The sequence below is a fragment of the Giraffa tippelskirchi genome, chromosome 5 (assembly GCF_054371585.1).
Source record: "Giraffa tippelskirchi isolate mGirTip1 chromosome 5, T2T-mGirTip1v1.2.pri, whole genome shotgun sequence".
Classification (NCBI taxonomy): Eukaryota; Metazoa; Chordata; class Mammalia; order Artiodactyla; family Giraffidae; genus Giraffa; species Giraffa tippelskirchi.
In genome coordinates this window covers 112,498,147-112,570,075 of record NC_137279.1, presented here as the reverse complement: position 1 = coordinate 112,570,075, position 71,929 = coordinate 112,498,147, and the positions used below count along the sequence as shown (strand labels likewise).

Below are 71,929 nucleotides of genomic sequence, written 5' to 3'. Positions count from 1 at the left end.
TCATCGAAAAAGCAAGAGAGTTCCAGAAAAACATCTATTTCTGCTTTATTGACTATGTCAAAGCCTTTGACTGTGTGGATCACAATAAACTGTGGAAAATTCTGAAAGAGATGGGAATACCAGACCATCTGACCTGTCTCTTGAGAAACCTGTATGCAGGTCAGGAAGCAACAGTTAGAACTGGACATGGAACAACAGACTGGTTCCAAATAGGAAAAGGAGTACGTCAAGGCTGTATATCATCACCCTGCTTATTTAACTTCTATGCAGAGTACATCATGAGAAACGCTGGGCTGGAAGAAACACAAGCTGGAATCAAGATTGCCGGGAGAAATATCAGTAACCTTAGATATGCGGATGACACCACCCTTATGGCAGAAAGTGAAGAAGAAAGCCTCTTGATGAAGGTGAAAGAGGAGAGTGAAAAAGTTGGCTTAAAGCTCAACGTTCAGAAAACTAAGATCATGGCATCTGGTCCCATCACTTCATGGGAAATAGATGGGGAAACAGTGGAAACAGTGTCAGACTTTATTCTTTTGGGCTCCAAAATCACTGCAGATGGTGATTGCAGCCATGAAATTAAAAGACGCTTACTCCTTGAAAGGAAGGTTATGGCCAACCTAGGTAGCATATTTAAAAGCAGAGACATTACTTTGCCAACAAAAGTCCGTCTAGTCAAGGCTATGGTTTTTCCAGTGGTCATGTATGGATGTGAGAGTTGGACGGTGAAGAAAGCTGAGCACTGAAGAATTGATGCTTTTGAACTGTGGTGTTGGAGAAGACTCTTGAGAGTCCCTTGGACTGCAAGGAGATCCAATCAATCCATCCTAAAAGAGATCAATCCTGGGTGTTCATTGGAAGGTCTGATGTTGAAGCTGAAACTCCAATACTTTGGCCACCTCATGCGAAGGGTTGACTCATTGGAAAAGACCCTAATGCTGGGTAGGATTGGGGGCGGAAGGAGAAGGGGACGACAGAGGATGAGATGGTTGGATGGCATCACCGACTCGATGGACATGGGTTTGGGTGGACTCCGGGAGTTGGTGATGGACAGAGAGGCCTGGTGTGCTGCAATTCATGAGGTCGCAAAGAGTTGGACACGACTGAGCGACTGAACTGAATACTGCATTTTGTAATACTGTGGTCAATGTTTCATCTTCTTCATTTACCAGATGTTGCTGGCTGTGGAGACATTGCCCCATCTTGACATATTGTGGTTTGAATTATAGCGTCTTCCTCTGGAGAATATCATAAAATATAAATGCAGTTTGAGATGGCCATTTTTATCTGGAATGGAATATCCTCAAAGGTGCTTAAAGTGCCAAAAGACTGGGGTGAATAGGAAAAAGAAGAAAAAAACATTTAAGAAACTAGACCTCTGAAACAACCCTTGGCATATAGCATCAACCATTCCTTGTGCACCCCAACACAATTTTAATGTTGAGTTATTTGCAGTCTATCCCTCCAGGCTAGACTGTAAGTTCTTAGGGACATATACTGGATGGAGACTTGCCTGTGTTTAATCCCAGGGCTTAGCCTAAAGCCTGAAACACAGTAGTTGCTTAAAACATGTTTGGGGAATGAAGGAAATAAAGAGCAGGATAATGAATCAATTCAAACCACCTGCTTTGAAAGCTTTATCTGACACCGACACTACTCCCTTCAACCTGACCTGGATTCTGAGGTCCCAGTATGCCCCTTTACTTAATCATTGATTTCCCCACTTATCCACTGTGTTTGTCTTCTCCATGAGAGTGTGAACTCTTTTTTTTTTAATTGAAGTATAGTTGATTTACAATATTTTGTTAGTTTCAGGTATACAGCAAAGTGATTCAGATATTTAAATATATATATATAATCTTTGATTATTTTCCATTTATAGATTATTAAGATATTGAATATAGTTCCCTGTGCTACACAGTCAGTCCTTGTTGTTTATTTTATATATAGTACTGTGTATCTGTTAAACTCAGACTCCTAATTTATCCCTCTCTCCCTTTTGTAATGGCAAGTTTGTTTTCTATGTCTTGAGTCTATTTCTATTTTGTAAATCAGTTCATTAGTACCATCTTAGATTCCACGTATAAGTGTTATCATATAGTATTTGCCTTCCTCTGTCTGACTTACTTCACCTAGTATGATAATCTCTATCAACGTGGTCCATCCATGTTGCTGAAGAGTGTGAACTCTTTAGAGACACGGACTCTTCTTGAGTTTTACATCCCTATAGCACGTAGTGAACACTCACTAAACATCTGTGGAATGAATGAATGAATTGCAGTTACAGAGGCAAATTATTAGAAAAGGTCTGAAAGTTATCAGGGGTAGCTAGCATCTCTGGTCTTCACGTCCAGAGAAGCGATGTCTTCCCAGAAGAGACAATATGGTTGAGAAGAAAGAGTATATGCTTCTGAGAAAGAAGACTTGAATTCTGATTCCAACTCTTGCCACGTTGGACAAGGTGCTTTTTTGTTCTGAGCTTCAGTTTCCTGCACTGTAAACTAGAAATAATTAGGATTGAAGATAAAGTTTGGAAAGTTCCACCACAGGGCATGGCATGCAGCAGGCCCACTATAATAGCTGGGCTACTGCTATTGTTATTAATATCTGCTATTATTGTTAATAAGTGGTGTAAAGGAAATACAGAGGAAGCTGTTAAACTTAGAGTTTAGATAGCTTTGGAGGAGAGAGTTTGGGCATAGATTGGAGTATGGCAGAGGGGCCTCCAGTAACCATCAAAGACATCTACTCTGTCAGGCACACCACACGTGTCATTTCATTAAATCCTTGCAACAAACCTTAACATCAGTGGTATCATCCCAACAGTCAAAGTGAGGAAACTTAATCACAAAGCATTTCCCTGAGTTTCAAAGTCACAGAGCTAGTAAGTGATTAAACTTAATACTTATCCTGTTCTGAATAATCCAGAAGCTGAGAATGTTCTGGGAATAAAACCTAGATTAGAGACCTCAAGAACCTAGATATTGAGTTAAGCTGGGCTAAGTTCTTAAGTAAGATTACAAGGCTACACATACTTATTTTTTCATTAACCTGAAACTTATCACCCCTGCTGTTATTAAAGATGCCTTAGCATTTTAAAATAATTGAACTTGTGCTGAACCACATGAATTGTGTTTGGTGTGGGAAGCTGGTCCTTAGAAAAAATCTCTACCTGTACCTATGCCTTTAGCAGCAGAAAGTTACTAGTGATTTTAGGAAAGCTGCCTTTCAAGGAATGGCCCTAGGCCTGGCTTATCACATGAAGAGAGAAGTTCATTGGTTTGCATTTCCCGAGCACACATCAGATGTTTGCCTTAGCATACCACACATTCTCAAAGGGCACAGAACATGGAAACTCACCCCAGGCATGGCTGTCACAAAGCATCATCTCGCTGCAGCTTCTCTGACCCCCTCTCTGGTGTATCTGAAGTATCTGACCTCATCTTGGTTATATACTTCTCTTCAGCATCAGTTCCCACACATTGCCTGCCATTGTTGTGCAAGCCTTCTCTCCACCAACCAGATGGTCTTAAATGTGCTCTGACTACCCCCCGCCCAGTTCCCAATAAGTTGCAGAGTGCTTGATAGGTATTCCAAAAATATGCTTTGAACTGAGAGGTTCACTGAACAAGAGGACATGAGCAATATCTCCTCTTGGCGTCAGTTTTATGTGGCATCAGTATTCAGGAGGGGTGGAGATGGCTGTGGAGCAGGGGTAACTTCTTTAAAACCTCTCTGTTTGTATATATGTCTCCCCTACAGAGAGTCCTGCTGAAAATAAACATACCTTCCCCTATGTGTCTCCACCACAGGCGGGTCATAAGACATGGATAAGAACTGGCTTCTCTAGAGGAGCTTTTCCAAAGGATAGCATCTATTTACTCAGCAAATATTTGCTGAGCAAAATGGGAGGAGGAATGGCATTCCAGGGAGAGGGAACAGTTTGAACAAAGCTAAAGATGAGGGAAAGCCAGGTGTATGTATGGGGTCCAGTGAGCAGAGATATTCAGGCGATAAAATCTGAAAGGCAGGAGGGAACTGATCAAGAAGAGCTTTGAATTCTTGGCAAAAGAGTTTGGGCTTATTTCAACAGGCAAGAGGGAGTCAAAGAAAGATTTTGAGCAAGAGATGGACAGAATCAAAACAGCTCATTAGGAAAATCAATTTGACCGTAGTGGCTAAAATGAACTGAGATGAAGAATAATTATATAAAGCAGTCAGCAATGATAGAGTACTTACTATGTATCCAGCACCATGCCAAGCCCTTTATATACATTGTCTCATTCAATAAAAGTAATAGTGCGTTTAAGATTCTGTGCCTGGCATGCGGTGTCTTCCAATCCTCATAATCACCCTGGGAGTTGAGTATTACCATGTCAATTTTACAGATGATGCTCGACCTCAAAGCAAGGATGTTAAGAATATTACATTCAAGGTCAAAAACAGAGATAGTGGCAAAGCCAGGATTTAGAGTCAGATCAGTTCTGATTTCAAAGCTGACATTTTTTTTTGACTGAGCTACATGGCATGCAGGGATCTAGTTCCCCAACTAGGGATCAAATCCGTGGCCCCTGTAGTGGAAGCAAAAGTCTTAACACTGGACCACCAGGAACGTCTCCTAAAGCTGACTAGTATGGGAGGGAGATGTTAGGAAATAATTGTAAAAGTCCTAACAAGTGGTGAGGAACTGGGGGAGGGGCAGGAGGTAACGAAAAGAGAAAATGGATGTATAGCTGAATTCTGAATACATAATAGATGTGACATGGCAACTGACAGACGATTGGAAAGAAAGAGTAGCCAAAAGGGCCCAAGGTTTGGAGCGTGGGTTACCAACAGAAAGGTGGCACTATAATGAAAATCAAGAACAGAGGAAGCAAAGTAAGTTAAAACGATTTAAAATATGCTGAAATGTATTGATGCCATTATCAAGCACAAGTATCTTGCAAGGATTTGGAAAAATTACCCTATTCCTTACATGCTATTCCTCATTTATAATTTCTAATTCTTTCCTTTGAAAAAAATTGTTTATCATTTAAAATATAGATAATATAAAAGTTACATTTTAGCCATTTTCAGAGTCCTTTCTTTTTTCAATTAACATAAATTGACTTCTGGTTTCTGGTCTAACATGCAAGGAGCTTGGAAGTCATCACTCCATCATAATACCAAGTAAAAATCTGGACAAATTGGAAAATCAACAACTCTTCTTAGATCCATCAGAGAAATGAGGTCTCAGGGCAAACTGCTGCTCCCCAGATTGGAGAGACAGACAGACACACAGCATCACTACTTCCCAGAGCAGGAACTTCTGTGAAAACCAGTATTGGGGTAGAACAACCTACACTGTAATTAATTAATTGCTAGATGCTCAGGATGGACAAGTATGAGAGCTTAAAACTCCAGGAGGTCCAATCAGGGGAGATTTCCCACACTTCGGTGAGTTTTAGCTATAGGAACTCTACCAGGCTCTCATAGAGAATGTCAGAAAAAAGTCCCCTCATGATTCTGGCAGGGGAAGGGGAAAATGACCATATTGAAATAAGCTAGCAAATTCTTTCTGTTCCTCTTAACAAGGCCTGCTCTCAAGAGGAACTGCTTTACCAGAGCCCAACTTATTGGGGTTTTATCACAGCTTAATCAACCTGGGGGAAGGGAAATACTCAATTCCACCCACTCTAGACATTCTATTCCACCAAAGGGGAGAGAAAATTGAGAATCCCATATGAAATTCACAACCCAGGGGCACAGACTCACTAACAGCCCAAGTCCTAGTCATAGGACTACAGAATGCTTACCCTTCCCCCTACACCTTACCCCCACAACACTAAAGATCTTTTTACCAGTGTTCCTTTTATCCAATACATCATGTCAGGCTTTCAACCAATTTTTTTTTAAGTTGCAAGCCATGCTAAGAGGCAAAAAACACAGTTTGAAGGGACAGAGCACACATAAAAACTAGATTCAGATATGGCAGGAAAGTTGGAATTATCAGACCAGAAATTTAAAACAACTATGACTAATATGCTAAGTGCTCTAATGGGAAAAGTAGACAACATTCAATAACAGATGGATAAAATGTAAGCAGAGAGATGGAATGTCTAAGATAGAATCAAAAAGAAATGCTAGAGATAAAAAAAAATACAGTAACAGAAATAAAGAATGCCTTTGATGGATTTGTTAGTAGACTGGATATGGCTGAGGAAGAAGAAAACCTCTGAGTTTGAGGATATGCCAATAGCAGCTCTCAAACTGAAAAACAAAGAGAAAAAAATGCTGAAAAAAATGGAACAGAATATCCAAGAACTGTGAGACAACTACAAAAGGAGTAACATGTGTACAATGGGAATACTAGAAGAGAAGGAGAAAATAACAGGAAATATTTGAAGCAAATCATGGCTGAGAACTTCCCCCGAATTACTGACAGACACCAAACCACAGATCAGGAAGCTCAGAGTACACAGAACAGGATAGATGCCCCCAAAAAATAAAACAAAATAACCCTACACCTAAATAAATTATATTCAAACTGCATAAAATCAGAAATGAATAGAAAATCCTGAAAGAAGCCAGAGGAAAACTCCACTACACCTATAGAGGAACAAAAATAAGAATTAATTTGACTTTTCAGAAACCATGTAAACCAAGTGTTGACAGAAAAAAATCAACCTAGAGTTCTATACCTTGTGAAATTATCTTTCAAAAATGAAGGAAAAATAAAAGCTTTCTCAAACAAACAAAAATTGAGGAAGTCTCTTGCTGGTAGATCTGGCTTGCAAGAAATGCTAAGTTCTTCAGAGAAAAGGAAAACTACATCTGTTAGAAACTCAGATATACATAGAGAAAGGAAGAACATCAAAGAAGACCTAAATGGAAGTAAAATTAAAACTTTTATTTTTCTATTCTTAATTGATCTGATAGATAACAATTTGTTCAGAGGGAGAAATTAGGAATACTTTGTTATTAGAAGATTCAGCACTATTTCTGCAGTGGTATAGTGTTATTTGAAAATGGACTTGGATTAGCTGTAAATGCATATTACAAATTCTAGGGTACATTAAAAAAAGTTTTAAAAGACCTATAATTGGGGACCTCCCTGGTGGCCCAGTGGCTAAGACTCCACACTCCCAATGCAGGGGGCCTGGGTTAGATCCTTGGTCGGGGAACTAGCTCCCACATGCCACAACTAAAAGATTCTGCAGGCCGCAAGGAAGACAGATCTCATGTGCCTCAACTGTCAACTGGTGAGCCACATAATAAATACTTGTTTTAAAAAATGTATAATTGGCATGCTAAGAAAAGAAAGAAAAATGGAAATATAAAAATGGATCAATTAAAACTACAAAAGCGAGAAAACAAGTAAAAGAAATAAGAACAAAGAATAAGGATAATGAATAGAAAATAGTAACAAATATGGTAGATATTAGTCCAACTATATCCATAATCACTTTAAATTGTTAATAATCTACTACACCAAGTAAGGATTGCAGGCAGGAGGAGAAGGGGACGACAGAGAATGAGATGGTTGGATGGCATCACCGACTCGATGGACATGGGTTTGGGTAAACTCCGGGAGTTGGTGATGGACAGGGAGGCCTGGCGTGCTGCGATTCATGGGGTCTCAAAGAGTCGGACACGACTGAGCGACTGAATTGAACTGAACTGAACACCAAGTAAAAGATACAGATTGTCAGAGTAGATAAAAAACCAAGACCCAATTACATGTGGTCTATAAGAAACACTTTAGATATAATAAAGATTCTGTATAAATATGATTAAGACCAAAGGGATGGGGAAAGATATACTCTGCTAACAATAATTAAGAGAGTAGGAAGGACTTCTTTCACTCAGCATAATGCCTCAGAGATTCATCAAGATTGTTTCCTATATCAATAGTTTCTTCCTTTTTAATCCATTATATGGATGAACTATAGCTTTTTTTGTTTTTTTTTTTTAATCTATTTACTTACTGAAGAACATTTGGATTGTTTCAATTTTAGCAATTGTGAATAGGGGTGCTATAAATATTCCTGTACAGGTTTTCATAGGAACAGAAATTTTCATTTCTTTAGGGTAACCACCTATGAGTGCAATTGCTGGGTCATATGGTAATCTGTGTTTCATTTAAAAAGAATTTGTCCAGTTGTCTTCCAGTACGGCTGCACCATTTTGCAATTCCTACCAACAATGTATTGGAACAACATTCCATTGTATGAGAGCACCCATACAATGGACTTGGTATTGTCAGCAAAGCACTTGGTATTGTCAGTATCAGTATTTTTATTTCAGCCATTCTAACATGTGTTGTGCTATTTCATGGAGGTTTTAATATGTATTTTCCTAATGATTAATGATATTGAACATCATCTCATGTGTTTATTTGCTTTATCCTCTTTAGCAAAATGTTTAAGTCTTTTACTCATTTTATTGGATCATTTGCCTTCTCATTGTCAAGTAAGAAACATTTGAGAATTCTTTAGATGTTTTACACATCTATTGTTGGACATATAATTTGCAAATATTTTCTCCTAGTCTGTAACTTGTCTTTTCATTTTCCTTAATTGCTTCTTTTATAGCAAAAGTTTTTAACTTTGATGAAGTCCACTGTATCAATATTTTCTTTTTGGACCATGATTTTCTTGACAAGTCTTAGAGCTCTTTGCCTAACTTCAGGCCATGAAGATTTTCTTCTATTTTTTATCTGAAAGTTTTGTAGTTTTATGTTTACATTTAAATTCATGATTCATTCTGAGTTAATTTTTATATAAGGTGTGAAGTTTGCTTTTCCTCGTATGGATGTCCAACTGCTACAACACAGTTTGTTGAAAAAGAGCTATCCTTTCTGCAGTGAATTGTCTTTGCACCTTTGTAAAATATCCATTGATCATATTTATGTGTTTACTTCCTAGAGTCTCTATTCTGTTTCACTGATCTATGGGTCTCTTCTGTTGCCAATACCACACTGTTTTGAATACTGTAGCTATGAAGTAAGTCTTAAAATCAGGCCAAATTTGTATTTCTTTCAAAATTGTTTTAGCTATTCTGGTTCCTTTGCTGTTCTATATAAATTTTAGAATCAGATTGTGTATCTATCTACCAAAAATCCTATGAAGTTTTGATTAGAATTTAGTTAAATCTACTTATCAATTTGGAGAGAATTGAATCTATATAGTGAGTCTTCTAATTCCTGAATAAGGTATGTTGCTCCACTATTTAACTCTTCCTCGATTTCTTTCGTCAGTGTTTTATCATTTTTGGCACATAGATCTTATATATGTCTTAAGAGATTTATATTTAAATATTCCATTTTTAGCTATTGTCATTGGTTTTAACATATTTTATTTCTAGTATATAGAAATTTGACTGATTTTTATGTATTGACCTTACATTCTACAATCTTGTTAAACTCACTTATTAGTTCTCAGTGATTTTTGTGTGTGTGTGTATGCAAATTCTTTGGTCTTCTTTGTGAATAGGCACAGTTATATTTCTTCCTTTGAAATTCACATTCCTTTCATATCCTTTCTAAAATCATAACCGGATGTTTAGTTCTGTCAAATGCTTTGTGTGCATCAACTGCTATCATCATGTTGCTTCTTTGCTTTGGGTGGTAGAATGGCTGGTTAATTGAACATTTAATGTGGCAGCATAACCTGATTGAGAAATTAGTCATATCTGGTTTTCTTGGTTGTGGACTCTTCAGAAAAGAATGTGAAGTATTTTTCCCACATCCTCCCAGGACGACAGCTGGGGCTTCCAGTCCTGGAGGTCACAGAGGATTGGGGCTAGTTTTCCAACTGGGAAATGGGGGTAGCCTTACCTTTGGGGGGGGGGGCACTGATTTCTGGTACCTGAGAAGAGGGTGGGGGATCATGAACATCCACAAGTGGCATAAGTTGAGATCCAGCTGGAACACACACAGCCTCCAGCCTCACAAGATGGCAAAACCTGATATGAAGATAGCCATGAAGGGGAGGCAGGAAGAAAGACCACTAAGTGGTCAGCTGTTGGAAGAGGACTCTGTGAGTGAGCAGCCCAGCAGTCTGACTGGAGAAGCAGTGCCCACAGACAGAAGGGATCAGCATTCAACACCAGGTACAAGGAACAGAGTCACCAAGGCTGTCTCCACTGAACGAGGAACAGCTTCCCCATTTCTACAAGATCAGGCTCTTGGTTTGCTTGTCTGGGGAATTTTTTTATTTTGGACTTTTTTTTTTTAAACCCAGTGAGCCAAGAGATGGCTGTCACCCTAATATGATACTAAAATTCTCACCAACTGTAATGGTGCTTGGGACCTGATTAAATAATTAAATAAACTTGGAAACATAAAGAATATTGGCCTTTCTTTCCTATCCAGTATCATGGGGCTATCCATTCTTTGCTTACATGCAACATCATGAGGAACACTTGTTGTTAAGTCACTCAGTTGTGTCCAACTTTTTGCGACCCCGTGGACTGTAGCCTGCTAGGCTCTTCTGTCCATGAGATTTCCAAGGCAAGAATACTGGAGTGGGTTGCCACTTCATTCCTTAGGATATCTTTCCAATCTGGGGATCAAACCTGCATCTCCTGCCTGGCAGGTGGATTCTTACCGTTGAGCCATCTTGGAAGCCCAAGTAGCTAACTTCTTGTTTTCAACCTTGCTAAGAGGTGGCAAGCTTGCTGGGTCAGTCAGCTCATGGATTAAGCTCCTTGGACTAAGGGACCTGTACTGGACCAAGACAGATAAGGGTGAGGGAACCTAGTTCTAGTCCTCACTGTATCACTAATGTATTTTATAGCTCCCAAGCAAGTTTCTTCAACCTCTCTGTGCCTCCGTGTTCTGGTCTATACAATTCTCAGAACCAACATGTCTTTGCCTCTTAGGAGCCCTCAGCCTGCAGCAAGGGTGGACAAACTCACTGGTAAGTTAAATGACACATGCATGGAAATTGTAAACATCTCAATACTCTCCCATGTGCTCCAGTCAAACCAGACTGTGGGCCATGTTCCAGAACATACTCAAGTTTCGCCCTCCTCTAGGTTTGCTCTTGCTGTTCCTTCCATCCAGAATGAATGCCCCTCATGTCTGCCTTTTGAAATCCTACTCAGTCTTTGAGATTCAACAAAAACAACTCTCCTCCACAAGTCTGCTTCCACTCCTTCCACAGAAAACCATCTTTCTTCTCCTGCAGACATCATGTGCCTTTGGCTATAGTCACGGGGAACATTTTACAAGCTCCCTGAAGGCAGAGGCTGAACCTCATTCATCTCTACATCCCGTACAGGATCCAGCCTAGGATTCTGCAAGTTATGGGGCAGCCAAATGTTTGTGGAACTAAATTTGGGAACTGGGCCTAGGCTTGGATGAAGTTTCAGGCTATTTCAGGCCCTGAGATGGGTGGGGTAGTGAGGGGAAGGCTGGGGCTGGGAGATGAAAGTCCTGAGCAGGAATGCGGCCTGGGCCTTACTCACTGGAAGGGCCTCTCTGCCCTCCTCCTGTCCCCGCCCTGCCCCCCATGCCTCCTCGCCCCACCCCTACAGGAGCAGGGAAACATTGTGTACTTGGGACTCTCCTCTACCAGCTCCTTGGGCCCCTGAGGACCCTCACTCCACCCACACCTTCCCTGGTCCCTATAAACAGGGCAAGGCCTGAGCGGGTCTGTAGGAAACGGTTAGGGTGCTATGGAGCCAGGCCAATGTCCATGCCGCTGGATTCTGGCTTGGGCCCTGCTCTTCGTCTTGGTCTGAAACGTTGTGTTGACCCTTCGTCCGACTCTGTTTGGAGTGTGGAAGTGGCGTGAGCTCATGATGGAGGCTGAGAGTCTTTCCTCACTGCTGCAGAATGGGACAAATGCTGAGGGTGGGGATAAGTGAGGTTAACTCTTTTCCGGGGAAGAGGCGAGACGTTCGCTGGGGAAGGCGGGGCCTCCGACCCACAAAGGGCTGCCACGGCAGAACACCTGTGCATCGTGAAGCAGAAGGGAAGTTTTTAAGGTCTGGATAGGCAGGCTCAAGAGACAGCCTTAGGAATCCAGGTCTGCTAGAGGGAGGCCCAGGAGGATGAAATGGTTAATGGTTTGTTGAAAAACAGGGAGAGTCCCTCCTCCAGGGGCCCAGCTGGCTGCAAAGCCAGGAGCAGAGGCTCCAAGGGTGATGCAATGGGGCCCGCCCTGCACACCAGAGAGGGTGAGGAAGGCGAGTTTCCACCCAGCAGCAGCCTCCACACAACCAGCAGCTGACCACTTTGTCTCCTCCAGCTCCAACAAACTGGCCACAGGCAGGGCCTTTGGGGTGAATGGGGGCAAGACCCTGGCCACTTGAGATTTGGGAAGTTGCAGCTTCCACATGTCCCTCCAGTCCCAGTAGTATCTTTCCAGTCAAGGCAGATGCCTCTACTAGCCTCCAGCAGGGTGTCTAATTGACCTGGCAAGGAGCAGGTAGCGGACGGTGGGTGGGGAGGCGGTACGTGTGAGAGGCACAGCTAGGCCCTACTGCACCTGCTCTCGGCACACTGGCACCTCCACCAGCCCACTCTGCATTGCCTTGGGAAAGGATATCTGTCAGGGAGACAGTGTTCTAGAAGCTTCTAAAAGATTCAGGGCAACTCCAAGGGTTGGTAAGTAATCTGAACTTGGGCTGGACTGCTGTCCTCCTCCCCACCCTGGGGTCTGGCAGCGTCTCAGAGACACAGAGAGGATGACTTTTACTTCTAGGAAGGACTCTTCAGGGTGGGGCACAGGGAGAGAGTAAAGAGGAGGGCTCCTCTCTCAGAAGGAACCCAGGTTTGGAACCCAGATTTGGTGACCAAGGCCTGCTATTGACTCTAAGCCCCATGAGGACAGGAAGTGTGTCTGTCTTGCTGACTTTGGGCTCCCTGGCACCTAGCAGAGTTTGTGATCAATAAATAACTGACTGGCAGAGACATGGGCAGAGGCTGAAGGCCAAAGCCAGTTTCACAATTTCTGGAGTCTGCCTTTTTGGTAAACTCACCATAAACACACACAGAAAAGTACACAAAGCAGCACAAAGAATCATCAGAACAGATTTCTTGAACATTGTTTACAATTACTGGATGACTTCTCAGCCTTAATTTTTATGAGCTTCAGCTTCAGAAACTAAAAAAACGATATATCAGACTCTCTGGTCCAACCCAGAAAAAAGTACCTGTGGAAGTCTGGAGAGGCTGCTAGACACACAGTAGCCAGACCCGGGGCCAAGTCGAGCCAGAGAAGTGACAGCTGCTCACGGCTGGAGCAGGTCCGGCCCTCCTTTTCAAGGAAGTACAATCCCAGTGTAAACAAGTACTCAGGATCAGCAGTGACAACCCTTTTCTGCAGCCAGCAGGTTTCTGTTTATTCCTATCATTCTGGGAAGCAGGGCACAGAGAGAGTTCCAAATTCTCAACAGTAATTCCATTCCCATCCAGATTTCTAGCCCGGACCCACATCTTAATAACTGACATTTGCACAATACATGCAACTTGTTCAAAGCTCTTTGATGTTTATTATTTTGTTGGACTGGATCATCACAAGCCCTAGATGGAGAGCTATCATCCTGTTTTGCATGAGGAAGCAGAGACCAGGAAAAACACAGGATTCCAGTGGCCAGCTTGGTAGTCAAGACTGGAGGCCACACCTCCATCTGCCTGGATGCCCAGCTTCCCTCCACACCATGCAGCCTCCACATGAGTCAGCCCTCGTGAGTTCCAGGCACTGGACCTCACATGCCCTTATGGCCAAAGTGTGACTTCTCCCAGGCCCTGTTTATGGCCAGGACAATTGACCCCACTGCTTAACATTTTTGCTCCTTCTCTCCAGCAGGACCTGGTGCTGTGATCCTGGCTTGTCAGCTTTGCTTGAAAGTCATTCCCATACTGTTCCTGCCCTGACACACACTCTGTTTATATTGCACCGAGTTGGAAAGAACTCTAAGAACAAGAGGATAACGGTTAAGCAAACTCCTATGGCAATATGATGGCACCCTTGGGAAGCACTGACAATGATAAGTATGTAAACAACCTCAGTATGTGGTCATGTGTTTTTGAAATACTGTAATTTGACCACAACGGAATGACATGTACGTACCGATCACAGGTATGCAAAAGTGCACTTCTGCAAACTGAGAAGAACTGCAAGTGAACTTATGGAGATCTAGAGATTTTCCTCTTCACAGATTTTTCTTTCCTCTAAAGATTATGTTCAAAGTGAGCATAAATAGTAAAATAAATAATACATATGATCATCATAAGCAGAGGAGGAGGAGGAGCATTTCTCTTTGGCCTTGGCCCTCAGAGAGTTTTCCCAACAGGGCCGGGATTGCAGAGAAGAGCAGAAAAGAGGCTAGAAGAGGGGAACAGGGCACTAAGGGAAGTAGGAGGAAGGCCCACCAGGGGAGCCAGCGTCCAGAGCCACAGAAGTACAGCCTGGAGTCTTGCCCCGGGCGTCCCTGCAGGGCCAGCAGGGCAGATCAGCAATCCGAAGCCATGTTCCCAGGGCACCTTTCACATCACTTACTATACCTATGGTGCCTCCAAGGGTTGCACCATCAGGCAGCTCTGGGACAGAAAGAAGATGACTAAAGTGGGGCCAGTACCACAGGAGGTGAAGGGGCCCTAGGGAGAGCATAGCCCTGCTCTGGAGTGTGCCAGGCCAGCAGGGAGCAGGCAGATGTGAAGGGTGCCACCCTAGTATCGCCGGGGCCTCTGGGATATGTGTGTACTGCACACATATATAAAACTCAAATGGCTCAAGTTCACTCCTTATCTCGGCAGTCACTCCACCTGACCTGTTTTTCCTCCTCCTCGCATTCACCACCACCCACCCACAGCTTACCAGGCTCCGTAGGATCTTGCTCCCACAGCGGCTCTCATTCCACTCAGCCCTGCCCCTATGCCCCACCCACACTGAAATCTTTACAGTTCCCCTAATATGCCAGGGTGCCTCAGGGCCCTGCCTTTTCTCAGGCTATTCCTTCAGCCTGAGATACCTTCCCTGGCTTGTCCAGCTGCTTATCTGTCAAGAGTCAGCTGGAGCAGCATCTTCTGTATACAGCCTTTCCTGCTCACCCTCCCATCCTCCACCCACCATCACTCCCAGGTAGGGATTGGCACTTCACTTGTCTCTGTGGTCCCAGCATCTAGTACTGCTCTGAGCACATCTTCAGCAGTCACGGTGTGTGTGTGTCAGTCGCTCAATCGTGCCTGACACTTTGTGACTCCATGGACTGTAGCCCGTCAGGCTCCTCTGTCCATGGGATTCTCCAAGCAAGAATGCTGGAGTGGGTAGCTATTTCCTTCTCCAGGGAATCTTCCCAACCTAGGGATTGAACCAGGGTCTCCTGCATTGCAGGCAGATTCTTCACCATCTGAGCCACCAGAGAAGCCCAGCATTCACTGTAGATTTTATGAATTAAAAAAATGAATGCACATGGAGTGTTATTTGGGGGGTAGACAGAAGAATGAATTTGATTAAGCAGTCCCAGCCCTCCTATGGTACCTGTGTGCTACCATGCTTGTGGTGACAGCATCTCCTAGTTCACCTCTCTCTCCTCAGGCTGCTCCTTTCTAGAGCATGGCCCCCCTCTGACTTCTAGACCCTTTGGAGACTACTTCCCTCCACCACACACAACAGGTGCACCTGTCCTTGGGTCCCTGCTGTCCTCAAACCTTGGGGCCCCATAGCATCTGCTGTCTCTGTGTGGGTGGTGCGGTTCAGGGGAGTAAGCCCTGACTCACCCACCTGACTCAGCATAGAGGCTCAGTTCAGAGAGTTGGGTGGGTAGGCTGGTAGCCAGACCCAGGGCTAGGTTGGATAGGACGTTTATTTCTTTCACACATGAGCAGTCACAGCCATGGCCGTGTGTGGGGCCATCTGGGGGAGGGAGCATGCAATGGTTCTCACCAGTGTCATGTCATCACACTCTGACTGGATGAACTCTTTGATCTGCAGCCCATACATTGCGGGTGGGATGGCAACCACCCATGGCCTCTGCAGAGGGCTGGTTTCCAGGAATGCCCTTGGTGGCTCTTGCCTGACACAAACCACCTAGGCCTACTACCTTTCCACCAGGGCAAGGAGCACTGGCCCTCCCACCTTCAGTGTAAGCACTCTGACTCCCCTCGGTCAGCCTCCCCAGCCTCTGTTTGGGCCAGGCACTCAGGTAAGTGAAGTCACATCTGTTGATCTTCTTTCAGCTCAAACTGCAAAGTTACTGCTTCCTCTAGGTCTGGCCCTGTTGTCACCGTTGTCCACAGCAGCAGCAGGCAATTCTGTGAGTCTAGTATGAGGGAAAACTTGTTACTTTGGTTCAGGTGGAATAAAAGAGAGGCTGAACTCCAGTCCCCAGCCAGCTCTCTAGCAGTCTGAACATTAACATGCATGGCAGAGCTGGAGCTGATACACAAAGCTCTCAGACGACAGGAGTTTTAAAAAATCAAATCCAAAAGACACCTATGCTTTCTTCTTTTTTTTTTTCAAATAAGCTAACCTAAGTCACATGCTTTCCTATTCATGGGATATGGAGTTTTCACCTCTGTTCTAGCTGGCTCTGTCTCTGTTCTCTAAGGAGACAGCTCTGATCCCTGGATGCTGACAACAGTTTGGGCAAATCCACAAGATGAAAGCTACTTCAGGCCGTATATCCAAAGAGTCCTGGGTGGGCAGGCATAGCTCCTGGCCCCAGCTGAGACATAAGAATAAAAGTGCCAGTCTGGCACCCTTATGGATCAATCTCGTATTCTGCTCTCCAATCTCTTTGTCCCTTCTTCTACACGAATACTTCTGAGAGGGAAGTTGAGGGGCCTGAAAGAGTGGGCATGGGTGGGATTTCCCTGGTGGTCCAGTGGTTAAGACTCTGTGCTTTCACTGCAGGGGGCTTGAGTTTGATTCCTACTCGGGGAACTAAGATCCCACAGGCAGGATGGCGCAGCCAGAAAGAAAAAAAGGTATTTACATCACCTGAAACTAACAGAACATTGTAAATCAACTATATTTGAATTTAATTTTTTTAATTAAAAAAGAAAAAGAGTGGGCAGAGGAGAGAATCCTAAAATGAAGATTTGCAGAAGTGCATCCTTCCAGACACTTCCACAACCTATTTCAAACAGGCAACCTCATGGGGCTGGGCGGTTGGAACATGGGATTCTCTGACTAAGACTTCTGAGGCCCCAGAAGCAAGTATTTCACACTCTTCCCAACCTTTTGTAAACCAGTGGGGAAATGTTACTTCAAGCCACAACTTCTTTCTTCAGAGTTGACCTGCTGGGTTTCTGAGGTGGGAGGAAAAAGGTGGGATGGGAGGAATTTACGAAAAGGGCCCTGGGAAGTCCTGAACACTCAGGAGAGTGGAGAGGAATCTGGCTTCCCAGTCAATCAAAAAGGGAAGGGTGAGGCAGAGGGATGGGAAGGGAGGAACAGGAGGAAGGGGGATGAGACCGGCAATGGACTAGGGAGCTTTGTGGGGTGGTGGGGCTAATGAGAAGTCCCGGGTGACGAGATGGCCAAAATAACTTTTCAGAACATTTCAGAAATATGACTTTAAATTGTTTGTGGTGTGATGTAACCTCTCCCTTGTGGCCCACAAAACTTCATTAAAAGTTCTGCTACATGTTACGGCATTATTTTTGTGGTTGTTTTGGAATAGGGCTGGGGGTTGAAAGGAGAAAGGACTGTTCTCCGCATTTGAATTGACAGCAAGAACTAAAGAAACAGCCACAAAGACCAGAATGGTGACTAAAACTTCAGATGAGGCAGAAAACTAGAGCCAGAGGTAACCTTGAAAATTTCTGTCCCCCCAGTAATTCACAGAAATCGGGGAGGGGGGAGCATTGGACTTTCCACAGGACATGGAAGTTTGAGCCAACGTCATCTGAATGTCAAAGGACAAGCAACCTCAGCTGACATTGCCTCACCAGCTGGACTAAGCCTTTAGAAACAAAAAACGTATTACACACATCTGTACTATCCAGGGCCTTGGCACAGGGGTAGCACATAGCCGGCCCCTGTAAAAGCATGTGAATCGTTCATGAATGCCCTAGTGCTGCCCTGGAAGCTAGCAGAGTGAAACGCTTGGGGGTGGGGGGATGGAGGGGCACGTCGACTTCTCTTCCCCTCCCCCACCCCTTCTCCTCTCCCACCCTCTTACCCATCATTAGCCCTATCCCATCAGCTCCACGACATGAAGAACTTATAAACAAGCAAGGCCCAGCGGAGACGGTGGTGGAGGAGGTCACAAAGTGTTGCGCAGAAACCACACTGCTCTGGTTCTGTTCTGCCCATTCTTACGGTGTCAAAGAGGCAAACGCTGCCTCTTGGGAAGGAGGTTCTGGTTCAGAGAGCCTGGGAATGGGGCAGTGAGCGAGTGGGCTACCTAGGGCGCCGGAAGCTTCCTAGGATTGGCTGTAGGCTGTGTTGGGTAAGGCTCTGGTACTCATTCCCAAGCATCCCTACACCCTTCTGAGGCCTCCCGTGTCATCCCGCAGTCCAAAGGCCCTCCAGCACCGCGGCAACCTTGCAGGAACCGCGCGCTGCTCGCAAGGTAATGGCGCCACCTGGCGGCATATAAGGGCGCGGCTCACCCCTGGAACTTCCCTTCACCCGCGAGCGAGGAAGAAAAAGTGGCTTCAGCGGCCCAGTCCAGCGTAGTGACGTCATGACAGAGCGCCGTTCTCCCCGCCTCTCCCCCCGCCCGCTGGGAGCTGCCAGTACTCGACGTGGCGTCACCGCCCTCTACCCTTACTTTGCGTCCGTGTTTGCGTGCGGCGGAGGTGGCGGCGCGGGCCGGTCGGAGCTCAGCGTTGCTGCTTCTGGTGCTCCTGTCCCCGCTGTCGCTGTCCGGCTGTCTTGGACCGCGGAGCAGGGGAGGCGCGGGCCACAGCACCTCAGCACGCGACGCGGCTTGGCGCGGGGCCCGGCGGGAGGGTGGGCGAGCGCGTGTCGGAGGGCGCCGCGCGGGCAGGCGGGCGGGCGCCCGTGAGGGAAGGAGGCGGGGGCGGCGGGTCAGCCGCGGGCCCGGCCGGCCGGGGGATGTCGATGCCTGACGCGATGCCGCTGCCCGGTGTCGGGGAGGAGCTGAAGCAGGCCAAGGAGATTGAGGACGCCGAGAAGTACTCCTTCATGGCCACCGTCACCAAGGCGCCCAAGAAGGTGCGGGGGCTCTGGGTGGCGGCGGGGGTCCGGGTTAGGGCCTCGAGGAAGGGGCGCGAGCCAGCCCCGGCCCCGGGCTCCAGCTAGTTTGGGACTTCAGGGGCGAGGTTTCAGGGACCCAGGACTACGGAGGTGGTGTGAGGGGTGGAGGGTGAGCGGCCCCAGGCCTATCCCAAGCTGGAAAGGCCGACCCTGACCTCACTTTCCTTTGTCCCTCGGCTCAAGTCCTCCGGGATCTTTTCGAAACCCGGCAGACCAGGCCTTAAATTTGCGGCTGACTTATCCTAGATGAAGAGCCTCAGAGGCGAGAGTGGGAGAGAGGTGAGCGAAGTCTGCTGACCCCAGTGACCAGCCCCAGGGTATGAGGGTGTACAGGAACTCTCCCCTCAGGTGAGCGGGTAAATCTGATAGTGCTTCTTTGGGAGCAGTGCCCGTCTTATCCAACAACTGCGTGTGATCTTGGAGGCAGGATGGGGAAAAAAAAATGCGTGGAGCTAGCTAGCTCTTTTGTGCAGGTGAAAAGCATGAGGACAGCATGAAATTGAAGGCTAATTTTCATCTTCTGTGGTCGTCTAGTTGCTTCGACTCATGTAAGAAATTAACATTTGGAGGTTGGTGACAGCAGACACTGTCATGGATACAGGTTGATCGTAGAGTCGTGTGAATAGATCACTTCGGCATCCCTTGAGAAGGGAGCTTGGGTGGGTTGGAGGGGTGGGTGGTAAGGAGCGATTGCTCATTCTTTACTGCACTTACTGAGGCAGAACAAGTTTAGTCTATTGTGCTGTGGGTTGAGCTCAAAGAACATCCTTCTAATTCTTTTATTTTGGAAGATTAAATGGCAGCCTTTGGAAGTGTTAATCTAACCAGCTCTCTGAGTGGTGGAATTGGGATGCTTGGTGCTTTCTGAGTGTCTGCTGCCAACCACATTTTGATTTTCTACATAACTGGAACCAGTTAACGGAGAAAAGAGAACCTTTGCAGAGAGGTGACCTTTCTGAAACCAGTAAGAACCTGGGTAAATATTTCCCTCCTATATAAAGGCAGAGTTTCAAGCTGTCCCCACCTGCAGTGTTTGATGGGATGCACTGCTGGTTTAAGGTGCACAAAGCAAGATTTGTAGATAGTGACTGTCCTGCAGGCTGTGGGAAGATGATTTGTTTGTTTGTTTGTTTGTTTTTCCTTTTAAGGAAATTAACCTACCACTCCAGAAATCTAATACAGGATTGAAAAGATAGGTCACCATTGTGTGCTGTAGCTCTGTCTTTCCACAAAATTTAGATCTTACCCAACAGAATGCCTTATAAAACATTGCAGAAGATCCCTTGATTCTAAGAAGTCTGATCTATCTTATTTTTAGTGTTCTCAGTTCAGCTGACTGCCTTGTTGGAGCAGTAACCCTTTGTAATCTGCACTAGGTGGAGACACAGTGTACATAAGCAGAATGTTTAAGGATAGCACTTGTGATGAGTTAGGGAGAAGAACGCCCTGGTACCCTCATTCCCTGAACTCTTCCTCTGCCTGTAGCCTGTTGTCGGTCTAGTGGCTTCAGGAATTAGACTTATTTATTCTTACTTGCCTTTATTTTAGTAAGGTTTTATTCCTGCAGGTGCCACTAGTAATAAAAACAAAAGTTTGTATTGTAGACTGTAACTCCATAAAGGCGGAGACACGTGTTCACCATCGTATCCATCATGCCCTAGCTCTGTACCAAGCATATAGTAGGTACTCAAATAGTAATTGCACATCTGGCTGGCTAACTGGTAATTGAGATGTCTGTATGGCCGCCTACCAGGAATAAATAACTCTTTTTCCCCTTTTTTTTCCAAGGAGGAATGTTGCTAATGTGTATCACTGTCAGGCCAAGTGCTAATGACTTTAGAGATTCATATTCCATTAGCTGAAAGGAGTGGTTTCTGCCAGGAATGTGGGAAGACCCTGTTGTAAGTTTCCATTTGCTGGTAAATGTACCCCTGTGTTTCTTATTAATCTTGCTCTTTCTGAGCTTTGTTGTTTAGTGTTTACACAGCACTTTCTATTAAAGTGCTTTATGATGACTAATTACCCTTCCCCTAGTGATGATAAAAAAGACCTTTATTTAGTTAATGGGTTCGTTGAGGACTAGTCAAGGTCACATAGCAAGTCCTAAGTAAACTGTTTTTTCATCACTTCAGCTGAATTGGACATTATGAGTTAGGTCACTTTTGTACTTCTGCCATGTTGATAATGTGAGAAAGCATGAGCAAAGTAAGAGAAAAAATTTTATCTTGGCACGTATTGAATGGTGTAAGAAAAGGCCTCTTCAAATAGTGCTGTCCTTTGCCTGTGAGAATTCAAAATGGCCCTAGACCAGCTAATCCTTGGATCATTCTAAGCCTGAGGCCCCTTAGGAAATGAGGACATTTCTGGTGCCAGCCAGAGGCTATAGGTTACTTCGCGGTGACCCTGATGGTCTTCAGTCAGATCAGATTCCTGTGTAACATGTGAAGTTTTATTCACTTTGGGGAAGTTTGGATGTCCTTCCCTTAAATGCATAAATAGCAAGATTCTAAAACTGTAATCACAAGTTACTTATTTTTGTATGCCGTGAGATCTACCACAGTACTATGTAGATAATACAACTCCACAGTCCTATTCAAAGCTTGATCTGAGTATCAGAAAGCCAGCTAAATGGGTCCCAACTTGAGCAAATGAGCTTCTGTGCCTCAATTTCCTTATCTGCCAAATAAGTGCTTTGTGTTTAGAACATGTGCAGATAGGTGTATGTTGGGAGTAAGCAAAAATGATTTTTAAAAAGAAATAGTATACTTACACTCTCTGTCTTTAATGAGCATTTGAAATGACTTATAACACAGGACACATACAATATAGATGAGGAGCCCAAACAGTAGAAAAAAGGGAAAAAATATTGTTAACCCTGAGGGCTAAGATAATTAATGAGGCTGGCTGATCATCACATGCAACCCTAAGCTTCCTAGGAGCTGGAAAATGAATCAGAATTACAGTCTCATTAGCAGAAATGGGAAATAATCTATACCAATTCCTCAGGGAGGCAACTTCTGCTGACACTAAGTTCTAAAGGATATTTTCATGTGATAGTATTAATAACTATAGTATGATTCATGTGTTAAGTCTTGTTCGCCAGCTGTCACTGGTGATTTGAGATGGAATTGCCAGGAAAATTTGGGAGAGAAAAGGAGACCTTGAGTTGTAAGGTCCATATACATTATATCACAGCTGAAGAGGATCCTTGTTTAATGTTGGCAGTTATCAGTCAAACTGAACAAGTCAGCTAGTTCTCCATCTTCACTGAGTATTCATCCCTCTTTTTCTGGTACTTTGTATTACAGTGGTAATATTTGTCCTTGGGCCTTTGAAAATTGAGATTGTGTCAAATTGGGTTGTTGGTTTTTTTTTAATTTCCCCCCATAGTGTAAACCCAAGCTTGTTGATGAAACCTTCTGAGATAGACATGTTTTCTTTGGAAGGCCTGTCAGAACACTTGTACTTTTGAACATATGTAGTAACTCTCTAGAGTGAAACATTAGGCATTTGACTAGGATCTATACAGTCAAACCTTACCACCAGCGTAGTAAGGAGGAAGAGGAAAAGAACACGACAGAACTACTTTTGCTTGTAGGATATATTTGAATAAAGCATATGTGGAACTAATTCATCAGAAGGGTCAGCTGAGACTTAGGAAGTGTACCAGGTAGAGACCCAGTAAGTAATGCTTAGATGTTTAACCTATTAGGGAAAACCCAGGATGATTTTTTTAGTCAGGGTTTTGTTATGGCTGATTCTTGGTGCAGCTTTATAAAATTCACACCAGTACTTCTTAGATTCACTGAGAAGTGCTTTGATAGATTGGCATTTCCTATCCTCTTCACATCATTAGTATCTGTTACTTCTCTTTAGAATGACCACTGTTTTAGTGCCAGTCTTTGAACAGGAGTCAGAGGTGTAAGAAGATCCTATCTCTTTTAGATTTCTCTACAGATACTGATTACCTCTCTTTTTTTTTATTTGATTCTGTTCAGTTTGTCAGGCAAAGTTTTCATATTACTTTGTTGTAAGTTCCTTTAGATTTTTAGCTTGTAACAGAAATCTGTTCATTGTCTGCATTCCTTGCTGTCAGTATTATAAATCTGTACCTTTTGTTTCTTGAGGAGGGTGTAATCTGGCTCCATTGTGTTACCCAATATAATATTCTTGTAAAGTTGTTTGTAAAAGATATTTGGATACATAGAATCATGTCGATCTTTAGTTGCCTGTGAGTCCTAAAAGTTTATTCTGCCATCTCAAGTAGTTATAATTTGTAAATAAACACTTTGATGCTCTCTTGAAGCTGATACTTAAAAGAACTGGCCAGTAAAGGAGAATCATGTATAACTGACTGTTTCTCAAGTTTGTAAATTTGAATATTAAAATTTTATAAAGAAAGGCCACCCTTATACTGGGTATAATAATTCAGAATACATCACATTGAGGTGGGTCAGAAGCACACCCCTCATGTATGAAGAACAATCCATTCACATAGACGAGGATTTTTTTCCTGAAATCCAAGAATCCAAAGTTAAAGGCAGATTCTTACCACAAATTTTCCTTCCAACTCTTGTCAATGCTATCAGTGCCTTGAATGTGGTAAGTCTTTAAAAATTCACATCGATTTCTATTCACATGAATTCTATTCTGATTCCATATTTCCCTTTGTCTCATTCAGATAGTTCTCTTGGGATCCCACTGTGGTTTCGCTGTTACATAAGACCTCTTAATGTCCCCCTTCCTGTTTCTAAAACTGTGAGGAGTAGTACCATGCAAGTTAAGCACTTGATTTTTGGAGTAAGGTTTGCCTTCAGAATCTACCATCTCGAAGTTGTGTGACCTTTAGACAACTTGGGTGGCTTAACCTGTTTGAACCTCCATTGTTTTTTTTTTTCTGTGAAATGAGAAATAATGATAGTACTACAGGATAGTTGAGATTAGGATTTAATAAAGACTAATTAGTGTATTTATTTGTTTCTAACTAGAGTGACCATATGTCCTGGTTTGCCTAGTACGATTCTGGCTTATGCCTGTTATCCCAGCCTGCTATTCAGTGAGTGCCTTCTTACACAAAAGTACCCTGCTTTATATGGAATTTCAAAATACTCTCAAAGAGCCAAAACAAAGATGTTTCTATTGGAATATCTTTCAACAGGAAATTTCCCTGACAAAAATGTTATTTTATGTAGAGCTTATTCCTGTTGGACACTAGACTGTTTGAGTTCCAGGAGGTACATAGACAGTGGGAGAGCATAGAGCTTGTGATGGAAATAAGGCAGGTTCTACTTGACCATTCCCCCACCCCTTTCCCTGTAACACACAGTGTACCTATAGAATATGGGTGTTTGTCAGACGTTGGCCTAGCTGAGTCCAGGAGTTTATTTCCTCAACCTGCAATCAGTAGTTTGGGAATCTTCCCAAACTAGAATCCTTGAATCACATGAAACAATTCCAAAGGCTCTTCTGAGCTGTGACCTTAGCTTTGTGTATACAGTCACCTTCAGATCCCATCCCTATGAACCCCAGCTCCCTCCAAACCCACTTAGGTTCTGTTTCTCTCTCCTCTTAACAGCCTGCTCTTAATTACGTGTAACTGATTTTCTCTTGTAGAAATGTGTGGCCTTTACTCCACAGCAATTACGGACCTCGGGTGGCTCACCCTTTGTCTTTGTTGGCAGTCATACGGGTTTCATTTTTGTTCCTATCTCTGTTGAGTTTTTCTAAAACTCAATTCAGTCAAGTACCTTAATCTCAGAATGTATATAGTGATTAGGACTGCTTAGCAATGTACAATGGGGTTAATCATTTACTACCTGAACAAGACACAAAGTAAAAAAGTGTAATGAACTGCAGGTAAAAGGTAGTATTTGGGATGTTGGGTAGAGATTGAGAAAGGACTTTGACAAAACCACAGATCTAGGACTGCAAAGCTTATTTCTGCTTTCTTGTCTTGAAAGTCCCAATGCCTCAGCTAATGTGCCTCTGTACTTAATTTCTCGGGGTTAATGGGCTTAAAGTGTTCTCCTTTACCAGCCCAAACCAGTTCAGTTCTTTTAAAATGGGCACCCTATTCTTAGTTGTGTGTTAGCAGGGAGGCTTAAACAGGAAGGGTTTGGGACTGCTCACTGTTCCATGCTGTTCATCTTGGACCTGCCTCAAGTTTAGTTCTTTACAATCTGAAGAGCTGCCCAACTCGAGCAAGCCCTGTTATTTCCGTGTTTGTCTCTTCTTCCCTGAACCTGTGTGGGTGCAATGGCATCAGTGGGATCCACTGTGCCTGTGTGCTCAAGGCACCAAGGAAAATGCTCACGTGCTGATCTGCAACATGCACAGCTCTGTGAGGTAGATGGTGAGCTGGTGAGTAGCAGAATGAAGGGGCTGAAGGCCTAGAGCAGATGAGTGTAACCATGTTTCATTCATTTTGGCCTCCCTAATGAAGCTGTTCATATCTCTGAGCTTTGAGCAGTGTTAGGATTTTGGAAGTTCTGTTTTTAATAAGTGGCTCCAACTCTTCTACACTTTTTAATTGTATTAAGGTGAACCTTTGAAGTATAGATTTCCATGGGCATAGTGGAAATCACTGTGTCCCTTTACCCCAGGACTGGCTTGACTGCAAGTCAAAGTTTCAGGGCTATGACCTATTCCTATTATGGTTTGAGGATCCTGAATTCAGGAAAGAGACCTGTCAGGAAAGTTAAGAGGACCGATTCTTCTCTACCTTCTTTGACCACCCTGCTGCTGCTGCTGCTGCTGCTGCTGCTGCTAAGTCGCTTCAGTCGTGTCCGACTCTGTGCGACTCCATAGATGGCAGCCCACCAGGCTCCGCCATCCCTGGGATTCTCCAGGCAAGAATACTCGAGTGGGGTGCCATTGCCTTCTCCGTTGACCACCCTGCACTGTTTCTTACTCAGAGGCTTTAAGGGAAACCTTTTGGGGCTCTCATGATGGTTAGCTTTATTTTGGGCGTGTAGAAAAGAGCTATTTACTTTGAATTCTCAAAATGCAGCATCCTGTCTCTAACTTCAAAAGAGAGTTCAATTAGTAGACAAATTTGTGTGAAAGCTAGATAAATAGGTTTCTCTTTTGCCAGTTTGAGGGAATGCTCAAACCAGTGAAGTAGTCACTGGATTAGAGACTCTAGAACAGTGATTCCTATCTTTTGAGTCATGGATCCTTTTAAAAATCTTATAAAAATCACTGTTTTTCCTCAGCAAAATTCCAGAGCACAAAAACTTACTTATGCTTTCAGAGAATTTATGGGACTCCCTGAAACTCATCTCTGGATCCTGGCTTTAAAAACCTTGATTTAGAAGGACAGGGCTCTAAGCCGTGGTATCTTTCTCCCTTACAGATTCAGAAACAGCTGAGATTAAGTTTCCAGGCTTGCAGTTTGTCCTTGGAACAAAGCTGAGGTTGTTCGTGTTCTTTTCACCCCCCTCTTTGGGATGCTCCTCAGCTTCCTAAGAGACTTATTATCAATGCCTTGAGGGTTCAGCTCAGGAACTTGTGTGCACTGAAACCAGCATTTCAGTAACTCAGCCCCATTGCCCTCAAATGAACTTTTGATACCCCAAGAGCTCTGGAGTTCATTCCATAGGAGTATTTAGAATAGGGGGCTCACATCTTTAGGCTGAGTGTCAAAACTCAATAAAATAATTTGCTCCACTGTGTCTCTCAGAAGTAGGTTTGATTTCAGTGTAGTACTTTTCAGACTGTTTTCAGTACTGACTTGATATCTGAATCTTACTTTTCATTTGATTTCTCTAGACCAACTCTATTAAGGACAAGGACCATATCCCATACATATGTATGGTATGAAGGGCTTGGCACCCTACACTGTGAGTAAAATATTGTGAGATGATTGTCCCTAGAAGAAAGTGGGTTGGACTCTCTTGGTGACTTTGGCTTATTTCTTCAGCTGGCCAGTGTTGTTTTTCTTGAACCCCTCTAATGTGAGTGATAATGGAGTACCAAGAACTGCAGGTAAGAAATTGAGGGGAATTTCCAGCAGCTTAGTAGATCCCTTTGTAATGCCAGAAATAGGTAAGAGAATCTCTGGAGCTAAGATGATGAGAACCACAAGACAGTAGGCTAGAAGCTTAGAGGTGTCCTTAGACATAATGGGAAAGGTAATTTGAATTTCCCACCAAGTTTTGAACACTTAGTGTTAGAAACACTGCCCACAGAATACCAGTTGAAACTGGTATTCTGGTTTACTCTTGATTTAAGCTTACTCTTAGGGTGCTTGAGACTTGGGGGCCAATGATGAGTTGAACAGTTTCATTTTGGAATCTGTGTTGGAATCCTAGAAGTAATAAACAACAGCTCTGCCTGGCAGTGCTGAGCAAACTTGTGATTCTTCTCATTCTGCAGTCCTGACTGCCCCTTCTGCACCAAAGGCTGAGCTCTGTGCTCGAAAGCTATATGTGCCCTTGTTTTTGAAACACACCTTCCTCAAAGTCACGGTTTTCAGGGAGCTGGGCCAGTGCTTGCCGTAATCAAAAACTTGGACTCTGGTTGGCACTGAAAATTCTGTGTAGGTTGTTTTTCTATAGTAGGTAACCCAGGCAGGATTCAGGGGAACGGAAGAGCTCCAGAATTTTTCAGCTTTGAAAGTAGAAATCTGTTGCTTTGTAGAGGTGGCAAATGTTCACTCGTTCCAGTAACTAATTCAGTTTCCTATGGGTGGCCAGGTGGTATCCAGCCTCCAATACAGTACTTGTTTCTAGTGTCCAGAGCACCAGACTTCTTTACAAGCAAGACATGAAGATTCCCAGTGTTCAGCTCTTATGGAGAATAGCCCAGCTGGCTTGTCATACTAAACTAGATGAATTGTGAATGTTAATTATACTGATCAATACAGTGACCTTGGTAACAGGCTTGTAGCTGCTGTAGAATCTGTTTACTTGGGATTTGTAACAGAAAAGAGACCAAGCTGGTTGGGAACATGGTGTTCTAAGTGTAAGTCCAAGCAAGATGCATACTGGACGGACTGACCTTATCACACCCCTTCCCCGGAATTTTCCAGAGGGAAGCATTACTCGGGTGATGGTTTCTATTCTTATTTGCCAGTTGAGAATGATAAGATTGGCAGAGGCTTGGTATTTAGTGTGGTGGGGTGTAAAGGGTGTTTACAAATCATGAAGGTTAAAGAGAACACCCATGTTGAGGGGCACCTCCTTTCTCTACCTTGTTTGTAATTAGGAGTGGAGAGTTGATGGGTTAATTTCAACCTTTACATTCAGGAGAGGGAACCTCTCCTATTTGGGGAGTAGAGGGTTCAGAATTCTGCACATTCTTTCCTGACTCCACAGGGAGGGGATTAGCTGAGCACTGGGCATGTTTGGAATGAGAATACCTTGCCAATTTTTATGAAAATTGGACCAACCAATTGTAAATTTGGACCAACCCATTGTAAAAATACAGTCTCTCTTCCTTAGACAGGCTCTTTGTCATGTTCTACTAAACCTCTGTGGATCCATCTAATGGATTGTCCACAGCTGACAGATGGAGTTGGTATTAAAAGCAGATTTTCTACTTCCTTGGCCTTATTTATTTCTGAAGAATACTGTCTAACTCATTTGTTCCCTGTGTTCCTTGAGTCACTTTATCAAGAGCCTGGTAAACTCCATGTGCCTGTGTTTGCTTTTTCAGATCCTGCTTAGTTTGTCTCAGATCAGTCCTTCTTATGCAGTAGGAAGGAATAAAAGTTATCAGTCACCTAGGGAAGTTTTGTTTTGTTTTGTTCAAAATATTCATTACCTATTCATTACTGGAGCCTTAGCCTAAACCTGCTTAATCAGAATGGGGAGGTGGTGTGAAAGGAAGGGGCAAGTAGAGAATGGGATGGGATGTGGACTTTTGTACAGCTTTCTGAGTTAAACTTGGGAGATCCCAGACTTAGAACACTCTTTTAGATTATCTTGCAAGGCTAGTCAAAATTTTGAAGTCTGATATTTGGATGGTAATGCAGCTACCACCTATCTTGGATGACTTTGGCCTTGAGGGAAATCTTGTGCCCCATGTGAGAGGTCCTGAAAACAGCCTCTACTTGCTCTTCTTTTCCAAGGTGTACAGAGTAAGCCATAACCAGAAATCATGCCACCCTGTCAGCTCAAGGTGGAGTACCTCCTGTGTCCCTGGACCTGTGCCGGCCACTTAGGGTACATCGGTGAACAAGACAAGTGTCCCTGTCTGTCCTGTAGCATTTACATTCTTCTGAGGTTATTACTTGGCTCACGTGAGTCTGGTGTAGTGGTTCTAACAATTTGGAGTTTAGGGCCCTATCAGAGCTATGCTTATCTTCCAGAAAAATTACATATATGTAACAGTTTGTGTATAAGGGGGAGTTGGCAGCCTGAAGCCCATCAATAGACCCCAGGCTAAAAACCTAGAAAACTTGCCCAGAATTGAGAATGTTGTGATTGGGATAAAGCAAGGCCAGGAGTTTGGGTGTTTGGATATTTTTTCTCCTAGCCAGACTGGGTTGTGGTTTCTTCATCTATACAGCCAAGGCAGTTTGCCAAGAACTCAAGGGTACCTCTAGAAAAAGTGTAAGGAATGGCTAGAATTCCACGAAACCAATAGCATTTCTTTAGTCTGTGTTGTCTTTGAAATGCAAAGAATAATTTTGACCCTCCATCTGTAGTCCCACCTCTAGCTTCTGGTTGGCTGAGCTTCTTGGACTCAATAGATTAAGAATCAGGTTAGAATATAAGATTTATATTGTGAATTCTTGGGCTGAGGGTGATAGTAAAATTATATGAGAGGACAGTTTCATGAAGTTCTGGCTTTAAAACATAGAAAAATCACAGGAGTTGATTGAGGGGCTGAGGCAATAGCCAAAGAGTAAAGATTGGAGAAAGATGGTAGAATAAAAAGGAGGGCACAGCTCAGAAAGACAGTTCACTAAGCTGGTAAGCCAGGTAGCCAGGAGAGCAGCTTCCTCCGTAAGCTAAATTGAATGGATTTGAGACCCAGACAAAAGATTATTCCTTTTTACCCCTCAAGGGGCCTGTCACAATTGCTTTATTATCAAATAGAACTCAGGATAAAAAGGGGAGGGCAGATAAGGTTTGGCTTTATTGATACAAATATTAACATGTCTGTCCCTAGAAAAGATGGTGTTTGACTTGCACGAATGGCCAGTGTTAGAAGGCAATGGCACCCCACTCCAGTACTCTTGCCTGGAAAATCCCATGGTTGGAGGAGCCTGGTAGGCTACAGCCCATGGGATCGCTAAGAGTCGGACACGACTGAGCGACTTCACTTTCACTTTTCCCTTTCATGCATTGGAGAAGGAGGTGGCAGCCCACTCCAGTATTCTTGCCTGGAGAATCCCGGGGACGGCGGAGCCTGGTGGGCTGCCGCCTATGGGGTCGCACAGAGTCGGACACAACTGAAGCGACTTAGCAGCAGCAGCAGCAGTGCAGTGTGTAACATACTACAGAAATGTGAATGAAATTTCATTTGGGCAGTAGGAGAAAGAATTACATGAAAAAGACACAGCCAGATTTAGAAATTGGAGCACAGTGCACTGCAGAACCCTGTGCCGATTCTCCGAAATCTGACCTTCGATATAACCACAGGCCAAGACCTCTTTAAGGTGGTCTTTACAGGGATATTCTTGTTTCTAAGGGGAACTTTCCAGACCCACATTGAGGGATTGCTGAATTAGTGCTGTATTCAAGGCCCTTCAGGCCAAACTTCTGTAAATTCAGAGAACAGAGATCACAGTCCTTCGCAGAGGACCCAGGAGACTCTAGATGGTTCCAGTTGTAACTGCTCTAGCATATGGAGAAACAGTTCTGCTGTGAAACCTTACAACCTGCTATTTAACATAAAAGACATCTCATTGTTTGTTTAATGATGCATTGAAGCCAAAGCTACCTAAGCTAGTGGAATATAATCATACCACCAATTATCTTTGTTTTCTATTTTTAAAGAAACCCTTTAAAATGATCAAAGGAATTTCAGACCTCACTTCCTGCATCTGTTTAGATTTGTTTTGAGGTTCTATTCAGCTTTTGAAGCTTTATAGTTAAAACCTGCTCTTCAGTTTTTGGAAAAATTCTATTCTTAAAAACCATATAGCCAAGGTTTTTTAATTTATTCATTAAATGAGTACTTTAAATAATGTCTGCCATGGATATGAAACCAAGATCCAATAATCACATATCATGTTATGTAAGTCCAGAATACTTCAATAAAATTAATAACCTTATAGGAACTTTTTATTACTTGTAGAGTTAGAGAAGTGGTACCAGAAAATGGGAAAGCATCAATGACAAAATGTATTTTTATCTAAAATTTTTATTGGGAGGTCCCCAAACTTATTATAGCTCATTTTGAATTGGGAAAATGCAACCTCACTTGGTCTTTCAGACATGTCACAAAGTACAAGGTGACTTGAGGTGCATGTTGTTTGAGTGGTATGCCACAGTTGCAAAAAGAACCTAGTAGAATGTTCTCAATTTAAGGACATGTTCTCTAATTACACCAAGTGTTGGTCTGTGAAAGAAAAGTTCTCCCATCACTATTCTACACAGGATAAATATTAACACTGATAAAATCCAAATTTAAAGTATATTCTCTTTTGCATGTTTCAAAGCATGGTCATACCTTATGAAAATAGCCAGCAGGTTTCCAAAGTGACACCCCAAAAATTATTATTCAGTTTTAACCATACCAAATTGAAAATCTCCTTGTATAAGTAAATAAATACAGGTGGAGTTTTAAAATTGCTCTTGATTCTGATGGTAAACTCTGGGGTCATTTCTTTATCCTAGTAAAGTGTCAGGATTGGGTCGCCTGTACATTTTCCTCCTCCCCACTCCATCCCCAAAAGATAGTTGGAAGTATATATCGGAGTGGAGCTTTTTGCTTCCACAGTGTTTGGGCTTAATTTGTCTCCTCACCCTTTCCAAGTCTAAGGAGTAGTATCTCTCAATGGCAATTCATAGGCAACTTTAAAATATTTTCTTTGCATTGTTTCACTTCTCCAAAATCAGTCTGGATTTTGGAACTGAAAAGTCTTTTCCCATCCCAAAGCTTACCATTTTCATCTGGTATTGTAAGTTCAGAAAGCATTAGTGCAATAGTGGAGTGTTCTGTAAACTAATCCTTTGAAAATAAAGGGAAAATTGCTGCTTCCCCTAGACTATTCCAAAAGAAGGATAATAGTACCATTTTTGGAGGGGTTTTTTTTGATGGGTTTTTTGGTTTGTTTGTTGCTTTTTACTCTTTGAGTTTTTGTTCTTGTTTTAATCTTAATGTTGGTAGCAGATTGCCTGGACCAAGGCACTTAACCACCATCCCTGTTCTGTTTTGTCATCTGTAAACGGTAGATCCAACAGTCAAAGGATTCCAAAATGTTTCGAAGATACAGATCCTCTATAAGAAAAATCTTAGTCACATGCCACTAATTTTGAAGCAGGTGCTTAAACTAGAAAGGCATAGAAATCCTGGCATTCAGAACTTTGGTTTTCACTATACTACTAAGTGTGAATTTCAAACTTCTAATCATATTTAAGTAAAAGTTCTAATTGAGTGCTCTCAGGTGGTTTTACTTGTTCTTTGTATGTCAAGATTTAAACAAAAATGGTGTGAAAAGACATTTAGATTAATGTTATTCTAGCAGTGTTACTGGTAATATTTGCTGAATAACTTTTCCTATGCAAAAGTTGATTTTGACTTTTCATTTACTATACAACCCAAAGCAAGAGACCTTTATCCTTGTGCATCTGTCTGCTTTACGCATTAGAAAATGGCTAGTCAGGAAGTCATAGGTAAGGAAAACCCAGATTTTTGTCTTCTGATCTGGGAGGCAGAGAGTGGAGGGGGATTGTACTGTATTCATTCTGGAGCAACAGGTAGCTCTTATGTTTCAGTAGCTCCAAAGAAGTTGCAGCCGACAGTTTCTTTCAGCCAGCTTGTTTCTTATAGGCTGTCATCAAGGTCATGATTTTAGGCTGAGATTTTTAACTAAAATTGAACATAAACACCTCAAGTTAGAAAGTCAAGAAGGATGGCAAATACTGCCTCTCTACAATGAAAAATACAAGTAGGTTTTTAATGTGACTGATTATCTTTGATAGATTCTTGTCCATGTATTAATGTCTCTACTCTCCCTCTAGAAGCTTAATATTATGTATTTTATTTTTAAGAGCTGGGAAACTGAAGCTTGTGCTGCTTATCTTTAAAGTGGTTTCACCTTGTCCATTGAACTTGAAAATCCCCAGTCTAACTACTGAATGGATTCTGAAAGGTCCCATTGACCCACTCATCTTTGGAAGCAATACCTGTTACTACATAGTTAGTATTTAATGTTAGGTCTTTAAAGTCAGATTATGTTATTTAATATTGAGTTTTGATGGCTTTTTCCTCTGTTGATGGGAAGCAGTGCTGCTGCTGCTAAGTCACTTCAGTCGTGTCCGACTCTGTGCGACCCCATAGATGGCAGCCCACCAGGCTCCCCCGTCCCTGGGATTCTCCAGGCAAGAATACTGGAGTGGGTTGCCATTTCCTTCTCCAATGCATGAAAGGGAAAAGTGAAAGTGAAGTCGCTCAGTCGTGTCCGACTCTTCGCGACCCCATGGACTGTAGCCTACCAGGCTTCTCCGTCCATGGGATTTTCCAGGCAAGAGTACTGGAGTGGGGTGCCGTTGCCTTCTCCGGATGGGAAGCAGTAGATGGTGACTAAAAAAAGTCTCATTAACCTTTGTTGAGTATTAGTCTAGGGTTCTGGAAGCTGATCCTTTTTAGACTCAGCTGCTACTTATTGGAAGTTACTTGTATTTCTTCCGCCATATCACAGGTGGGATTCATTCACTCAGGTGAATATATGAAGAGGATTTGTTTAAGTTTCTAACATGCTGTTGACTTTCAACTTTATTTAAGCTAGCCTTGCAAATCAAGGAAGGAAGAATTGTTGTAACAACTCCAATCTTGTTCCAACTTGATAGGCTAAGAAATTAAATTACATAGATGACATTTATTCAATCTATGTGGCTTTCCTTCCAAAATGCCACAGACTCCATCTTCCTTCTAGAGCTGTCCACCGATTACTTGCTTTCGGTGTTAACTTTTTTTTCTCATAGTGATTTGTTTGAAGAATACAGATTTGCCTAATTTGTAAGCAGTTGACAAGTTTTCATCTTAAAGAACATTCCAGCATACTTTGCAGTAAGGTTTGCCCATTTAACATCTTGTACATGCATGTGCGTGCTCAGTTATGTCCAACTCTTTGCAACCCCGTGGACTGTAGCCCATCAGGCTCCTCTGTCCCTGGGATTTTTCCCAACAAGAATACTTATGTAGATTGCCATTTCCTCCTCCAAGGATCTTCCCAACCCAGAAATTGAACCCACAACTCCTGCATTGCAGGCAGATTCTTTACCGTTTGAGCCATCAGGGAAGCCCCTAACATCTTGTGAGCTTCCCTTAAAATCAGTATTGGCACCAAAGAGCAAATTAAGGCTGATGACTTTTGATTACAACATATAAGGTTTGTATATGTAACCAGACTCGGTCTTTCCCAGCATTCAAGAATTATTGATTCTTGTACTCTGTGAACCAATACAAATGATTTCCAAGTGAAAAAAGAAAAAAGGTGCAGAATATTTTAGCATGCTACCTTTTCAGAAAAGGTAGAAAAAAGGAGAAGGAAAATAAGAATATAAATTCATGTTTGCTTTCCCTACCTCAAAAATGAACATAAGTATATACCAGAAACTAATGAAAGTAGAGGAGAGTGGAACAGAGTTGGGGGGATAGGAATGGAAATGAGATTTCCCTGAGTATATCTTTTAAATTTTTGAGATGTATTTCATATGTCAAAAATAAAATTAGAGAAGAAAAAGGAAACCTTAAAATTGTGTGTAAACAAACAAATGAACCTAACTACATATCTGGAAGATTACACAGTCACCTAGAAAAAAAGTACTTTGCTTATGCAATACTCTTTGTGAAATATACTCCTTTTTTGTATGAAATATATCCTAAGGACAAAAAGAACTTCAATGAAATATTGACCCTTCACTGCAAAGATTACTGTTAATAGTAATATAGTCTTGTAATTTTGAAATTATTTTATATGCATTATAGGCTAAAGCAAATAAATAGATATTTTATTGCTATTCAAAGTCAGGATTGTCACCAAAGAGAAACGATATAAATAGGAAAATTAGAAGTTTAAAAAATGAGTGTTAAATTTGAAATAGAAGTATTGATATGAATTCATGAGTAAAACCAAAAGATTAATTTCTCTCTGTACTGCAAGAACCTGGAAGCACTGACGCCTCTCATAGCAATGGGCAGACCTTGTATCCAGATTTTAGTTTCTAAATACCTTTTCCCTTTGAAAGAAGTGAGGGCTCCTTGGAGAAATGACTGATTCTAGATTGGAACCAGAGAAAGAACAAGATGAGCCTGATATACCTTATATCAGAAAGAGAGGAGTCATTTAAAGGCGATCATGTCAGAAGAAACGTCAGCTTAAAGGAAGCTCCTGCTGGCCCAGTTTGGGACAATTGGAGCGTTCAGTGCACTCATGCAATTGAGTGTAACATAGATAAATAAAAATGTGAATGACAAGTTAAAAAAAGAAAGAAGAAAAACTTTTCTTTGCAAAAGAATGCCAGCTAATATATGTGGAAGGAATGACAGAAATCACAGTTCTATAACCCCCCCCCAATATAACTGACTCAGGCAAGGATTATGAACAGATGGTAAAGTCACTAGGGAACAGGACATTCACAGGATGACAAGGATCACCGCACAAATTAACCTTTGCTTGCAAAGGAGAAAATAGTCCTTTCAAAGACTGATGTTAATCACTTTAACCAAGGGTTCAAGTTAGTGTCCCTAATAGTGGAAAACCTGACTTTAGATGCCTCCTGATGTGCAAAGTAAAGTATATAACATCAGCTATGGAATATTCTTGCCAAATTTAATCTCTTTCTAATCCAACTTCAAAGCTGAACTTTCAGTTCACAGGCGGGAAACAATCTGAAAAATTCAAAATATGGAAAATTCTATAATGCAACTGACCTGGACTCTGGAGGAAAATTATGGGGGGGGGGGGCAGGGATGGAACTTGTTTAGATTAGCAGAGACCAAAAGAACCTAACAACCAAATGCATTTTGTGAACCTTGATTCCATCCTGGGATGGTAGAGTTGAGTTTGCAACTATGAAGGATATACTTGAGAAAAATTAATTTGAATACAGATTGAATATTTGATGATATGGAACTGTTAATGTTCTTAAGTATTATAGTGTTATAGTGGTTCTGCAGGAGAATAGCTTTGCTAGAAAGTATGCATGTGTGCATATAGAGAGAAAGAAATTTAATATGGAAAAGGAGAAGTTTCAGTCTAGACGGAGGGTATGCATGTCCTTTATATTAAATTTTTTATGTTGAAAATGATCATAATAAAGATAGACAAAGTGCAAGAGTGGTGATGGAGGGGTGCAGTGGTGGGGGTAGGGAGGAATTTTGGTGTATCTCTAAAGACATGGGTGTATCTCAGGAACCTAGATTTCTTCAGTCACCTATTACCCACCCCCCCAAAAAAATTAACCTGGAGTTAATTCAGTGTCAGGAGAAAAAGAATGACAGGCATGTTTTCATACAATATTGGTATTGATTGAAGATGAGAAACTAGGGACTGGCCAGGCAGATAGCTAAATACGCTTTGAAACATAGTCTGGGTGCATGTTATGTTCTATTGTAATTTGTGGTTTTCAGAAGATTAGGAAGCCTTTCCTCCTACTTGTTGCCATTTTTTAAACCTATTAATTTTACCTCTAGTTGGCAGTCAGAGACCTAGATCACTCATTTTCACTGGTGCACTTTTGGAGATAATATCAGTAGAAAGCCTATGAAATGCACAGTCTGGTATAAAGAGAGAGGGAGTAGCTTATAGGGTAAAACCACTCTTTGGCAGAGTTTTTCAAGCACTATGTTCCTTCCTTACATTTGGAAAAGGAAATGGCAACCCACTCCAGTATTCTTGCCTGGAAAATTCCATGGACAGAGGAGCCTGGCAGGCTACAGTCCATAGGGTTGCAGGGAGTCGGACATGACTGGATGACTTTCACTTCACTTACCATTTAAGTGACTCAACAGTGCGGGCCTTGGTGTTGCCTCACCCCTTGCTCCCAGCAATACTAAAGAAGGATCATGTTGAGTTCCATTTTGAAAGGCGTATTTCTTCTGACTGTAGAATTGGCTTCTGTGTGTGTGTGTGTGTGTGTGTGTGTGTGTAGAATTGGCTTCTGGGTGTGTGTGTGTGTTATATCCTATTACTGTTGAGACACAGAGCCAGGTGGAGTGGGGGAGGGGGATGTGTGCTGTAATTAGTCAGCTTGCCTACCCCCCTCCCTCTAGAAACTCAGGGCTCATCTGGGGAAACTGAGAGCTTAAGACAGGGAAGGAGGAGAGTGAGCAGCCAAAACCTACCAAGTCTCAGAAGACTGGTTTCTGCACCAGGAAATGGAAGAAATGACTAGAGGTGGCTCTGGATTTGACTGTGTGGCCTGAGATTGATTCCCTTGAGATAAGTTGTTTTCTGATATATCTGCAGGCTACAAGTTGAGAAAAGGATGTCCTTCATCTTTGGGAAATTTCTTTTGCCATTATAATTGCAAGTCTGAAAGATGTTCAGATTTATATAGTCCTTGTACCAAGAAGCTAGTATTTATTGATAACTGTTTCTTTGGATTCATTTGAAATGGGAATCAGACTGATCAGTGGTTAAGTATTAAGAACAGGTCTTGGACCTTTTTATACTGACAGCCATACTCTCTTCTTTTCCTCTGAGGGGGAAAAAAAGGCAGATGAGAGTAGTCTGTAGAAGAAAGAATAAATTAGCCAGGAGATGTGTGGGAAAAAAAGATTAGAAAAGATGTGATAGGAATCCTGGAAGGTGTTCTAGCATACTGCTTAATAATTGCCTTTGTTAAAATTTCTAGCTTCTGATAGTCACTTTTTTGCTCAGTTGCCAAGGGTTAACTAAGAGATGTGCTGACTGTAATTTCTAAACAGAAAAGATTGCACAGATAATATGCTAGGGACAGTGGGACATTATGTAAATTTGAGAATATCTCAGAAAACCAGTAGTGTACCAGAAAAGGTATATTGGCCCTTCAAATAATCCTCAGCAGTAAGGAAGACCAATCCCTCTGTTCACTTCCAAGCTATGCTTTCTTAATGATGTGTTTTCCTAATAATTGCTGTTTACCTTTGAGTCTAGTTCTTCACCCTTAGGAGGAAACCTTTCTGAGGAAATTAAAAACTATTAGATAGGCATGTGAAATAACAGCTTAATAATAAGTTGTCTAGCCTAACCTCTGGTTTTTGGAGGCCTCAGTTAAACAATATCCAGATTAGGCTGTGAAGACCACAGTATCTAGCATGTTCCTAAAGGAGCAATAAAATTCTATGATACAGCCATTTGTCATATGGCTTTGGGTGGTTATACTGTGGATCAGAACACATCTACAGATTGTAAGGGACCATATTTCCTTTCATAGCTCTTTCTTGTAATAGCACCGACTACTTAGTTGGTGCCTACTAGATGTGTTGACAATATAATACTCTGAGTGTTACCCTGATCACTGTCCATTGGCCATAGTGTCATAGCAGAATTCTTGTGGCCATTCATTCTCTGATTTAGGGGCTAGAAAGCAAAATCAGGTGGGACCTGGGAAGGAAGTGTAACTAAGCTATTTAAATATCTGAGCAGATAGACCATGTGTTTGTGGAGGTAAACTTCTCACTTCTAATGGTAAAAAAATATCAATTAGAATCAACTAAGGAATAGTATACAACTGTTTTTCTTCTCTGGAGTTGTTTTCAATTGCCTATGATTCCTTTTTCTTGCTAAGTTCTGTAGAGCAATTCTTAGCTCATTGTCACCAGACTTACCAGGAGATGGTGGTATATAATATCCCAATTTGTTTCTTCAGTAGAACTTTTCTTTACCATTCTCAGTATCACATAGATAAGAGTCATCTTTTAAAAAGTACTCTAAGACAGTTAGCATGTGAAATTGGCCTGACATTTAATTGAGTTTTTAAGGCACAGCAAGTAGACTTCCGTATTTGGATGTACTATTTGGAGAATGGGTCAGTCTGATATTTTAACCTTTCTCAGATGTGATTGATATTAGTTCAAGAATAGAGCACTGGTGGGTATTCCCTGGTGGTCCAGTGGTTAGGACTTGGTGCTTTCACTGCTGTGGATCCAGACTAAGTTCCTGGTCAGGGAACCAGGATCCTACAAGCCATGTGGCATAGCCAAAAATAAACCAAAAAAAAAAAAGGAACATTGATATGTTTGTTGTGTGTTTGCTGTTTATGGAGGTGAGTATCAAAACACAGAATAGTTCTTTAGCATAGGATTTTTTGGTTTTCAGATCCACTTTAGATTTCAACCTATCTTCTTTCCCCTCCCTTCCATCCCCATCCTACATCATATTTAGACCTAGCAGTCTTTACAGATCTAGATTTGAAGAAATATGAAAGCATACCAGTTAAAACTTAATAATGGTTAGAAGAAATCATAATAAATAGGAAGTAATGTAAACATAACAACTTTGTAGTCATTCTCTGTATTTTGTTTTCACCTAAATGACCATGTTTAGCTTAAATGGAGTGAGTCCAACCCAATTAGAAGGCTATTATTGAGATCTGGTTTCACTACAGAGAAAACTTGTGATATCTATAAATTGCTTTTGGCAGCACTGTCTGTATTTACAATGTGAAGGTGAATAACACTCCAGGCAGTACTTCACCACAGAAAAGACAGAGCTTCTTGCTGTGAAGACACCAAGTAGAGCTTGCAGGCCTGGTGGAATCTGGCAGAGAAGCTGTATTTCACAACAGCAACTGTTGATACAGGTTCTCTTCTGCAAGTCATTCAGGGTCGGAGAGAAGACAAAATTATCATGCATCTGTGTGTAGCTGAATTGTCTTACTTGTAAGCACTGAGATTATCAAAATGCTGCAAGAATAGACAGTAACCCATTCATGTCACGGCCTGAGTTAACTTTCTACCCACTTCAAAATATGGGCCATATTCATTATTTGAGAGTTGAGGTGCTGCAGTGATTAGTAAGCCCCTTGAAACAGTCTCGTATTTTTAGATGGGAAAGATTTTGCTAAGCTTTAGGCTGCCGATGAGCTGTATTAATACAAGGTGGGATTATGACTGTTAGTTCTTAGGTTGCCAAAGAAATACATTTCTATCTTGACACAGCAGGCTATCTCTGTTTTCTGTTTTAAAAACAGAAAAGGTTACTGCACTTCCCTCCCTCACCCTTCCAGCCCCAGGTAGGTGGTATCTAAGAATATATCCAGAACCTTTGGAAGTAAAAAGATGAACAGGAGAGGAAATTGTAACAGCCATTACAGGAGAGCAGCTTCCAAACAGGCTGCCTGTATCAGGAGCAGGAAAGCTGTTGGAGGAGGAGCTGCCTCTGCAGCATTGAATGGTGTTGATAGTCTCTTGACTGTGTGTTTTTTCTGCCACCAAAATAACTGCATATTGGGTTGAAAGTCATTACCTTGGTCCTGGATTAATCACTTTAGTAAAACTAGCTTTGCTGACTCTAGAAGTCATGTGAACAGGCAGTGGGAAATCCTATCTAGAAGGGCAGATGCTGACTAGTGGCCACTTCAGTAAGTGGGTTTGTTTGGGTTTGGAAAGGCAGTTGTGTTTTTGACATTTAAGCTATTTAAAGTTTTAGCACCTAAACTGAAAAAGCTGTTTCTTAAGATGCTTAAAGGTGCTTGTTAATTAAGTTCAAGTGTAGTATATGTAGTTTCACTCGAGTCTTTAGTATTTATTTTTGAAATTTGATTGGTTTGATCTTATAGAAGAAAGAAATTTGAAAGGCTCACTCATCCCACAGATAATTATTGAATGCTTTCTATGTGCAAGACTCTGGGCTAGGTGCCAAGAATGTAACACTCTTTCCCTTCCATGCCTTTAAGGATCTGTCCTTATACTTAAAAAAAAAAAGTCTGTGGACTTTGCCTCCTTTCTATTTCACAAAACAACCTAAAGAAAAACCACAAAATTTGATACCTGTGGCATCAGTATTATTGTTGTTCATTTGCTCACTCCTGTCCAACTCCTTGCAACTCCACGGACTGGAGCACACCAGTCTTCCCTGTTCTTCACCATCTCCCAGAGCTTACTCAAACTCATGTCCATTGAGTTGGTGATGCCATCCAACCATCTTCTCCTCTGTCGTCCCCTTCTCCTGCCTTCAATCTTTTCCAGCATCAAGGTCTTTTCCAGTGAGTTGGCTCTCACATCAGGTGGCCAAAGTATTGGAGCTTCAGCTTCAGCATCAGTTCTTTTAATGAATATTCAGGATTGATTTCCTTTAGGATTGACTGATTTGTTCTCCTTGCTGTCCAAGGGATTCTGAAGAGTCTTCTTTGGCACTCACTCAGCCTTCTTTATGGTCCAACTCTCACATCCATACATGATTACTGGAAAAACCATAGCTTTAACTATACGGACCTTTGTCGGCAAAGTAACATCAGCATGGTTTTTCCAATAGCCATGTATGGATGTGAGAGTTCGACCATAAAGAATGCTGAACGCCAAAGACATCAGTATTCTCTGCTTTGATTCTTGGTATAAAAACACAAATATTGATTCTCTTGATTACTGCTTCCTTACTTTTCCCTCCTAATTCAGTAATCACCTTGTTCATATTAGCTGCACATTTAAGCCTGACTTATACTGCCACCAGATGCTGCCCTAGCTGGAGGGTACCTGTGACAGGAGGGGAACCTTTAGCAGAGGTAAATAATGGACAGTTTACTAATGCTGGCTTCAAAATGCCTATAACCAGGCTGCCAGCATTATGGAGAGAAGATTTTCATCTGTTGTAAGTTACATTTCCAGTTGTTAGCTGAAAACTTAGCTTAATGAATTCTCCGTGGGAACCTTTTCAGATTTAGTCAGATTGTGAGGAGAAGCTTGAGTCAAGTTCTCAAACTTGAATTGTTTCTCAATTCAGAATCTCAAGTTCTGTTTTTCAGCTGAGGTTGAGGTTTATTTTACATTTCAAAGAAAGGGTTTATCAGTTTAAACAGGAATTCAGGAAGGTGTAAACGACTTAATAGAGTGTTTTCCTACACTTCAGAAACAGTCATGAATTTATCTACAAATAATTTTAATTGTAAGCTGTTTGCCATTTATTAAAGCCAGTCTTCCAAGTATCCTTCAACAGTTACCTTGTTCTGCTTTATTTCATATAAGAAAGTTTTAAACACAGAGTTTACCAAGTTATTCTTTTCTCTTTCCTTCAAATTAGTCGAAATTTATTATGGTGTGTGTTTTTACATTTTTATTAGGGCATTCTAGTATTTTACTGGATATAGCAGGTTCTGGTGTTATTCCATTGGCTTTGTGAAGGATAGTTATATGACTGGACTCTGGTTATTAGCACCCCCATGCCCATCACCATTTAAGGCATCTCTTCATAATTTTTTCAAGTAACAAAACCATTGCTAATTTCAGGATAAGATATACTACAAGAGAATATTCTGAAATAAAAAACAAGAAGAAGCCCTAAGAGATTATGCCTGCTTTTTGATAGAGTTATGAACAAGGGGGTTAAGAGTTTACTTTAATGTGTCAAGGTTATAAGAGGAAAGAAAACTATGGAATGTGAGAAAGAAGACCTGTAAAATTAGACAAATGCTGAACGAAGTTGGATCTTAAGTTTTCTCTCTCTGCTCCCCTTCTTCCCACCCAAATTCTGCTGAAACCTTTGAGAAGAGATAGTAATTGGCATTTTGGGAGGAGTCAGAGAATAGCTTCTGCCACCTTTATTTCTAGTGGAAGAATTGCTGATTTAGTAGGAGCCACGTGATAACATTAGGGCTTCTTTGATAGCTCAGTTGGTAAAGAATCCGCCTGCAATGCAGGAGACCCTGGTTCATTCAATTCCTGAGTAGGGAAGATCCGTTGGAGAAGGGATAGGCTACCCACTCCAATATTCTTGGGCTTCCCTTGTGGCTCAGCTGGTAGAGAATCTGCCTGCAGTGCGGGAGACTGGGTTCAGTCCTTCAGTTGGGAAGTTCCCCTGGAGAAGGGAAAGGCTACCCACTCCATTATTCTGGCCTGGAGAATTCCATGGACTGTAGTGCATGGGATCGCAAAGAGTCGGACACGATTGAGCCGCTCAACACGATTGAGCCGCTTTAACTTTCACTTGATAACATTAACTTTTAGGGGAGACATTGTATGGCCTTTAAAAATGAGACATTTCATAGAACCCTTGTTTTAAGTTTCAACTTTTCGTCTTCCTCTTATAGCAAATTCAGTTTGCTGATGACATGCAGGAGTTCACCAAATTCCCCACCAAGACTGGCCGACGATCTTTGTCTCGCTCTATCTCTCAGTCCTCCACTGACAGCTACAGTTCAGGTAGGTATGAACTCCTTGTTCTCTCTGATCTCTCTTCCCTGTTCCAGAGCCTTGAGCCACTGCTCTACCCAGTTCTCTTCACTTATCTAGGATCTGAAAATATCTCATGTCAGGACTGCCCATCTTTGTGCTAAAAGCTGATAACTAGCAGATGGCAATGGGAATGTTCCCAGCCAGGCTTGTAGCTGGGGAAACTTTTGTTGTCTTGAGACTTTCCTCCCCTGATGATTTCTGATTGTGGTTTGTGGCCAGTGCATGGTTGATAGTACTGGGCCGGATCCCATTCCCACGTTTATCTACCCACATTTAGAAGGGAGAGAATCATTTTGGCTGACAGAACTGGCCTTGAAAAAGAGGTATACTTTGGAAGCATAATTTCTAATTTCTTTAAGATATGCCCTGCCACCTATTTTTTTTCTTCCCTTTTAGCTGCATGAATCATCACAATAAAAATTGGTATTTCACTCTTTTTAGTTACTAGGCTACCCTTGATGTTGAAGTATCCTCCCATGTTAATCTCTGGAGTGGGAAAGAGTCCAATTTACATGGCTCCAGCTGTTTCTTTTCAGTTTTCCTCTCCTCTCTTAACCTTATATAAGTAATCTTTTTTTTTTTTTTCTGCTTTGAATTGTGCGGTTCTCAACTTTAGAGGAGGGTATTAGAAAATTACCGTGGAAAAGGATATAGAATCTTAGTTTGAGTACTGGAGGAAATGGGGCATATAATCCAACCCCCTCAATGTTCAACTTGAGGAAACATTGTTAAAAGATTAAAAGGCTTGCCCAAGGTCATAGATTGCTGTAAATGACAGCAAAGGAGTTTGTACCAAAAGCCATTTCTTTTCTTTTGCCAGAATCTTGTTTGCATTACATTATTAACTTAAGGACTGGGCTTGAGGTAGAAGGACTTTTAAAAAACAAACAAACAGTTTTTGAAAATTTTTTCTCTGCCCTGTGCCACTACACTGTGTCCCACCATGGACAGGATAGGCAGACAAGTACAAATGGTAGTGTATGTACATGGTTCAGTTGGAAAAGAAGTGAATATGCACACTCACTGTGGGCATGTGTGCAAGGAAAGTTCCAAATATAATGGCTGTCATAAATGAAAAAGTGTCTTGGAGTGAGATAGATACAAAAAGTGATAGATGACAAGCAGGCTGTTATAGCTAAGAAAGAAAAAATTTTGAAAGATTGAGTTATAAGAGAAAGAAAGTTGAGATGAGTGACAAAAGCATTAAGGAAGTTTTAAAGATCTTGATGGCCATGTTTTATGGGATCCTAGTAGAGCATTTTAAAAAGCTTAGTGATAGAGTTAAATTGTCCTAGTGAGTAGATAACCTTTAGTACTGTTTGTGCTAGCTGGACAGAGGAGGATGTGTATGTAGCACTCAGTGAGAGACCTGGTATACTGGCTGAGACAGTGATCAGGAAAATGGAAAAGAAGTGATTTGAGAGATAAAGAGTGATTATTATATATCTTCCTGCATATCTATCTGAAAGGACATTTTTTGCTTTTTGTGAGGCTGCTTTTATAAAGTTGAATATCTTGAGTGATCTCAGGGCTGGCAATAGAACCAGAGCTGCTTATCTTTTGTGTCATTTCTCTGTTCCTTGGTGCAACCTAGTGTAAAAATCTCTATAAGATTTTATAATAAAATATTATCTTATTGTTTTTATCCTTTTGCATTAATGATTCTCAGAGTTTGGTCCTCTAAACATCAATATCAGCAGCACGTGGGAACTTGTTTGAAATGTTAGCTCCTGGGTGCCACCTGAGACCTACTGAATGGGAATTTGTGGCAGTGGAACCTAGCCTTCTGTGTTTCAGTGAACCTTCCTTGTGATTCTGATAGATGCTTTAGATACTTTGAGAACTGGTGATCTATAGAAATAGCATTCCTTATATGCCCTAAATTACTCTTCCATTTTTGCCATGTGTGGTTCCAGTCCTAGTTGGGACCAAGTGCCCCATGAGCTGGTGTATATTTTGGGATCAATAGCTCCTTATCACAGGCACTGATGGCAAAGTTATCAGGGTGGGTAAAAGAGCCACAACACTGAAGGATCTACAGGAGTTTCATTCATACCATTTCTTAGCCCTGAAGTAGAACGGAGAGTGATGTAAAAGGTGGCTCCAATTAAGAGCGTTTGCTTAACTTAAATGAGAATCCTTTGGGGATTGCACTCTGTGGAGTTGGGGCCATTGAGGTTTTTCTTTCCTCATTTCTTTCTTTCCTGGCTTTAGCTGCATCCTACACAGATAGCTCTGATGATGAGGTTTCCCCCCGAGAAAAGCAGCAAACCAACTCCAAGGGCAGCAGCAATTTCTGTGTGAAGAACATCAAGCAGGCAGAATTTGGACGCCGGGAGATTGAGATTGCAGAGCAAGGTAAAGAAAAGGAGTGGGTCGGGGACCAGAAGCAACCCACTTGCTGGTCATCAGGATGCACAAACAATTTAAGGCTTGAAAGCTAACAAAAGTCTCCTGGGAAACTCCAGTATCCTTAACTTTTATATAAACAGCTCTCTCTGTATGGAGCTTGAGCCTCAGGATTCTTGTTCTTGTTCTCTCTGCTGCTTCCTGTTCTCAGCGTGTGGTAATTACACAGAGTAGTTTCTCTTTTCCTCCCCCATGACACAATATGCAGAGATCTGCTTGCAAAGTCAGCAAGTCCTGGATCAGTACATAGTGGTTAGTTCTGCGGGATCCTACCATCGCTGCCAATCTCAGAGACCCAGATTTCCCAGAAGTAGCAAATGTTGGGAGGGTTTTCAGCTAAGGATGTGGTGACCTAGGATCTCTTTTGGTCTTTGATCCTGAGTACCCTCTGCTGGATCAAGAGTAAAAATAATTTGACAATCAGTTAAATCTTGTTTCTCTACCCAGCCTCACTCAAAATAATGTCTCTTTACTTTTGTTGCTTTCACACTGGAGACATGTTCTATACTGGGCAAGAGTACAGAACTCAAAAAAACCGACGGAATAGGATTAGACAGCATAGAAAAACAGAAGCAAGTGGCTTCTGCTGATGCAAAGTCTTTCTTCCAGGTCTGATGATTTTACTATGTAGAAATCCATTAGCCAGTGACATAACTACTTCCTTCTTCTCCTAAATGAAGGATGACATTCACCTTCCACTTTTGAGAATTTGACTACATATAAGCCCTCTACGGGCTTCCCTGGTGGCTCAGATGGTGAAGAATCTGCCTGCAATGCAGGATACCTGGGTTTGATCCCTGGGTTGGGAAGATCCCCTGGAGAAGGGAATGGCTACCCACTCCAGTATTCTTGCCTGGGAAATCCCATGGACAGAAGACTGTGACAGGCTATAGTCCATGGGGTCACAAAGAGTCAGACACAGCTGAGTGACTTACACTTTCACTTTTCACTTTCAAGCCCTCTACATATAAGGCTGAAACAGAGGAAGAGAGAAATTCCAGGTGGTTAGATGACAACTCCCTGCTCTTGTTCTCCAGTTGAAGCTCTCAGACATCAAATAAATATGCTTAGAGGGAATTCCCTGGTGGTCCAGTGGTTAGGACTCTGTACTCTCACTGACAAGGGCCCAGGCTCAGTCCCTGATTGGGGAACTAAAGTTCCACAAGCTGTGTGGCAAGGCCAAAAAAAAAAATGGTTTTTCTCCCTTACCTCACCATATCTCAGCCCTAGATGTTGCTGGAGCAGACATTAATGATCTCACTAGTGCAGACCTAGCTCAAATCCTCTGTTCTTTCACAGACATGTCTGCTCTGATTTCACTCAGGAAACGTGCTCAGGGGGAGAAGCCCTTGGCTGGCGCTAAAATAGTGGGCTGCACACACATCACAGCCCAGACAGCGGTGAGTCTGTTGGGAGAAGATGATGGACTTCTGGTGGTGGGTTGAGGGGGGGGCGCGGTGATTTTTTATACTTGCTTTTCCTTCCCTATCTAACCTCCAAATGCTAACTATTAACAGAACCTTCCAGTTACATTATAACGGGGTTTTCTACTTTGATTGTATAACTTACTTTTAACAAACCTGCCTTAGGGAGGTCTAGATTTGCAAAATATTAAAGCTATAAATATGTTATTAAGATTACCTATTTTGGGTAAAAGTAGATTCCCGGTGTATTGAGTAGTGGATTACACCCTTTTGTTACTTCCCAGTGTTGCACCTGTTGCCGCTGAGTTCCTAGGTATTGTTCTCTTAATCAACACTCCTGTCTGGCCCTCGTCTTTCTCACTTTGTCTCTTTATACATCTACGTAGGTGTTGATTGAGACACTCTGTGCCCTGGGGGCTCAGTGCCGTTGGTCTGCCTGCAACATCTACTCCACTCAGAATGAGGTGGCTGCAGCACTGGCTGAGGCCGGTAAGTTCAGCTTTTTTTCACTGACTTTACCTCAAAGTAAATATCCAAACATAATTTTTACATACCAGAATTATCTTTACTGTCATGTATGTCTAGGAGCTACAGAATGTAGAGGATAATAAAAAATGTCAAAAGGAAGGAAATGGACAGTGAAGATCCAGATCCATAATGGAACATTATATAGTCATTTAAAATGATCTTTGTACACATTCACTTTTTAAAAAAGTGATCTTTGTAAAGAATGTAATATATGGAGAGATACCTAATTCTAATGTTAAATAAATAAGAACTTTAAACTATGTGAGCTATCTGAGATGAGTTCAGCTGGTCATCTTTCACAAAAGTTTCATCACTTTTGAGAGGACACAAGAAGTACCTTGTGTTCATTAGATCTGATAGTTCATTGGATAATTTGGTGTTCAGCATTGCACTGAAAATGTATGAACTAGTTATGAGTTCTGTTAAACATAAAACAATTTTTATTGTTAAAATATTCAAAGGAAAATCACTCTGAAGTTTTTTAAGATTCTTCCACTTTGCTGTGATCCTCAGAAAGCAACTGTATCTCACTTTTGTTTTTCTTCTTTACTCTTTCCAGATGTTTATTGCAGAAAATTTTAGAGGTTCCCAAAAAACCGTAAAATCCTGCTACACAGAGATAATATATTATTTACTTTTTTTATTATCATATATTATCATCTTATGATATATGATAAATTTATTTCTCGTTTTTTCCTGTTCACTTTTTACAGAGCTGAAATAAGTCTCAGTATATATCCAATTTTATAACCTAAATATAACGTTTTCAGAAGTAGTTTTCATGTCTCTCAAAAATTTGACAGTATCATTTATAATAGTCATGTGACCATGTGGTTTTTACTTCACTATTTTCCTAATGTTGAACATTTAGGTTGTTTCAAGATATTTGCTAACATAAACAATGTAATGAACAACTTCGTTTTGATTCCCGCTTCGTTTTATCTCCTTAGAAGAAAGTTCCATATAAAAAATGACCAAAGAGGGGCTTCCCTGATGGCTCAGTGGTAAAGAATCCACCTGCCATCACAGGAGACATGGATTTGATCCCTGATCCAGGAAGATCCCACATGCCACGGAGCAACTAAGCCCGTGCGCCACAACTATTGAGCCTGTGCTGTAGAGCTTGGGAGCCACAACTACTGAGCCCATGTGCTGAACTACTGAAGCCTGTGTACTCTAGAATCCATACTCCAAAACAAGAGAAGCCACCACAGTGAGAAGCCCACGCGCCTGCAAGTAGAGAGTAGTCCTTGCTTGCTGCAACTGGAGAAAAGCCCATGCAGCAACGGAGACCCAGCACGGCCAAACATAAATAAATAAAATCATTTAAAAGAAAAATTTGACCAAAGAGAATGACATTTTAAGGTTCTAAAATACTTGTAAAAATAAAAATTTTAATTCTTAATTGATTTCTGGACTAAAAGATGCTCTTTTAACTTTTTTCCCTTCACAAGTTGTTTCCTTTCCAGAGTAATTTCCATAGCCTTTTTCTCTTCAGATCTCAGAGATGTTGGTATAGGACACTCCCCAAAGGAGGAATCAGCTGATTTGTTTTCATCTCTACAGGAGTTGCAGTGTTTGCTTGGAAGGGCGAGTCAGAAGATGACTTCTGGTGGTGTATTGACCGCTGTGTGAACATGGATGGGTGGCAAGCCAATATGGTAATAATGCATGTTCATCCTATACTTTTGACAATGGATTTCTTTCCTTTTTTCCCTCAAAGCATGGTTCCCTAAATATGTTTTGGATGTTTGGTCTTATGCACTTACTTTGTTGCCAAAATGGTTAGCTTGATACCTTTTCAAAATGGGTCTCAGTACTGAATGGAAAGGTGGGGGAAGGGTAAGACCAACTGAACACATGTGGCTCAAACACAGCAGAATGAAATAGAACATGACATGGTATCTCTTTGGAGTAGAATTATGGTTTCTTTCCTTCCTGCCCCAGCTCTCCTTTTGTGTTCCAAGGGGCTGTATTTCAGGGCTCTAGACTGAAAAATGAGTCTGTGATTAGCCTACTACTACTCTTCACTGTAGCCTAGAACAAACTTAGGAATCCTTTTAACCATTTTACACCAACAAATTTGACTGTGTTTCCACTATCTAAACCTGCTCTAAGGAGCTGTGAGGAGTGCTCTTCCAAAACATATAGGGCTCTCTTACTAGTGCAGAAAGTGGGTTCAAAGTTCCCCCCAGCTCTAGCAGCCTGAATGCCCATAGAAGTCTTCTGGCTGTTCTATAGATCCTGGATGATGGGGGAGACTTAACCCACTGGGTTTATAAGAAGTATCCAAACGTGTTTAAGAAGATCCGAGGCATTGTGGAAGAGAGCGTGACTGGTGTTCACAGGTAACAGATTCTGGAGTAGCTGCCCCTTGTGTCCTTGCCTCAGCAGATTCTTCTGGTCTCTTTTAGGCTTTAGGGCTGTGTTTCAGACTTAAATGGGAGTATTTTCATTAGATAAAATTTTTGAGTTTTTACCTTTAAAAAATCAAGGAGACCCTAAAAGAAGTTATTTCAGATTCTAGTTCAGATATTTTCTCACCCACTTATTCCACTGTGATTCTCAATCAGTGCTGGGAGGTAGGGAGCGAGTATATCTTGAAAAACTGGATTCAATTTTAGATTATACTTTTATATTTGAAATAAAAAAATCTATTGTAAAACTATATGTTAACACATATTATAAAAAATAAACCTGGGCAAAATATGATTTGCTTGTTGTAATACCTAAAAAATACCTGAGAGAGTATTTCTCATCTGGGGCACCTTGCATATGCTTAAACACACACACGCACGGAACCATATCAGAATCATTGATAAGCTTTACCAGAAGTAAGCGTGGGTTTTTTTTTTTAAAGATTGAGAAAATGCTTGGTCTAAGGAACTGTATCCCCTTTTATGGAAGAGAAGTAAATTTCTTAAATTGAAAGATTGGTTTTTTTCCTTCCAAAAAAAGGAGTAGGGGTTGGGGAAGAGCAAATGAAAAGACATGAGGAGGGTTAACAAGGAAATATCTTGTTTACTGATATTCTTGGGCAATAAATAAGACTGGGGAGGGCGGCACAGAGCTTCAAGAGAATCAGGCAGACTTTGCCAGTTACTGTGTTTTACCAGCTAACTTTGTTTTTGTTTTTGTGGCTTTCTTCTCCCTTTAGGCTGTATCAGCTCTCCAAAGCTGGGAAGCTCTGTGTTCCAGCCATGAATGTCAATGATTCTGTTACCAAACAGAAGTTTGATAACTTATACTGCTGCCGAGAATCCATTTTGGATGGGTAGGTTGAAACATATAATTATTCAAATTTGTAGGAGATAAATTTGGGTTGGGTTATAATGTTAGTCTGATATCATTCCAGTTTTGCCCCCTGGTCTTCCAGTGTCAGAGGGGTTCTATCTCATACTGAGCCCAACCAGCTTCTAGTTGAAGTTTTCATGGGGCATTGCCCCACGCTTATTTTCAGAGGAATTGTGTTTCAGCTAATAATGTTTGAGTTGAGCCTTGTCTATTTCCACAGCCTGAAGAGGACCACAGATGTAATGTTTGGTGGGAAACAAGTGGTAGTGTGTGGTTATGGTGAGGTGAGTAGCTGGGCTTCAGTGTCTGCCTTTTCACAGGTTTGTTACAAATGTTGAGTGAAGGAGATTTGTGTTGTCAGTGTAGAGTACTGATAGTTTAAAATATGCTTTTAGATAAAGTATCTCAAAATTGTAGCAAAAGTCCTTTATTCACGCTTACAAATCCAGACATATGGAATGAATTGAGTTTTCAGATTGCACCACTTTGTCTTATGATGTGGAATGTTGGCATCATTTACCCCCAGTTATAACAGTAACCTTTTATGAGACTTAAGTTAAATATGTAGCATTTTGGCCCCACAGGTGGCCAGTGAAGGGTAGAATCTGAAGTGACATACAGTTGATTACCTCTAAACTAGAACAGATGATGAGATTGTATTCATTGTCATAAACAGTGATCCACAGAAGTTCCTGAGCTGCTAGACTGTCTTGAGTTAGATACTTCTCAAGTGACAGTTAATCAAGTTTTCCTAGAATAAGAATCTGAAGGTAACCTTCAGTCCAAACTGCTCTTCCTTGGTCTTGTTTCCCTGATGGTGATACTTGTATTTCCTTTATCTCTTTTACTGTCCCAGTCTCCAGCCTTTGCTATGAAATGTCTGCTAAATCACTTCTCTGATCACAATATAATCAGGATCAGTTTCTCCTCTGCTTGCATTGGAGCATCTTTGCGAGGATTTGCTAGATGATTGATGGGTTGAGGGAGGTTAATTCCCATCTCCCAGAGAGCCTACCTGCCCAAATGTGTGTGTGCTGTGCTCAGTTACTCAGTCGTGTCCAACCCTTTGGACTGTAGCCCACCAGGCTCCTGTGTCTGTGGGATATTCAGGCAAGAGTACAGGAGTGAATAGCCATTCCCTTCTCCAGCAAGAGTACTGAAATGCGTTGCCATTTCCTACTCCAGGGGAATCTCACAAACCAGGGATCGAACCTGCATCTCCTGCATTGCAGGTGGATCCTTTACCACTAAGCCATCAGGGAAACCCATCCCAAATACCCACACCTTAGTGGACCTGACTTCTGTTTTACATCTGCAGGTAGGAAAGGGCTGCTGTGCTGCTCTCAAGGCCCTTGGAGCAATTGTCTATATCACAGAAATTGACCCCATCTGTGCTCTGCAGGCCTGGTAAGAACAGAGTGGTAATACCATTAGATTCACTCCAGGTACTTTGTATTTCCAAGAGTTTGTGATTGATTATATTAACTAGTCCTTGGGAAAATTCCTCAAAGGAGGAGACAGCTATGATTGCTCTGTTCTCTCCATTGTAGTCATAGGGCATTCATAGAGCTTCTTGGTATTTTCCCTTCCTGGATGGAATCTTGGGGAGTCTGAAGGGGCCAGTGTATATATTTTAGCACAGCTTATCACTTATCATTCCAGTGAGGTAGCCCTGGATCTAACTTCAGAAACAAATTTGCCTCATTTTGTGACCAGCTTCTGTCCCACTTTTGCTCATAGTATTCCTTCCTTTTCTTCCAGCATGGATGGGTTCAGGGTGGTAAAGCTAAATGAAGTCATCCGGCAAGTTGATGTTGTAATAACTTGCACAGGTGAGTGTCAGAGCTCTGTGTTAGTCACTCAGTCATGTCCGACTCTTTGTGACCCCATGACTGTAACCTGCTAGACTCCTCTGTCCATGGAATTCTCTAGGCAAGAATACTGGAGTGGATAGCCGTTCCCTTCTCTAGGGGATCTTCCCCACCCAGGGATGGAACCCAGGTCTCCTGCACTGCAGGGAATTTCTTTACTGTCTGAGCCATCAGGGAAGCCCAGCAGTGCTTTGGTGTACATGAAAGAGTATTAACTCTGAGGTTAAATCTTGGATGTGATCTAGTTGACTTTCATATAAAGTAGGTAAGACCTGTGTGCTACATAAAAGTCTGAGAACTAGAGTAAGCAGTCAGAACCTTAACATATTTTCTGGAACAAAGAGCCTTTTTTCTTGATGTCTTTATGTACTGCTGGATCTTAAAATGAAATAACTGAACCTAAAGAGCTGTTATGCAGCACACACTTCTTTCCTCACAGTGTATACATGCTCTTTAGTGCCAGGAGTTCTCTTTCCCACGTTTTAACTGAAAGTCAGTCAGTACCTTTCCCCAACAGGATCTCTTTCCTCAGCTACTCTTATTTTACTTTTAGGAAATAAGAATGTAGTGACACGGGAGCATTTGGATCGCATGAAAAACAGTTGTATCGTATGCAATATGGGCCACTCAAACACAGAAATTGATGTGGTAAGGTTTCTCTTACCTGTTGCTAGGCCTTTTTTCCTTCTTCCATTATAGCCAGTCAACTGCGCTCTCTTCCTTTCAGACCAGCCTCCGCACTCCTGAGCTGACATGGGAGCGAGTACGTTCTCAGGTGGATCATGTCATCTGGCCAGACGGCAAACGTGTCGTCCTTCTGGCAGAGGTGCACATACTGAAGGGTTCGGGCAGCACAGCAGTGTGCTTAGCACCCTTGGGGGCGGGGCAGCAGGGTAAACATATTCGGCCTGTTTTTCCCTGAGCTCTATCTTTGGATAGAAGTATATTTCTCAAATATAGTCTGGTCCCCAAAATAGAATCACTCAAAAAGTATCTACTTTTTACTAAATAACATAATACTTCCTGACCACAGCTGATTCATTAGTGTGTCAGACTCTGATGGACTTACAGAAAATAAGATAAAACCTAGAGTCCTGATTTGGTTTGGAGCTGTACTTCTTCCTCTACCAGCTGAGTTGAGAGGGGTATAAAGTCCTTTCCTGCATTTGCATGGCTTTCGTGATGTGACAGGGATCACACAACTCACCCTAGGACTCTGTTTCAACATTTCAGGGTCGTCTGCTCAATCTGAGCTGCTCCACGGTTCCTACCTTTGTTCTGTCCATCACAGCTACAACACAGGTACGTAACAGAAGATCAGCCTAGCCTGCGCTGAGGTGACTAGATCTAGGCCTAGATCCGAGTTCCAGCGAGAGCGTGGTCTCCTGTGTTCTTAGCAACCTGTTTTCTTCAAGTTACAAGTTGTTAAGATTTAGGCTTTCTCCAGTATAGAAAATAATCGTTAGTTAGAGTCAATGTCTGTGTTCCTTCGCATTAACTATTTTCATTAGGAATACAGTGTTCCAGCTTAGTTGTATTTAGTCTGTTCTTTTATTAGGAACTAAACAAAAGCACCAATAAATCCTCTTATGATGTGTGCTGGCGTTTATTACAGTCAAAGTTCTGGATGCTGCCACTGTGGTAGTTCACTAAGTATTTACCCCAAGACCCTGTTAGACCTAGTTTTATTTTAATGTCCCTAAAAAGTGTTTTTGTGTTTTCTGACCCACTTTTCCTGCCTTAGGCTTTGGCACTGATAGAACTCTATAATGCGCCTGAGGGACGATACAAACAAGATGTATACTTGCTCCCTAAGAAAATGGGTGAGTGAAAACAGTAGAAACCTGTGTTGATCCCTAGACTGTTGCGTGGTTTGGTAAAATGAGTATCATGAAAAGCATTGGATTTAGAGCCAGGATTATAATCCCTCTTCTGGCACTTAATGGTTTTCAGACCTCAGGACAAGTTCTAATCTCCATGAGCCTCAGTTTCTTTATCAGTAAGGTGAGACTACATGCACTGCAAAATTGTGGCAAGAGATACAGCTAATGAGTAAAGGTGTTTGAGCACAGCGGCTTAGGGTGGATGCTCTTATCCCAGGCAGTTCATGAAGTTTAGTGAACTTAACCCCACTGATTACAGGCCGGGACCAAAATGGAAGAAACAGAAACCAAACATAGGTTTTATTGCCCGTCCTCTGTGAGACATATAAACCGTCTCCTGTCATTCTAGCGGTCAGCTGTGCTGTATTCACACGACATATGCATCATCTTTAGGTCCTCACCTTTCCAGATATGATGCCAATTCCCCTCTCATTCGTCAGCCCAAACCCCTGTCCTCTTAAAGCTGAAAACTGCCTTGCTCTTGTCCCCTCCAGCAGCTTACCTCAGATTGCTTTTTGGTTGTTAATTCATATTCATAAAGGTAAAAGCCCAAGAAGCTTATCTATGGAAAACTAATATAGTTGTGCCAGCTGCCTTAGAAATCCATGATCCAAAGATTTGAGGCCATTATGGATCTTACCCTAAGTAAATGTTGATGACTTAACTCTTTTGAGCTCACTAGGATCCACCTTGATTCAGAATTTGACTATAATTCAGCCAAGGAAGTTGCTGCAGGAAGGTGAGAGTAGTACGTGGTATGTTGGCCATTGAGGTGAACCCAAAAGCTTTGCCAGAGAAGAATGGGGCAGTACAAGTTGCCGTATTTTGTCACCCTGGCAAATGGCTTTCTTAATACGTTCTGGTTGTAATGAAAGATACTTTAAAGACAACTTTGAGTGGTTTTTTTAATTAGGCAAATATTGCATGTTAGATTCTTTCAATGTTATTCCAAGCCTTGTCCTCTCTCTCAGAAAGCTTCAGATGAAATAATGGGAGGTTATGCCCTGAGAGGCGTATTTTAAATGGAGTCTGCTCCCTGCTGCTTTGTTCTTCTTAGATGAGTACGTTGCCAGCTTGCACCTGCCATCATTTGATGCCCACCTGACAGAGCTGACAGATGACCAAGCAAAATATCTGGGACTCAACAAAAATGGGCCATTCAAACCCAATTATTACAGGTAACTTGGGGGAAAGTAAATGAAAAGATGTTCTCCCTGATATTATGCCAAGCAGACTTTTCTAAATAGTATTATAGCTGATTTTGAAATGTACAAGAACTCTGCCCCACACTAAAAAGTAAACAGAAATTATTAATCTAGTAGTAGATGTAAAAAAGTCAGCATTTTCTAAAATTTTGGAGCATGAGCCTCCCCCTCAGAGATTCTGATAGAGTTAGTCTAGAATGGGGCCCAGGCTTATTTTGTAAAACTTCTTCAGATTACTCTAACATATTGTCACATTGAAAATCACTGACTTATTAGGGAGCAGGAGAGAAAGCTAGAAATGGCATTGTTGGAAATCCTGTGGAAGCACAGTGAGAAATGGTCCCTGGGGAATGACTGCAGGAATCCCTCGCCTATGCAGGGGAAGACCCTGGAGAGTGTTCTCTGTTTTTGATTCTTCTCTTGGAACTCTCATGTGGAAGACACAGTGCTAACCAGTCACTCTTTCTTTACAGATACTAATGGACCATATTACCAAGGACCAGAACACACGAACCACACAATTCTAAAAGAAATATTTTTTAAGATAACTTTTATTTTCTTCTTAATCCTTTCCTTTTGATTTTTTTTTTCCTATAATTTCTTTCTTGTTTTTTTTCATCTCATTATCCAAGTTCTACAGACCACACAGGAGCTTGCTTCATGGCTCTTTAGATGAAACTGAGATTCAAGGTTTCTTACCCTAGTCACTAAAGAAGGATTTTATTCTCCCAGCCCAGAAAGGTGATCCTTTCTTTTCCATTTCTGGGGACTTAATAGTCTTAATTGGGTACCTTATTAACAGGAGATGCTAAGGTACCATCTATGTGGAACAATCTGCAATGTCTAAATTGCCTTAAAAGAGCCCATTTCTCAGCTGCTGGAATCAGTGCTCTTTCACTTCTTCAGAGGAGCAGGGATGGTACCTACCAGGCAGGTAGGTTAGATGTAGGTGGTGCATGTTAATTTCCCCTAGATGTTCCAAGCCCTGTTTCCTGTGTAAAGGTGGTATGTTTGGTTCAGAGATGTATACTAGTGAGTGTTGCTTGTTAAGATCCAGTAGGCCCACTCGGATTTAGTACAGCCCTTCCTCCACTCCCACCAGACCCTCTCATTTTCCAAGTTTTTAACCAGACTATTCTGTTAAGTTGAATTTTGTCCCCTAGCATTTATTTCTGTTTTTGTTTTAGGGTTTTTTGTTTGTTTTTTAAGGAAGAAAAATGTTTAGTCTTAATATTGGGGAGCTGCTTGAGTGATTAGTTGTTATCAATTTATCTTTTGAACTTTTGGAGCTAAAAGTGCAGAGCCGAGTCTAGAGAAGTGCTGATTTCAAACTCTGATAATCCCAGTTTCTAGCCCATAGTTCATAGCATCAATGAACTGGGGCCATAATGGCGGATTTTATCAGCTCTGCCCATCAGCTTGTGCTGGAAGCAAATTTCTTGAGTCATTAGTCAGTATATAGCACTGAACTCTCTTTAAGAGTAAATTTCTGATCAGCTGTGCTTCTGCAATTTAAAATATTTAAAGGGAGGTAGGTGTGGATGGGAGGAGGAAGGCTAAATTGGGCCAGGGCGAGGGAAATTAGCTCTGTTTAACTGGTCTGGGACATTAGGCCCCATATAACTTTAGTTTTACAGAAGCAGTGCCACTTTTGATTTACACATGACACAGAAAATGTATGAACTGAAACCTCAAAGGGCAGTTTGTGCATAGAGTAATCGGCATGTCCTGGCTCATGCTCTGTAAGAATCCCCAGAGAGGCGCTCTCAGAGATCAGAGAGAGGATGTATTCCCCTGTCAAGAACCCTGCTTACCAGCATTTCTGCATGGTCAGACGAGCTTCATGCTCATGAGCTTTAAGTGCATAATTATCCAGGATTCTAAGTCCTCAACTTGTTCTAGCTTGTGATCCTTCAAAGTTGGGTCAGGTATTAGTGCTAGATACTAGAAATTTTCATTTCCCTATTGCTATTGATCAGAGAGACAGGCATTAATTAAAAACAGAACTATAAGAAAGGAAAGCTTCCACCCTGTGACTTCCTATCAGGGGACAGTGATCTTGCCAAAAATTTTTTCTCTTTCCTTTTTCTCCCCACCCTGCCCCTTCCCACTCCTTGCCAGTGCAACCATGCTTTCTTCTCTGTAGATGCTAACAGTTCAAGCCCTTCTCCCAGGGCATTTAACCAGCCAATCAGAACAGCACATCCTTTAGGGGAGATAACCTGGCCAACAATGGTATCCATCATGTCAGCTCTGCTGGAGGGAAGGGGCTCAGGTCCTGCTGCCCTCTGGCCTGCCCCCTGCTCCCATATCTATTACTGTGTCCATAGGAATACTCGGTAAGGGCTCCGTCTCTGTCAAGCCATGTAACAAAGGACACTGTGGGAAAATGTCTGGCATCAGAGGGAGCATGTGGAGAGCAACTTAGGAGGAACAAGTTTATTTTGTATTGAATGATTTTTAATGAATGCAATATTAATCCTTGCAGATGAGCAATAATCATTAAAGTCAATTAAAATGATAAGACCTTATTGGAATCCTGTGTCATTCTTGGTTGAACAACACCTTCATTTATAATCTGTTTTCCAAGATGAGACAAGTCATGGGTCGGTTAGCAATATCTAAGAGAGTTTTTAAGACCTAGTATGTAGAGAAACAGGCTAGGTGCAGAGTTCCTCAGTAATATCTTAAATTTTGTGTCTGCTCTGCTCTGTGCCCAGCATTGGGCCTGGACACTTTCACTCTAACTTCGTTCCTTCAACTTGCTGCCTAAAATTCAGGCCTCCTCAGGTACACAGTCCTCTTCATAAGACCCTGTTCCTAATTCTTAAAAAATGCCTCCAAAGTTATGTAAGCTTTAGCCCATCCCCACCCCACACCATACCTGTATCCATCTCTGAAGTGGTCTTCATATTTTCTGATTTAACAGTGTGTCTGTTAATATTGTTCAAAAGTAATACATTTTCTATTTTATTAAACTGATCCCAAACAATTTTGATGTTTGCAGTGCAGATTGGTAAAATGAGTGTTTTTAGTTCTTCAAGGTTTTATCCATGCACATAAATCCAAATATTAAGATAAACTTCACACTGCCTAGAGTTAAACTTTTTAAAAAACTGTTTCCTGAATCGGTTTGATAACTTCATAAAAAGTTTATCTATTATTATGGGAAAATATTTTGAAGTTAAGTATTTGAATATAAAGAATTTAAATGAACTGTTGACTGTGCAGTTTTATAAAATTAATTCCTCCCAAGTGTCTTATTGCTTTCCATGCGCTAGGATCTGTTTTAGGTATTTGGGATACATCAGTGAAAGCCAGGATCTCTTCCTTTACCCACAGTTCAACATTAGGTAGGGCTGCCATTCAAATGGGTTCCCAGCCTGGGATGTGTAGGTGAGAGCTGGGATGTGGCCTAGTGCTGGGAGTCTCCCTACACTTGGGATGGGGAGGACAATACCAAGGATAATGGAAGCCAGCTCTCTGATTTTTAGAGGAGTTACTAGAATCAGAAAGGGAAAAGACTAGAACAAACTCTAGTGTTGAGTTTAAATAGGAAGTACAGGGTTTGGGTGTGAACTCATGAATTTCAACATAAAGAAATAGGGGAATGGGTTTATGTACAAACATTCCCTGGCTCTGTCTACTAAGTGAGCCTTGGAGCAGCAGTTCCCCTCTTCCTCCAGTGCAGTGCATGCTCCTAGCATCCATATTCAAGCACTACAGTCTCCACTGAAAGGAGTGAGGACTCTTTGGAGAAATGGCTGATTCTATGGCTGTGCAGAAGTACATGAAGAGCAGGAAAGCAAGGAAGTACCCAAAAAATGATTGCATGTCAAAAGGACACAGAAACCGATCTTTAAGGGACTTATACTGGGCAAATCTGGAAAAACCTGAGCATCCAAGTAATGGTTTATAAAGCACTGAATATAAGAGGAAACTACGTCTATACTGATATAAATGAATCAGTCATTTAATAAAGAATGAGATATATAAGTAATTTTAGAGCACTTCTCCATAAAATACTTCTTAACACATTATTGACCAGAGACATATTAATACGCCTTTTGTTACCTGAATGTTATTGACCAGAGACATTATCAATACGTTTTTAGAGAGTGATACAATTAACATTACCATGCTAAGTTGTTAGAGCTTGAAATTGATCAAGGGTTCATTATACTACTTAGCGATTGTCATTATCATTCACATTTGGCTTCATTAGGTTTTTGTTCCAACCTTATGTGTATTATTAACACAATTATTACTGTAAAATTTTCAAAAGTGATGCATCATGAACTTTCTAGTGAAGAATTTTTCAGTGAATTTTATGCAGATTCTTTCTCTGATTGTCCGAGCAATATACATACTAGTGTCTCAAAAGATGGTAGTTCTTCAAAATCTAATTCTTATTCAGACAGTCCTGGCGGGATTCAAATTTCAGTAGTGTCTATGACTACTTTCATTCACAATGGCAGAGTTGAGGCACAACCAGATGGCCCACAAAGTCCAGAATAGTCCTCAATGTAAAAACTTTGCTGACCCTAGGCATAAAGGTTATGTTAGGGATAAAGGGATAAAGGGAAAGATGTGTCTGAAGGCATTTACTGCTGCGGCTAAGTCGCTTCAGTCGTGTCCGACACTTATGACCCTATGGACTGTAGCCCACCAGCTCCTCTATGCATGGGATTTTCCAGGCAAGAATACTGGAGAGGATTGCCATGCCCTCCTCCAGGGGCTCTTCCTGACCCAGGGGTCGAACCTGCATCTCTTATATCTCCTGCATTGGCAAGCAAGTTTTTTTTACCACTAGCACCACCTGGGAAGTCCCCTGAAGGCATATGACTTGCGTTCTGTTAGGTAAGAAGAGGAAGTCTCTGTGACAGCAGAAAATGAGAGAATGAAAGCATCAGAAAATAACATTAAAACCTATACATTACCATATGTAAAATTAGATAGCCAGTGGAAATTTGCTGTATGATGCAGGGAGCTCAAATCCACTGCTCTATGAAAACCAAGAGGGGTAGGATGGTGTGGGAGGTGGGAAGGAGGTTCAAGAGGAAGGGAACATATACCTATAGGCAATTTATGTAGGTAGATGTATGGCAGAAATCAACACCATATTGTAAAGCAATTATCCTCCAATTAAAAATAAGTTAAAAAACAGAATGCTGCTGCTAAGTCGCTTCAGTGATGTCTGACTCTGTGCGACCCCACAGACGGCAGCCCACCAGGCTCCCCCGTCCCTGGGATTCTCCAGGCAAGAACACTGGAGTGGGTTGCCATTGCCTTCTCCAAAGTGTGAAAGTGAAAAGTGAAAGTGAAGTCGCTCAGTCATGTCTGACTCTTGGCGACCCCATGGACTGTAGCCTACCAGGCTCCTCCATCCATGGGATTTTCCAGGCAAGAGTACTGGAGTGGGTTGCCATTGCCTTCTCCAATACACACCTTTAAATATACATGACATTCTAAAAAAAAGAAAATATCAAACAGTATTCTAGTCTAAGTGCATGCATGCTAAGTTGCTTCAGTCGTGTCTGATTCTTTGTCACCGAATGGACTGTAGCCCACCAGGCTTCTCTGTCCATGGGATTCTCCAGGCAAGAATACTGGAGTAGGTTGCCATTTCCTTCTCCTGGGAATCTTTCTGACCCAGGGACTGAACTTGTATCTCCTGCATTGGCAGGCAGGCTGATTCTTTACCACTGAGGCACCATGGATTAACTGCTTTTTTCTTCCCTGGTGGCTCAGACGGTAAAGAATCTGGGATCAGGAAATCTCGGCAAACCAATAAAGCAATTCTAAACTATTTTAAGGGATTTCACTGCCTGTCCAATGGTTAAGACTGCACTGCCAATGTAGGGGGGCATGGGTTTGATCCCTGGTCGGGGAACTAAGATCCCACATAACCACATGGCCAAAAGATAAATAATAATTTTAAAATGATTAAAAATTTAGTGACTCCAATTTAGAGTGTGTAATCAATTTAAACTTAGTAATCAATTTTTTATATAAATGCAGTATTGGAAGTTACACAATTGGAACTTATTAATAATGGTATTTTGTTTATTTTGTTTTATTGTTTTTGTTTGTTCTCCACTGCAACCACCAGATGGCGAGTTTTCTCACATTGTCTGGTTGTCACACAGGGTCTCTGGCCAACAAAGGATAATAAAATAGTTCACAATTCCTTCTCTGAAACTCCTGTGTTTTAAAATTGAGAATATTTCAGATTTTTAGAAATACACAAATATATAATTTATTATGTTATACCTCTTATGGGGATGTGGAGCAGCATTCCATAGACAAGTTCAGTTAAGTTGCTCAGTCATGTCCAACTCTTTGCAGCCCCATGGACTGCAGCACGCCAGGCCTCCCTGTCCATCACCAACTCCCAGAGTTTACTCAAACTCGTCCATTGAGTCGGTGCCATCCAACCACCTCACCCTCTGTTGTCCCCTTCTCCCACCTTCAATCTTTCCCAGCATCAGGGTCTTTTCCAAGGAGTCAGTTCTTTGCATCAGGTGGCCAAAGTATTGGAGTTTCAGCCTCAACATCATTCCTTCCAATGAATATTCAGGACTAATTTCCTTTAGGATGGACTGGTTGGATCTCCTTGCCGTCCAAGGGACTCTCAAGAGTCTTCTCCAACACCACTGTTCAAAAGCATCAATTCTTCGGCGCTCAGCTTTCTTCACCGTCCAGCTCTCACATCCATACATGACTACTGGAAAAACCATAGCCTTGACTAGATGGACTTTTGTTGGCAAAGTAACGTCTCTGTTCTTTAATATGCTGTCTGGGTTGGTCATAACTTTCCTTCCAAGGAGTAAGTGTCTTTTAATTTTTCTGGAGTAGAAATGACTGCAGTCACCATCTGCAGTGATTTTGGAGCCCAAAAAAATAAAGTCTGTCACTGTTTCCATTGTTTCCCATCTGTTTGCCATGAAGTGATAAGACCAGATGTCATGATCTTAGTTTTCTGAATGTTGAGCTTTAAGCCAACTTTTTCACTCTCCTCTTTCACTTTCATCAAGAGGCTCTTTAGTTCTTCTTCCCTTTCTGCCATAAGGGTGGTGTCATCTGCATGAAAAAGTGAAAGTGAAGTCGCTCAGTCGTGTCTGACTCTTTGTGACCCCATTGACTGTAGCCTACCAGGTTCCTCTGTCCGTGGGATTTTCCAGGCAAGAATACTGGAGGGGGTTGTCGGTTCCTTCTCCAGGAGACCTTCCCAACCCAGAGATTGAACCCGGGTATCCCGCATTGTAGGCAGATGCTTTACTGTTTGAGCCACCAGGGAAGTCTAGCTATTTGCATATCTGAGGTTATTGATATTTCTCCCAGCAATCTTGATTCCATCTTGTGCTTCATCCAGCCCAGGATTTCTCATGAGGTACTCTGCATATAAGTTAAATAATCACGGTGACAATATACAGCCTTGACGTACTCCTTTCCCGATTTGGAACCAGTCTGTTGTTCCATGTCCAGTTCTAACTGTTGCTTCCTGACCTGCATACAGATTTCTCAAGAGGCAGGTCAGGTGGTCTGGTATTCCCATCTCTTTAAGAATTTTCTACAGTTTGTGGTAATCCACACAGTCAAAGGCTTTGGCATAGTCAATAAAGCAGAAATAGATGTTTTTCCATAAACAAATTTTAATATTTCTTCATTGTTTATTAATACCCACAGAATAAGGGATAAATACAGACTAGCAATAGCCTCCCATCAGTTCAAATCAGGTTTGGCTGTCAAATTGATCCGTGCCAAACTTTAGGAAAGATTATGTTTAGTATTTTTTAATTTTGGAATTGTGGATAAAGGCTTGTAGCTCTGGAATAAGAATAACAGAGTTTGCTGTGTAACTGGCTTCATTTTAAATGCTTTCACATAATTTGCATACTTGAGATGACCTCCTAATAAATCCATGAGATAGGTACTACCTTTTCTACTATTACACAGATAGGGAGGTTGAGACAGTGAAATTACTTGTCCAAGAGTGTACAATGCCTACAGTGGTAGAACTGGAATTAACACAGTCTGGCTCCAGGATTCATATTTGACTCTGGCCAATACCAATTCTAAGAAATAGACCCAAACCAGGATTCTAGTATCAGAGTCATATACTGGGCTCGTTAAAAATAGAGATTTCAAGCCCTGGGTCAGGAAGATTCCCTGGAGTAGGAAATGGCAACCCACTTCAGTATTCTTGCCTGGAGAATCCCGTGGATAGAGGAGCCTGGCAAGCTACAGTCCATGGGGTCACAAAGAATCAGACACAGCTGAGCATGCATGCCACACCATACACAATTTACCTTCCAAGTTTTCTTGTGGAAGTTGTAAGCCTTCAGCAGATTCCAGAATTCCAAATTAGTTACATCAGACTATTCTGCCAATGAAATTGTTGTCTAGTTGGGGAGCCAGATTCCTAGGGCTTCCTACTCCATTATGTTTTCCCAGAATCCTCTCCCATAATTCCTACCATTTTACTACTTAAGTATCATTTGAATATGTTCCACCATTTCCCCCCTCCCCAAGTCAAGCCTCCAGAAAAGACCAGAGCCTTGGCCAATAGCTTGACTATAACTTCAGGAGAGACCTTGACAAAGACTCTCCACTTGACCAGACTCTAGTCAAGGTCCTCCAGGCTTTCTTCTTGACTAGGCCTTGACCTTGGCCCCATCTTGCATAGCTCAGTTGTAACAAGGATCCAGCTAGGTCACTTTAGCAAGAATCCCTTCACCCTTGCTATCTGATTATATTCCTCATCCCTTACCGATGCTATCTGATCACCCTAGCCTCTCTTCAGCAAGAATTCTATTCAATTAACTTAGCAAGAATTCCCCTACCCTTGATGTCTCCTCTGAGTAACTTTTCTAACCCCTGACCCCTTCATTCCACTTGTTGGCTACAAATTCCCAGCTGTCTTTGTTGTACTTGGGAGTTGAGCCCAATCTCTCTTGCCTATTCCAATAGCATTGACACCTATCACAATTGTCCTGAATAAAATCTTTACATTTTAACAAACGTCAAGAATAATTTTTTTAACAACCTTGAGCTGGAGGCACCCAGCTAAGCCATCCCCAGACTCTTGACCCATAGAAACTATGAGATAATAAATGAGTTTGTTGTTGTTGTTGTTTGGTGTGTTTTTGTTGGCTGCATCAGGTCTTAGTTGCAGTGCATGGGCTTAGTAGTTGCAGCTTGCGGGCTTAGTTGCCCCTTGGCATATAGGATCTCAATTCCCTGACCAGAGATTGAACCCGAATCCCCTGAATTGGAAGGCAGACTGAAACCACTGGACCACCAGGAAAGTTGTTTGTGGTGGTGGTCTGAACACAGGTTGGAAAAGAATTTTCAGACACAAGGCAGAATGAGAGAAGAATAGAGTTTATTGGAGTGGGTGATGCTATTACAGCAATAGCCTAACTCAAGGGAGAGCTGAGGCTTTTTGTGGGCTAGCAGCCAATTTTCATAGCCTCAAGAGAAAGAAAATTCCTGCTGGAAAGGTAGCATCAGATGCTTGGTTAGGGTGCTATATAGGGTGAGTACTGGGGTGGGTGTTTTTGACTAATGGGTCAGGAAGCTGGCTGGCGATGATGAGGGGGGCTTTTGGCAATGGTTACAAAGACATCCTGGAATGTGAAGTCAAGTGGGCCTTAGAAAGCATCACTACGAACAAAGCTAGTGGAGGTGATGGAATTCCAGTTGAGCTATTTCAAATCCTGAAAGATGATGCTGTGAAAGTGCTGCACTCGATATGCCAGCAAATCTGGAAAACTCAGCAGTGGCCACAGGACTGGAAAAGGTCAGTTTTCGTTCCAATCCCAAAGAAAGGCAATGCCAAAGAATGCTCAAACTACCCCACAATTGCACTCATCTCGCATGCTAGTAAAGTAATGCCCAAAATTCTCCAAGCGAGGCTTCAGCAATACATGAACCGTGAACTACCAGATGCTCAAGCTGGTTTTAGAAAAGGCAGAGGAACCAGAGATCAAATTGCCAATATCCGCTGGATCATCGAAAAAGTAAGAGAGTTCCAAAAAAACATCTATTTCTGCTGTATTGACTATGCCAAAGCCTTTGACTGTGTGGATCACAATAAACTGTGGAAAATTCTGAAAGAGATGGGAATACCAGACCATCTGACCTGTCTCTTGAGAAATCTGTATGCAGGTCAGGAAGCAACAGTTAGAACTGGACATGGAACAACAGACTGGTTCCAAATAGGAAAAGGAGTCCGTCAAGGCTGTATATTGTCACCCTGCTTATTTAACTTATATGCAGAGTACATCATGAGAAACACTGGGCTGGAAGAAACACAAGCTGGAATCAAGATTGCTGGGAGAAATATCAATAACCTCAGATGTGCAGATGACACCACCCTTACGGCAGAGAGTGAAGAAGAACTAAAGAGCCTCTTGATGAAAGTGAGAGAGGAGAGAAAAGCTCAACGTTCAGAAAACTAAGATCATGGCATCTGGTCCCATCACTTCATGGGAAATAGATGGGGAAACAGTGGAAACAGTGTCAGGCTTTATTTTTGGGGGCTCCAAAATCACTGCTGATGGTGACTGCAGCCATGAAATTAAAAGATGCTTACTCCTTGGAAGGAAGGTTATGGCCAACCTAGATAGCATATTTAAAAGCAGAGACATCACTTTGCCAACAAAGGTCCGTCTAGTCAAGGCTATGGTTTTTCCAGTGGTCATGTATGGATGTGAGAGTTGCACGGTGAAGAAAGCTGAGAACTGAAGAATTGATGCTTTTGAACTGTGGTGTTGGAGAAGACTCTTGAGAGTCCCTTGGACTGCAAGGAGATCCAGTCAATCCATCCTAAAGGAGATCAATCCTGGGTGTTCATTGGAAGGACTGATGTTGAAGCTGAAACTCCAATACTTTGGCCACCTCATGCGAAGAGTTGACTCATTAGAAAAGACCCTAATGCTGGGTAGGATTGGGGACAAGAGGAGAAGGGGACAACAGAGGATGAGATGGTTGGATGGCATCACTGACTCGATGGACATGGGTTTGGGTAGACTCCGGGAGTTGGTGATGGACAGAGAGGCCTGGCATGCTGCAATTCATGGGGTCGCAAAGAGTCGGACATGACTGAGCGACTGAACTGAACTGAACTGAACAAGGGGATTAGTCAGTTTCAGAGGTGACCTTGGTTCTGGGCTCTGTGTCTATGTCTCTGACACAAAGCCTCGCACCTGTGGCCTTGGGATAGGACTCCACACTGTTGTTTTAATCCTTTGTTAGAGTAATTTGCTACACGGAGCTAGAAACTAATGTGTGGTGTACCCTGGATACTGTGATGCACTGCTCAAAATCCCCCTCCAGGACTGCAGCTCTTATTCTTCTACTGCCAGGAAAGCTGGCTGCTGGTAGTTCACAGATGGATGAATGTGAAGCACCTTGCCCAGTATCTGACACCCTATAGACACACTGCTGGTGCTGCTGCTAAGTCGCTTCAGTCATGTCCGACACTGTGCCACCCCATGGACAGCAGCCCACCAGGCTCCTCTGTCCACAGGATTCTCCAGGCAAGAATACTGGAATGGGTTGCCATTTCCTTCTCCGATTTAATCGCTAGGTCCCATGGGCTATGGACCATAGCCCACCAGGCCCCTCTGTCTGTGTTTCCCAGGCAAGAATACAGGAGTGGATTGCCATTTCCTTCTCCTCTATAGACACACAGTATGTGCCAATTTCCTTCTACAGAGCCCAGCTGGAACAACTACTATGTTTTTGACAGTATCTACAATGCTATAACAGCTCACACCTGAAATTTCATTTCCTCTGGTTTCTTGAACCATGACCGCTTCTGGTAAAGGAAGGGCCTTCTCATCAAAGGCATCACCTCTTGGTAATAAAAATAATTCTCTTTTGAAAACAATGATTTATTATTTTTAAAAAAGGTTTCCCATAAATTAGCTCACTTGATCCATAGCCTCAGAGAGAGGTGGTATTATCCTCATTTTGTAGGTGAGGGAAGAAAATTGGAAGTTCATCAAGGCACTTCTGCAACTTCTACCCTCTACTGAATTGTGCTTCTCTGAAAGTGTCTTAGCCAGTGAGGGAGGGGGAGTTCACCAGCTCCGCTTCAGCTCCTTCACACTGGAGATTCCTCTTCCTACCAAATGCCACATGGACTACAGTTCAAGGAGTTTTTCCCAGGGTGAAGTGAGTACTCTCTGGAACTCAAAAGTGGTACTAATTTAAGTAGCTCTCCAATTTAGAATTCTTGTGTTAGTCACAGCTTGGAGACCCTACTTTCATTCAGGAAATATTTCCACACAAGCTGGGACAATCCTTATTTTTTTTAAAAAAGGCATGTTACTTCTCAATATTAAGTTTAAACAAGCAAGAAAAACTGGAAACAACCCATATATTTATCGACAGGTGATTGGATAAACAATGGAATACTATTTATGTACTATTGATATCAGGCAACAAGATGAATGAATTTCAAAATAATTATGTTGCGTGAAAGAATCCAGGCAAAAAAGAATGCATATGGTATGATTCTGTTATTGTAAAACTGTAGAAAATGCAAACTAATTGGTAGTGTCAGAAAACTTAATGGTGGTTAACTGGGAATGGGAGAGGGACACAGGAATGAGTAGGAGAGAGGATTACCAAGAAAATTTCTGGGGGTGATGGATTCGTTATCTTTTAAAAATTTTTTTTACTCTTTGGCTGCACTGGGTCTTTGCTGCTGTGCTGTCTCTAACTGTGGTGACCAGGGCTGCTCTCTAGTTTTGGTGTGCAAAGTTCTCTTTGTGGTGGCTTCTCTTTGCTGTGGAGCACGGCTCTAGGGCACGTGAGGTTCAGTAGCGTTGGTGCACAGGCTTAATTCCCCCACAGCATATGGGATCTTCCCAGACCAGGGATCTGAACCTATCTCCCCTGCATTGGCAGGCAGATTCTTAACCACTGGACCACCAGGGAAGTTCTTGTCTTGAATGTGGTCATGATTTTATGTGTTTATACGTATGTCAAAACATATCAAATTGTATACTTCAAACATATGTGGTTTATTGTACCTAAATTATACCTCAAAAAATAGCACCTTAATAATAAAATTTTCAAAAACACAGAAAAGTATAAAGAAGGAAATGAAAATAATGTAAGTTTCTACCATCTAGAAATTAAACCTACTACAATTTTGTGTATTTCCTTCCAGTCTCTTTTTCTATACACAAACACACACAAGCACAATGAGAACCAACTGTACATTCAATTACATCATAAGTATTTTCCTATGCCACTAAAAATTCTTAATATTAAACATCAATATTAATGACTTCTCCATATTCAATCTTTTGCTTGCCCCATTACTTAGTTAGCTGTTTTCTTATTGACTATTTTTCAAATTAGGTTGTACCAAATTTACACGATTGAAAATATCACTGCCTGGAAAATCATCACACAATATTTTTGTCTAAAGTTTTACCTCCTTAGAACTTATCACTAAATGTGGAATTACTAGGACTTTCCTGGTGGTTCAATGGTTAAGAATCCACCTTCCAATGCAGGAGATGCAGGTTCAATCCCTGGTTGGGAAACTAAGATCCCATATGTTGGAGTGTAACTAAGCCAGCCTGCCACAACTACTGAACCCTTGCACCAAAACTAGAGAAGCCCCTGTGCTACAAGGACCCAGTGCAGCCAAAGATAATTAAACAATTTTTTTAAAGTGGAATTCCTAAATCAAAATATTCCTTATTCTGAATGTAGCTGAAATAGTGTACTGTTTAAAGGTCTAAATTTTTCCCCAGGTGATACAACTTGTGGTAGTAAGTCTTGGAACTTGAGCAAAGCTTCTAAGTTTTTGGTCAGTCTTAGAACATGACCAAACTGTGTCACTGAAAGTAGATGTCAGGTGTTCGGTTGTGTGGGATTTGCTGGTATTATCTAAGAATTCTCTCAGCTTTGGTCCTTTTCCTGCAAATTCCTTAGTTTTTCCTATCAGCTTGAACCAGCTCAGCTTGGATGAAATGCTAATTTATAAAATATATTACTGGATTTGAGAAGGAACAGGACCAAAGGACAGGAACACAGGTAGGAGGAAGTACCAACATAGCAGCTTGGGATTTATTCGTTATTTTGCAACAAAGACTTTTAAAGCAACTACCAGGTGGGACCTTGGCAGAAATCATACAACAGTTGCATCACAATGACTTTCCAAGAACTGAGCAGCCAAGATGCAGTCCTGGAGAAACGAGGATAAATAAAATGCTTTTAAGGATTTCACAACACAGTATCAGGTAATTACTACACATCACCTCTAAGACGTCAAATGGGCATCTCAAACATGACATGTCCAAAATAGACAAACCTGTTTTCCTCTGACTTTTCTATTTTAATAAGCAATACAACCACCCACCCAGTTGCTCAAGCCAAAAAATTTAGGACTCATCCTTTATTCCCTTCTATCCTGCTGATAAGATTTCAGTTTTTCAGCAAATCTACCTACACAATACAGAAATACCATGTCAACACAATGTTCCAACCTGGCGTAAGACACCATCATTTCCATCTATATAGTCTCTGAACCTGTCTACCCTCACCTACTCTTGAAACACCCCAATCCCTTCTCCGAAAGCAGCAGCAGGTCAACACTTTCAGATGGTTTTCCATTTTACTTAAAATAAAATCCAGACTACTTTCTATGCTTTTCTAGGCCCTATATTTATCTGGCCCCTGCATTTACATGGACCTCATCTCCTACTGTTTTTCTCCTGGCTCACTAAGTTCCTGCCAAGCCACCTAGGAGGCTCTGCACTTAGCTGGTCCCTCTGTCTATGTTCAGTTCAGTCGCTCAGTCATGTCCGACTCTCTGCGACCCCATGAATCTCAGCACACCAGGCCTCCCTGTCCATCACCAACTCCCGGAGTTTACCCAAACCCATGTCCATCGAGTCGGTGATGCCATCCAACCATCTCATCCTCTGTTGTCCCCTTCTCCTCCTGCCCCTAATCCTTCCCAGCATTAGGGTCTTTTCCAATGAGTCAACTCTTCGCATGAGGTGGCCAAAGTATTTGAGTTTCAGCTTCAACATCAGTCCTTCCAATGAACAACCAGGACTGATCTCCATTAGGATGGACTGGTTGGATCTCCTTGCAGTCCAAGGGACTCTCAAGAGTCTTCTCCAACACCACAGTTCAAAAGCATCAATTCTTCGGTGCTCAGCTTTCTTCACTGTCCAACTCTCACATCCATACATGACCACTGGAAAAACCATAGCCTTGACTAGACGGACCTTTGTTGGCAAAGTAATGTCTCTGCTTTTAAATATGCTATCTAGGTTGGTCATAATCTTCCTTCCAAGGAGTAAGCGTCTTTTAATTTCATGGCTGCAATCACCATCAGCAGTGATTTTGGAGCCCAAAAAAATAAAGTCTGACACTGTTTCCCCATCTATTTCCCATGAAGTGATGGGACCAGATGCCATGATCTTAGTTTTCTGAACTTTGAGCTTTAAGCCAACTTTTTCACTCTCCTCTTTCACTTTCACCAAGAGGCTCTTTAGTTCTTCTTCACTTTCTGCCATAAGGGTGGTGTTATCTGCATATCTGCTGCTGCTGCTGCTGCTAAGTCGCTTCAGTCGTGTCCGACTCTCAGCGACCCCATGGACTGTAGCCTACCAGGCT

General features: G+C 41.9%; 1 protein-coding gene across 6 annotated transcripts; it reads left to right on the top strand.

Moving 5' to 3' along the window:
* The first annotated feature begins 18,307 nt into the window (after positions 1-18,307).
* AHCYL1 (adenosylhomocysteinase like 1) lies at positions 18,308-58,793 on the top strand. Of its 6 annotated transcripts, none has more exons than XM_081492811.1 (17): positions 18,308-18,390; positions 43,511-43,622; positions 45,870-46,013; positions 47,364-47,464; positions 47,875-47,977; positions 49,583-49,677; positions 50,258-50,364; positions 51,174-51,290; positions 51,531-51,594; positions 52,629-52,717; positions 53,072-53,142; positions 53,735-53,829; positions 53,909-54,007; positions 54,415-54,483; positions 54,926-55,004; positions 56,122-56,242; positions 56,743-58,793. In XM_081492811.1, exons 2-17 carry the CDS (start codon positions 43,532-43,534, stop codon positions 56,747-56,749), a joined length of 1,452 nt encoding a protein of 483 aa, XP_081348937.1. In that variant the 5' UTR covers positions 18,308-18,390; positions 43,511-43,531; the 3' UTR covers positions 56,750-58,793. The 6 variants fall into 6 exon arrangements, with proteins under 6 accessions (XP_081348937.1, XP_081348939.1, XP_081348938.1 ...); XM_081492813.1 differs by having other exon boundaries at positions 51,531-51,598; positions 52,633-52,717; XM_081492812.1 differs by having other exon boundaries at positions 18,308-18,513.
* Positions 58,794-71,929: the final 13,136 nt, after the last annotated feature.

Coding starts and splice junctions, on each gene's coding strand:
- AHCYL1 (XM_081492808.1), top strand. CDS start 19,002: ATGTCGATGCCTGACGCGATGCCGCTGCCCGGTGTCGGGGAGGAGCTG. Junction 19,122..43,510: donor TCACCAAGGCGCCCAAGAAG/GTGCGGGGGCTC, acceptor TTCCTCTTATAG/CAAATTCAGTTTGCTGATGA. Junction 53,830..53,908: donor CAAACACAGAAATTGATGTG/GTAAGGTTTCTC, acceptor TCTTCCTTTCAG/ACCAGCCTCCGCACTCCTGA.